A 72089-nucleotide genomic window follows, 5' to 3' on the forward strand; every position below is an offset into this window, starting at 1 on the left:
CTGTTGTCTCTAACTTTCTTTTAACCCCTGCATCCATCTTGTTGTGTGACTTGGATGGATAAGAAATTATTTCCGATAAAACCTTAGGCTCAAGAAACAATCATAATGATCAAAATCAAAAGAATAATCTGACAAAATTTACTGCATAATTATACTTATTTGAGATGGTCAGATACTGAAAAAAAAAAAAATCAATTAAATTTGACCGACATAAAAATAGGAACCTAATAAAAATTTATCATAAAACCACACTTAAATGATCTTTGCATATGGAACTCATATCAATCGATAAAATAATATATAAAAGAACAAAAATGTAAAAATATTGAAATTAACGTAAAATAAATACTATATTTGTTTGAATGATATAGTTTGACTTGCACGATGATCACAAGCCTTCTTTGGCACAAGCAATTTGATATGTATTTTAAGTCTAAAAGGAGATTATCTTGTTCCTTTTCAAAAAATTCTTCCCCAAGTATTTTTGTTGCAACTTCTTTTATTGATTTATCATTAAATGATCCATGCAAGTGAAACAAAACACACCAGAATTAGCAAAAACTGCAAAAATCTAACGGGCACAAAAATTTATGTTGTACTCCATCTAAAAATTAAATCATCATTAAGGACTTGTTGATATTATTTAAAAGGAATATGCACATTTAGATATTTACTTTCACATGATCATATTACATCTCACTTGTTTATTAGAGAGAGAAGTCATGGAATGGAGTGAAAATTATCTTAAACTCATGATAGCATCTAGTGAACAGATGTTAGCATGTAGTGAACAGATGTGAAGTCCCATAAGAAGTACACCTTCAAGGGCTAAACATCCCGACGAAGTCCTATAAGGGGTACACTTTCAAGTCTTAAACATCTGGTGATTGATTTAGACTTACTTTGCGATGTTCTGAGTCCATCAGGTCACATGAATATTGTTATCAAACAACAACATATCTGATGTAATCCCACAAAGTGAGATTCGATAGAGTATAACTCAGATATTTTTCTGCGTCAATATGGATATTATTATCCTCATATTTCATTTGGCGCAATTCAAAATAAGGTTACTTAGCAAACTCAAACCCCTTAAATCAATTATTGAAAAAGTATTACAAAATATCTATCAACGTTGAGAATTTTATTTGCGACGTTTTAAATCCATCAGGCAGCATGAATATTTTATTTAATCCTCATACTATTGCTTTGGTGCAACCCAGTTACACTCAATTGGCTAAACTAAAGCCCATTTTAATATATTATTGGACTAATTGAAAAAAATATAAAGATCATATCCTATGTAGACGCGGACAATCTCAGGTGTATTTAGAGCTTTTTTTAATAACCATGTTAATGCTCATAAGCTGCAATAGAAACCAATTGATGAATTCAACTTGAAGGGGCAAAAACCACACAATAATTTCAATCAATACTCTAATAAGTATAATCAAACAACTTCACATTGATGGACCAAGACAAAAGTCTTCTTGATAACTTAGTCCAATAGAGAAGCATCATATGTAGAATCTGAGCATATAACTGGAGCATGTTGAGTTTGTACAACATAACACTTAGAATGATGTTCGTTCGTCTGAAAAAATACAACATTTGAAGTTAGACTAATAAGAAAGAGGATATACCTTTTTTGAGGATTTTAATGATAAAATTCAACTACTTGTACTTACTGGTGCCGTCGGGGCAGGGGTACTGCCTGCTTCTCAATTCAATTTCTCTTTATGTTTTAGAATTCCTTTTTCACATTCACTAGAGAAAAAAGTAAAACTACCAACACTAATTCTTCAAATAATAATTTGATGAAAATAGGAAGTGACATGTTAATAATTAAAAATTATTTGCATGTACAATCATCGATAATTCGCCTTGAAGATTTATTTTTAATAATAAGTGTATGTCGAATTATAAATGTTCGGACAATCATTTATATGAAAGAACAATAAATTCAATTTCGTATGCTTTTACTATCCCAATCTTAAGTTGGTTAGATCTATACTGGAATATTGATACTCGCAAGAATATGCTATAAATCCATTATCATTGTCGAAAATATATCTATTGAAAAACAAGTAAAAACGTAGCTACCTGCTAACCTTCTATCTCAATTCATGAACTCCACATTCTCCTATCTTATACACCTTTATAAATAAGAATCAAAAATTTCTTAAAACAAAAATACTACAGACATGCAACAATTAAAATTAAATTGCACATAAAAGCTACAATATTACAGAAAACATGATTCATAAATAAAAAAGAATATAATTTTGAACACCTATATGATTTGTTTTAGGATTCTTTTATTATAATTAAAAGAGGACAGGAAAAATTCTAAAAAATATAGCTTTGAAGTAAAAGATACTGTAGTAAGGGTTCTTATGTTATAACCCAAAAAGTTAGAAAATAAACCTCAAATCAAAAGAGCATTTGTCTCTTTAATCATAGATACCATCAAGTATAAATATCAAGAACACTAAAATAAAATTTACCTCAAATCACCAACAAATTTGTCTCTTAAATCATAAGATATATCAAGACTTTTTAAGAAAACTTCTCAATAAGTAACTATCTATCAAGAGTACATGATAATTTATTTAGTATAAATTTCAAAAACATAATAAAATTTTAAAGAACTTACCTCAAATCACAAGTAATTTTATTTCTGTAATCATATACTATCAAAATTTCAATTGAAAGAAAATTCTATAACCGAGTAATTACCACGTCCTATCTAGAACAAGCATCTATGCTAGAAATCCAACCTACAACATTCGCCAATGAATTTGACTTTAAGGGGTCGTTTGGTAGAGCGTATAAGATAATACTGAATAGGCTGTATTAGTAATGCTGGGATTAGTAGTGCAGGAATTAGTAATACTGAGATTATTTTTTATGCAGTGTTTAGTTTGATGTATTGAAAACAAAATGTATTGTTATATTTTAAAAAGAATATTTGTTTGTTTACAAAAATACCCTCAACATATTATAACTTTGTGTATTTCTTTGCAAAACTTTATTATTCTTTTTTTAAAATAAAAAAAATGAACAACATAACTAATTATTTACTTTGAAATAATTTTAAGATTTAATCATTCACTTGCAATTTTTTTTTTTTTTTTGGGGGGGGAGGGGGGGGGGGGGTTATCTTTTCTTTATTTGTTTATCATTTGCTTGTTGTTCCCATTTTGTGGTGTTTTTAAGTTGTAGGGGGTACGTGTAACTTTTGAATGAGACAATAGAATCATTATTAACATAACGTTGTCTTCGATAGAGTGTTAAAACTAAGTAGAAAAATTATTTTTATTTATGAATATCCTATTTATAAAATTAGAGCTTGTATGCAATAATGCAATTTATTTTCGGATTTTGATCAATAAGTATTTTTTTAAGTCAATGGAGTAATTTTTTATGACTAAAACTATTTGGAGGGATATTATTATCTTGATAAATTGAAAAGAAGTAACTCACATTGAATAAATTGAAAAAGATTTAGAAAAAAATTATTGAAATTTGAGGCATTTTTTTAAATAATAATAAAAATTGTAAACTAATTTAGTTAAATAAATTTATCAGTACAAATACAAAAAATAAAATTAAGAAAATAAAAAATATTTAAAAGAATTTGAGGGATATTTTTGTCTTTACACTTATTAGTCCATGATATTAAAACTCATGTATTGCTAATACCACCTTATGGGATGTATTAGTAATACATCCTATATGTCATATAGGGTGTATAACTAATACATGGTATTAGTAATACATAGGTCTAAAATTCTACCAAACATAGTATTAAATAATACCACACTTAATACATGAACTATTTTTTTTAATACGTCCTACCAAACGATCCCTAATAGTGAACATCGTGAAAAAAGATAATAAGCCAACTTAGTACCTATTCAAAGACGATATATAACAACATATTTTTATTTATTTTAAAATTGGAATTTAGCTTTTAAATTTTATAAGATTTAAAGCTTCTATACAACTCTGTACCTCACTCACTCTTCCCCAAATTACAAAAGAACAATTCTAAAGTCTTAAATTTGAAAGGAATGTCAATCAAAAGAAGAAAAATAATCATAGGAATGTCAATCATAGCCATGAATCGGAATACTCGTTAGAATGGTGGTTCATGAACAGAAATACCAGCGTAGGAGATGAACCATATATAGTTCATCTAATTTTATTTTGGATAAACTTTTGGTAGTGAATTCTATACGACAAAGGTAGGGAAACGTGACTTTTCTTTTTCCATAATAAAATAAAGAAAATGTATGTTGAAAAAATTGTAGAAAAATTTAATAAGCAAGGGAAAAAGTCAGAAGCTTTTTTGGTAAAACAACAAATCAAGTAGGACACAAATTTGATAAATATTTAATTGCAGGTGAAATTTAATATATTTATTTTGAGAAATTTAATTATAGAAAAAAGAGAAAAAGATGATTTTGTCTTCTTTTAATGAAGGGTAAAAAATTGGCAAAAATTCACATATAGTCTTATTAGAGTATCTATAACTAACTTTCTAGTTTAAATTTCATATTTACAATTCATAAATAAAATAAATGACAGCTTTATGTATATATATATACAAACAAAAAAGGAAAAGTTCATAACAACAAAAAGAGATAAAGTAAGGAAATTTCAATGTAATAAATGTCCTTAATCTTCTCCAACTTTTCATTTATTTCTCTGATATAGCAGATCAATAAATATGAATTTATGCGTTAATTACTCCCTCAAAAGTTGATAAAAAAAAATTTAAAAAAAAAATTGTGATCTACAGGAGAAAGTTGGTAATTTGAGCATACAAAATTCTGGTATATATGATTTACGCAAATTATTTTTTTTCTTGAATTTGTTTACTAAAATCTTTTTTTGAATCTAATACACAATATCGATTTTATTATTGGTTTGAATTAGATTTTTAAAATTGAATACACAATATAAAATTCAAACACTTTCAAATTGTCAATTTTGTAATTACTATTATTTTTGTATACAATAGCTTCAATTGTTATTTTGTGTTTCAATTTTCGTATTCAATTTTTATTTTCATAATTTTGAAATTTTTTTCCCGGAAGTTGTTAAAAGGTTATAATCCTTGTTTGTGTTAGTTTTTTTTTTATCTTTTTCTAAATTCCATTTGTAATTGCAATTTGTGTGATATATTCATTCTGCATATTTCATAATATACATAGTGACCGTCTTTTAATATTTTTTTATGTATATCTATTAATAGTATATTTAAATTTCTGTATATCTATTAACATAAGTGTATAATTGTATTTGTACATCTGTTTTAAAGGTTACAAAGATTGTTTTATTATTTGTATATCTGTATATTAGTTTACATAAATTTGATATTTGTATATCTGTTGTTTGTATATCTATATATACATATATGCAAATGAAGTATACATACATTCAAATCAAAACTGTTGTTTATTATTTGTATATCTGCTGTTTGTATATCTGTATATACAAATTTGGATGTTGTTTGTAAACGATATTACAAACGAAATATACCTGTATTCAAATCAAAATTGTTGTTTAAAATTTATATATCTGTTGTTTGTATATCTATATATACAAATTTGAATGTTGATTGTAAACGAAATATACATGCAAACGAAATATACATATTTGTATATCTGTTGTTTGTATATCTGTATATACATATATGCAAACGAAATAAACAGATATATATGTGTTTATTATTTGTATATCTGTTGTTTGTCTATCTGTATATACAAATTTGAATGTTTTACATAATAACAAATTTGAATGTATATACATATATACACTCTAAAACTGTATATATCTGCATATGCATTATTCTTCAAAATATATATGTAAAAGTTAACTATATATACATGTATATAAATTGTATATCCATATATCAAAAATACAAACTGTATATACATACATATATTCTAACTCTGTATATATATGCATGTATTATTCTACAAAAAAAAAGTATATGTATCTATATATATTGAAATAAAAATGTATATTGACTGGTAATTCTGTTTCATGAGAATATATACAAAAAACCTCGTAATTATTGTCAACTTCATTACTCCCCCTTTTAGATTTAGATACCTTAAAATATTTTTTTCTTTCCGCCTTGTTAGAAGATGCAAAATTCTTTTTTTTTTTTTTGATAAATCATCCATAAAAAAAAATGGGGAGTGACTTACATAATATATAAAAATTTATATTATAAAATAAAAATCCACAAAAATAAAAAAATTATAAAAAATGGGGGAGTGCTCCCCCTTTTCAATTTTTTTTTTTGTAAAATATATGAAGAGCGAAGAATAACGACTAACTGATATAATATATAAAAATTTTTTAAAAAAATTAAATCTAATGTCAATAAATATTCTAAACTAATTTTCTGTGGTAAAAAATCCGCAAAAACGATTTATCACAGAAAAATCAAGGATTATATTTTGTGATATTAGAGTGACTTTGAGAGAAAAATAAGGAGAAAAAAGTTGAAGAAGATCTCTTGAATAATCATGTATTATGATGTTGCCAATGTTGTCGTTTCTTTAATTTAAAATCAAGGATATTAGAGTGATTTTGAGAAAAACTTAAGGAAAAAATAGTTGAAGAAGATATCATAAAAAATGTTGTATTTTGATATTTCATTGTTGCCTTTTTTTTGAGTCAATATGATATAAATATATTTGTATATAGGGCCCACAAAAAAACTGACTTTTAACTATCAAATAACTATGAATTGTAATTTTTTAAAACATTAACCATATCATGTAATTAATATAGTATTTTGTCTATAATATGTAATTTTTTCTAAAAATTCAAATCACTTTTATAAGTTCTTCACACTTTTAATATTACTAGTTTAGGTGTACGCGTCTTGTGCGTGTACCTCACTTTAATGAGTTCAAACATTATAGGATATTTGTTTAAATAATAAAGATGAATATAATAATTAATTTAATATATTTTGAGTACGTAAACAATAACAAAATAATACGATAATAGAGATATCAAAATAATACGACTAAACCTGACCTTTACATAAAAAAATTCCTCAAAGCCGATCGAGATTCATCTACGAACTATAAACTACCACAAAATAACAAATAAATAGAGGTATTATGATAATACAATTAAACCTAATCTTTACCTAAATTTTTTTTTCAAAGCCGACCCACATTCATCTAGCATCTGTAAATTAAAATAAAATAATAAGATAATAAATATATCAAAACAATACAATTAAACCTAACCTTTACACATGAAATTCTTCAAAAGCCAATGGACATTCATCTACGACCTGTAAACTATAAAAAAATAATATAATAATGATCACAAATCTTCAATTTTTATCCAATTAATTCTTATCTGAGCGAAAATTTTGATCCTAAAGAATGATTTTGAATGAAAACAAAGAAGATATATATATACACACATATTGAATTCTATTATGCTGATAAAAATAGTGAAAAAGTTGAAGGTTAGAAAATCAATCATCCGTCAATCTAGACATGCAATTGAATCAAGTTAGATGAGCATTAATCATATTCTCTCAATAGGCAAACCAGGTTGTTCTCTAATTTAACGTACATCTCAATATTTATAGAAAGATTTCCTTAATTAATAGAGTCCTATTTTAGGAGTATTTTTCTATTTTAACAGTAGAAAGGAAAATATTAATTAATTCTCCTACCAAATATTTTAGGAGTCTTATATATTTTAAGAAGTATAGTAGAAAAAAAATATTAATTAATTCTCCTACCATCGTCACATGCATTATTATTCCACTTTTCTAAACGCGTGCTTCAATAGTTTTTCTTTCCTTTGGAAAAGTAATGATAAAGGAAACACTCTGACATGGACTTGACTAATTACAAGACTCGAAGTGGGCATACCCACATGGCACTCTTATCATAATACTTGTATCTTATTATTCCACGTATCTACCTTCTTCTCCACTTGTCTTCTGTCTGTCTATGTATCCAAGTTGTGCAGGGCTATGGTGTTGAAGCTCATTCCAGAGTCATCATCTTCATAGGGATCCTGAACATCTTGGAGAAGGGTATCTTTAAATCTATCGTCTTCTTCGTCTGACGATCTTGGAACATTAATGTCTGTTATATTGTTCATGTTTTGAACTACCCTATTTGTGCTTGTACATGTTTTGTCTTTACTATCCATATGCTTATCTTGTTCTTGGCTACTAAAGAATTTCTCTAATGTACGTTTTACGATAATTTCAATTTGTTTATTTTCTTTTTCACCATTATCGTCTTTTTTAAGGTACTAGTTTTAGGTGGTTTTGATGAAGGTCCTGCTTCATCTTCACTTTTTGGCAAAGTGACAGCCATAAACGAATTTGATTTGTCTTTACCGATTACCGTTTGAACTGGACTAGCTGTACCAACATCCGATACAGTGAATTTCTGAGCATTCAGAGGGGAATGCACACCCTTCTCATCCATTTTTATGGAGATGGAGAACTCTGTGTCTGAGTACTTGTATGAGTCTTTCTTGTCTGATATTTACTAAGCTTGTCTTGTAGAGTCTGTATTTGCTCCATGAGTTTAGACTTTTCCACAATAAGATTTAATCTTTTGCAGGCATCTGTCATTGAGGTGCAATGGTCACAAAAAAATATTTTTCCTGAATCCCTTTGGATATTGTATTGGGGTGTCTGGTCTGGATTTTGTCTAAGGGCTGGTGATAAATAAAAATTTGGTCTAAGGTTTCCTCTTGCATAGTCTAAAGCTTCAAGAAAATCATTAAAATCTTTGTAAAGAGAATTTCTTACACCTTTTATAGAGTCCATTACTTCTAATCAAGTCTGAAAAATTTCATTTATTTTACCATATATAATTACATAATATTTGAATCTAGGTTTACTTTTGTCTGATATATATTGACATAAAGCGTTTATAGAGGCTAAAAAATATTTGTGGTCTGACTTATGGTTTGCTATCCAAAGATTATCTACCAAACATTTTTGGGGTCTGTCTAAAACACAATCTGGTCTAAGTTTGAACGAATAATTACTGGGTGGAAAAGAAATTAAATTAAAAGGTCCAAAGTCTATTCTTTCCATTGGTTCTATGGAATTTTGAAGTCCTATAGAATTCTGGGGTCTAAAACTAACATTTCCTAGCATTGTCTGATAATAAATGTCTTGAGATAAGGACGATGCTACTCCCTTGCCCTTATCTGCTGTATGTTGACTAGTTGGTCGCATGCTGAAACAAACATTAATTTTGGTTAACCGATTTTGTTTTTAATTGTAACCTACTTAACTGGTCTGCTAATTCATTTTCTTTACCTTTAATATACTCGAAAACAATGTTCTTATATACCGATATAGTGTCCATAAAATTTAACCATCTTCTTCTACTACTAGCTTTATCATTTATTTTTTGGCTAAATTTAACTATCGCCTCACAATCTGTCCTTACTAAAACTTCTTCTTTATTTAAAATATATAATTTAAAACTATTTAAACCATATACTATAGCTAATACTTCTAAATCTATACTAGGCATATTTCCTTTTTCTTTATATTGTCCACTTTGATATGCACAAATTTTTTCTTCATTTTTATCACTATATTTATTAGGTTTAGCTTTTAACATTGCTCCCCATCCTAATTTACTTCCATTAGTCTGGACGATTAAATAATCGGATTCTAGTGAAATTTTTAAATCTGGGATATTTTTAACCTTTTCTTTAATCTGTTGTACTAATTTAATGTCTTCTAGATTAAAATGTTGCTGTCCTTTACTGCCTGTTTTAGCATATAAAAGTCCTGTTATTTTTCCTAAGTCTTGAATAAAGTTTCTTGCGTAATTTATAAATCCTAAAAATTTTTGTAGGTCTTTAGTATTTTCTAATTTGTCTGGCATTTCTAATACCTTTTTGGCTATATGAGGTTGAAGTTTTATCTTCCCATTTCCTAGGGCGATTCCTAAGAACTTAATATGTGTTTTACATAATTCCATTTTCTTTTTGCTAATTATTATTCCGTGTTTAACAAATAGTCTAAATACCGTTTGTAAATGTCCTAAATGTTGCTGCATATCTTTGCTAAATACTAAAATATCATCTATATATACTAATACAAATTTTTTATAATATCTAAAAATATCATTTATTTTTCTTTGAAAAATGGGTGGGGTTTTTTTTAGTCCGAAAGGCATAACAAGCCACTCAAAATGCCCTTCTGGACATGTGAATGTTGTCCATTCTATGCTGTCTGGGTGCATTTTTACCTGCCAATATCCTGATTTACAGTCAAATTTACTATATATCTTTTTACCTTGTATTTTATTAATTAACTCACTTTTATCTGGTAACTTATATGCGTCTATTTTGGTGTTGTCATTTAATCTTTTATAGTTTATTACCATACGAGCTTTTCCCCTTATTTGCTCACTATGGTTTCTTACCATGAATGCTGCTGATCTGTGTCTAGATGTTGATCTTCGAATTACTTCTAATTCTAACAATTCTTTGATTTGTTTCTCAAATTCTTCTATATCTTCATTGTTAGCTTCTATAGATGCTGTCTTTATGGTATATTCTGGGTTGATTATTTCTAATATACACATTATTTTGTTAGCATTCCAATGTGCTAAGGGTTTTTCTTCTATTATTTCTATTTTATCTAGGATATTTATTACTTTATCTAAATCTTTAGGACTATTTATCATGCCTATTTTATTTATACCTTTTTGAAAATTATAAAATTGAGTTTCAACATTCATTAATATATAATCTTTTTCTATTTCTTCTATATATTCTAATCCTTCCGCATTAATTAGTGTGTAATTTTTTAATTCTTCAATGTCTTCTTTTAATAGGTTACTATTTTGGCATTGATTTTGACATTTGTCATTATTTGAGCATCCTTCACAACATGGTTTAGAAGCTATTTCCTTTTTGTGTGTTCTTAGTGTTCTATATACTGTTGGTAATGTTACTATTTGTACCGAAGTATAGGTTAGATTTTTAAATAGTATTATTCCATCTCTTGTTAAGAGACATCTTCCTCTATTTTGTATGCAAAAACGCAATCCTATTACAAAGTTTGAACCTATGTTTAAATTTCTCGCTAATATTCTATTAACATTGTAAGTTGGCTTGTAGAATTCATTATAGATATTTAAAAAACTTATTTGTGCCTTTTCTATGTAATAATTATAGATATTCTGAGATCCGTCCATTTGTGTAGCTGCTATGGGTTTATCAAATGTTTTGGTGCTATTTCTTTATTAATTATACAGCTGGTACATCCGGGGTCTACTAGTGCTAGAGTTTCTATTTCTATATCTTGAATTCTAATTTTCACTAATACTTTTATAGTAGAAAATTCTTTATCTTCATTACATATTAGGCTAGTGCCATTATCTTCTATGTTCATAAGTTCTGCTTCTAATTTTTCTAAATGTACCTTTTCTTGTGTATCTTTTTGTGTATTTATTTCTTCTCTAGTTATTTTGGCTTTTCCTTTTTCGAAGGTAGTTAGTCTTTGTTCTAGATTATTTACTCTGGCTTCTAAAGTTGCTACTCTTAAATTTAGAATTTGATTATTTGTATAATTCTGTTCTCTATTTATTTCTAATTCTATTTTTATTTTTAGAGTGTTTTCTATACAATTTACACAGGCTTCTAAATAACATTTTCTACACTTAGCTCTGTTTTCTTTGCTTGGGTACCAACTACATATACGACACCTATTACTGTCTAGACCTTTATGTTTTTGAAATTCATGTACACATTCTTGAGTGACATTCATTAAATTGTTAATTACTAAGTTATTTAAATCTAAATCATCTAGATCATCTATTTCTTGTCCTAACTCTTTTACTAAATTATCCTCTTCTAAATCTGAAGAGTTAGTTTTAGAAATATCCTCTATATCAAAACTTACTATTGAATATATACTTTCTGTATCTGACATGTATTCGTCTACATTTAGTAATGTTTCTTGAAAATCTTCTATTAATTGAGAATTTCTAGTTCTATTATTATTTCTTTTAAGACATACATTGGCTAAATGATCTATGCTTCCACAAGTATAACATTCTAATTTGATTTTATAGTTTCTATCATTCCTATATTTTCTAACATGTCTATCTCTATTTATCCATGGTTTTTTAGCCTTTGATTTTCTTACAAAGTATTGTTTACGATTAAATGGTTTTTGGTTATATTTTTTCTTATATCTTTTAGGTTTTTTCTGATTATCATAATTTTGGGTTGTGTATCTCACAGATTTACAGAAATTCATTTCATTTCTTTTTAGTTGTTTTTGTATTTGTATATTCATACATTTTTCTGTTAGTATATCCATTATAAGTTGAGTTCTATGTCCTATGGTCCATTTTATGTTTGGGCTAGCCACTACACCGTCTCTTTTATATCATTTTTCTTCTATTTCTCTTCCTAAGGCTCCTGATAGCTTATTAAATAGTTTTTTACCTAGTTCTTCATTAAAAGTATTTCCGCTAATCGTGCAATAATAAAAATAGTTTTGTAAAAATTTCTTTATATATACCCAATGTGAGATGCTAAGTTGTTCTAATTTTATTAAGGCTTCTTTTTGTAATGTTAATAATCCACTATTTGAATCTTTTTCGGTTAATAACATATGCATTTTATTTGTGAAGTTATAGGAATTTGGATCCATACTTAATAGAACCTAAAAGTCATATGGGCAATTAGTTTTAAAACTTTACCACGTAGCTTTTGCCGATTCTCCTAATTTTTTTTTTAAGTATTTATACATTGTTTCTGTATCAATTTCTGTATAATGTCTTAAATAATCTGCTACTACTATTCCTTTCCATAAATCTATTACTGTATCCCACATTTGAGGGTCATGTGCTGCTATATTTAGTATTTTACCTTTACTACCTCCGCCTTATAGTTTAATTGGTTCTTCTATTGATATTATTTTTCCTGCTAGTCTTATATTATCTCCTCTAAGTTCTGTATCTGGATTTATCCTATCTGCTGGCCTCCTAGGTACATTACCTGTACTATAATCTATTGGTTGAGCATTCAGATTTGTCTGTTGAAAAGGGCTAGCACTTGTTGAACTAGTTGCTTCTAATTCTGCTAATTCTTTATAACTCATTATAGAACTTAGTATGGATTTTGTATCTTCATCTTTCTTTTCAGAAATTAATTTTTCGTTATTTCTATATCCTAGATTATCACTTCTTTCTAAGCAGTTTTTGAAATGTTCTATACATTCTTTTATTTCCATTTCATTTTTCTAACATACTTTACATTTGAAAGTTATATGTTTATATTCTTCTGATAACATTTGAGCTTTTTCTATTACTATATCTACTTCGTAGCCTTCTTGTAGAATTTTTATATTCATAAATTCTTGTTCTGTTTCTATAGTACTTTCTATTTCAGCGTTGTCTAAATCTCTTCTAGTTGTATAATTATAATCTGTAAATCTAACTGAATAGTGTATAGTAAATGGGTTTCTGGTGTAAGGATTTTTGGTTTATTAAATTTGTTTAAATTCCATTCTAAACCTGCATATGCTTCTGGATCTATGTTTATTGATTTTCTCAACCTTATGCCTTTATTTCCCATTATTTCAACTACATCATTCACTTTTAATTTAAATTTAGTATTACTACTTAAAGTTAATTTTCCTAAAAATCCTACACACATTAATAAATTATTACCACTACTCATTTCTTCATATCCTTTAGTTTGAATTCTTATTTTAATATTCTTTCCAAATTCTTTTAAGTTCATTAAGAAGTCTGGGCTTATATAGAAAATTCCTCCATTATTTGTCATATCTACTTTAGTTAATCCTATTATCGATTTTTTAATGTCTTACCATCTGTCATCATATATTGTTATTAATACTTTAGATCCTAGATTCTTTCTAGTTAATCCTTTAATTCCTATAATTATTAACTCCATATGCATTAGTAACATTCTATTATTTTTTATATGTCTTAAAGAGTTAGTATTTACTAAATCTAATATTTTAAAATTTTCTCCTATGACTGATATTTGTTTCTCCCTATAATGTCTATACAATTGCTTATCTGTCGAAAAATATCCAGCATTATATAATGTTTTAGGATTTAACAATTTTAACTGATGTTGTTGAAAAATTTGTAAGTCTTTATCTACATCTATTATTTCATTTAGTTCTTGATTCTGTTCTGTAGTTGGTTGTCTTCTAAATATTCTAGATACTATAGTATTATTTCTATTCTATTCTCAGAAAAATTATTCTTTGTCTTTCTTCTCCTTCTATTCTAAATATTTTTCTTAGTTTCTATTTATATGCGAGTATTTAGTAATGGTCTACTTATTAGCTATAGTTCCCAAAAAACTTTTAGGCTTAGATACCAATAATATAGGCAGATTAAATTATTTCAATAAATGATAAATTTTTCTTGTTTAAATCAATATATTATACAAAAAATCCTACTCAGTACTCCCTCTTTTTCGTTGTTTCTTCAAGTCTATAATTCTTATATTCTATATTTTTCCTAATTTTTTTTATTACCCGGTTCATCTCTCTCTATATAAATGTATGCATATATGTATGTATATAAATTTTTAAAAGAGAAGCTTTCTCTCCTCTCCCCTATCTTTCTTCTTCACCCCTGCCAGCTGCCGCCCCCATACCCCATTTCTCTTGTTCAGCCCCCCACCCCCACCCTACCTAAACCCCTCCCCTCGCCCCCCCCCCTCCCCAATTCTTTCTTCTTCTGTTTTGTTTTTTAATTTTCATTCAAACTTGAGAAAAATTTATTCGAGGGTAAAAGGAACTAAAGATATAAAAAAAATATATTGAATTTTTTTTGTCAAGTTCGACTGTCACATTTGAAAAAAAAATTGTGGACAGTAATAGACATAAAGTTAACAGTAAAAAATTAAAACATGAAAAAGCAAATGTCAAATCCAATATAACTAAAACTCAAGAGAGAAAAAAAAGAAAATGATGTTTTCTTCTTATTTAAAAGTCACCCACCAAAGGACTTCAACACCGCGAAAAAGTGTCCGGACTCTTTACCGGAAAAGCGATTCAGCTCAACTCGTTCGTAATTGAGTTATTAGTTTGTTGTGATTGTTGTTAATTCATTTTCTTACTTGTTCGTACTTGCATTATCCCGAATTTTTAACTTGTTGAGATTGTTGTTAATCTAGTTTCTTACACATTCGTAATTGCATTGTTGTTACTTGTTGCAATTGTTGTTAATCTAGTTTAGATTTTCGTTGTTTGAATTGTGAATAGAGAATTCAAGTGATTCGAGGAGTTGTGATTGTTGTTAATCTAGTTTTTACTTGTTCGTAATCGCATTGTCCTGAATTTTTTACCATTATTGTTACTTGTTTGTAACCTTGTGTGTTGTTAGTGGTTTATAATTGAGTTTTGCTGAGTTTTGTGTTGCTGTTACTAGTTACTAGTTGAGTTTGGCGTTGGATTGTTGTTAATCCTGTTTCTTACTCATTCGTAATCGCATTGTCTTTACTTGTTGCAATTGTTTGGCCGCATTGTTTTTACTTGTTGCGATTGTTTGGCATTGCGATTGTTGTTAATCCAGTTTCTTACTTTTTCATAATCGCATTGTTGTTACTTGTTGCAATTGTTTGGCCGCGTTGTCTTTACTTGTTGCGATTGTTTGGCATTGTGATTGTTGTTAATCCAGTTTCTTACTTTTTCATAATCGCATTGTTGTTACTTGTTGTTGCGATTGTTGTTAATCTAGTTTTGCATTGAAGTGATTACGAATTCAGGTGATTCGCAGTATTGAGAATGTTGTTAATCCAGTTTCTTACTTGTTCATAATCACATTGTTGTTACTTGTTGCGATTGTTGTTAATCTAATTACTCATTGAAGTGATCGCGAATTCAGGTGAATTGCGGCGTTGCGATTGTTGTTAATCTAGTTTCTTACTCGTTCGTAATCGCATTGTCCCGATTTTTTTTACTTATTCGTTTTTGCATTATTGTTACTTATTTGTAACCCTTGTGGCATTGCGATTGTTGTTAATCCAATTTCTTAGTCTTTTGTAATCGCATTGTTGTTACTTGTTGCTATTGTTTGGCTTTATGATTGTTGTTAATACAGTTTCTTTACTTTGCAGTGTGAAAATAGACAATATATTTCTTTACTTTGCAGTGAAAATATTTTTTTACTTTGCAATGTGAAAATAGACAACATATTTCTTTACTTTGCAGTGTGAAAATATTTTTTTACTTTGCAATGTGAAAATAGACTACATAGACAACATAGCTCTTCCCTGTGACAACTGTCAGGCATAGGTGCGCCTGCAACTATGTACATTTCTGTGTCCATTGACAACTGTCACGCATAGGTGCGCCCTGCAACTATGTCCATTTAGGTATCTCACAAACCAGCAATACGCGTCAGGAATAGCTGCGCCCTGTCCATTTAGGCACCTCACAAACCAGCAACATCAGGCATAGGTGCGCCCTGCAACTATGTCCAGACCTCACAAACCAGCAATACGCCCATGTTCTCTTAGTATTCGGCAAATATCAGTATGACAGACTCTACAAAGAGTGTTGCCCAATGATAGTTGCTAGCGCGTATTTGCATCTCGCTAGAGGCGGAGTTTTGTGTCATATATCCCGTTGGGGGTTTGGCAGTATTATCGATTTTTGAAACTGAAGAGATACTTTAAGACATTTCATGTTACTTATCACATAAATCTTTTACTTATCTATTGATTTGTAGAATCTAGCCATTGTTATTTGGGTAGGTTACGTATCAAATTAATATTGCATGATACTTTATTTAACTTTACGTTGTTTTGATTTCAAAACAGATGAACGAATACTTTATATGCTGTTTTGATTTCAAAACAGATGATCGAATGGGTAGGTTATGTTACTGATTCCAAAACATTTAACTTTATACTATTGTTTGTCCGAATAGCTTCAAATAGTAATGTCATTATTTATAAAGTAAATATTAATTCTAACTATTGAGATGTTACTCATTTGTTTTACATATCTCTTGGATGCTATTATAAAAACCTTATCTTTTTAACATGAAGATTTGAGTTATTTAATTCAAAGTTCTAAAATATTTCTATCAAAAGTATATAGGTTTTTTATATTAATTTTGTACTTTTTTTTTTATAATATTTAATATTATTTTAAGTGAAAATAAAATTATAAAATTGACTATTAAAACTTTTTGAAGGCTCAAGATTTTGGATGCGAAACAAGAAATTGGTAAGATCCCTTATCGACTTAAACTGTGTGTAAAAATTGAAACTTTGAGCATCTATATATACCTTTGGGCAGAGTGAAGAAGCAACTTATATTTTTCGTGTTTAGTTTAGGAGTAATAATTTGTAGGGAATTTTTATTCAAACTAACTACTGATTAGTCTTGACGATAAAAAAAAAATGGCTAGCTATTACGGCTCTATATACTATATTATAGATAATAGGACTATGCAATTAAAAGTGAAATAAGTTCTAAAATTATACAAATAAGTTTGTCAATTAAGTTGGAGTCCTTCACTATTTTAAAATTAGATAAAAGTGATAATTTTTTTAAACTTTTTATTTTAACATTTTCGCTCCAATATGTACAGGTAAACACAACAAAATGGGCATATGTATGTCCATGCATTGCATTGGCACAGGCCATATCTAGTGAAACGATAATGAAGGGAATGAAAGACAACAAGAAATGTAGTCAAAGAAACCAGGGGGAGAGAGAGATTATTTATTGTGTTTTCTAAATGATGTACAAATAAATTAAATTGATTTTTCATTTTAGAAGAACTGAAGTTGTCGTGTAAGTTATTTGCAAGCAATTTATAGAAGAATACAGAAAAATAGAAGTTGTATAGGTTACTTGCAAACAATTTATAAACGAACAAAAGTTGATGTGTAACTAGTATGTTGTATGCTTGATTATAAGCTTATACAAATTGTAAATTTATCTGATTGCAAGTTTGTTAAACTATAAATTGATTTAATTACAAGTTTATTCAAGAAATTGTGTGTAAAATGGATCTCAATAATGCAATGTATGTACTTATAATATTATATGGGGTCGTCCCAGTGTATACGAATAATGTAAAAATATGGTGTATTAGTAATGCCTGTATTAGAAGTATAAGTTTAGTTATATTGAGATTTTGCTTATGTAGTATTTGATTTATTGTATTAAAAATAATATGTATTGCATATTTTTTTTGAAAATAAAATATTTATTTACAAAAATATCACTCTTAAATATGATAGAAAAAAATGTGAAATTTTTTTTAAGGGATAATTGTATCTTTAATCATAGTAATAAATCCATTAGAATTCATAGTGTTACTAATATTATGAGTTTTGAGGTATTGATACCACACATTTCAATACACAATAAAATATATAACATAAACTAAGAAAATATATCAAATAAGATATTACTAGTACATAAAACTAATGCATACATTACTTTTTTAAATATACTTTATCAAACAACCCCTTAATAATCATATTAGATATGATTTTTGTCTTATGGTTAAAGTTTTTTTCTCGACTAACATGCGAGTTTTAAGGGATTGTTTGGTTTGAAAATGGTTATCCCGAGATAAAATAAAAGAACACATTTTCTTTTGTTTGGTTGGATCCCATCATTTTTCCCTTAGTCCCGGGATAACTTATTCCGTATACATGGTGGGATAAGTTATCTCGAATAATCTTGAGATAACTAATCCCGATATTAATTATTCTGGGATAACCATTTTCAAACCAAACGAGAGCTAAGAGTTTAAATTATTAAGTTCTACCAAAATAATTATAAATTTTGTCGGTGTACATGAAATATGATAAGGTTATTGTCATAATAACATTTTTTTTGTTCATCTAAATTCCCATATAAAGAGTTATATTTTCCACATTAATCCCCTCCCACCATTTTCCTTTTCGTACCTTCATTTAAAAAATAAAAAATAAAAAAATTGTCCCTTCACTACCTTGAAAAGCGGGTCGAAACAATCCTAGTAATAGTGTTTTTTCTACATCAATCATCATTGACTTCACTTTTCATCCACCGAATCTTTTATTTTTCTTCCCAACACCAATAAAATCCATATCGGTTTGCATTTAAAACTTTAAAAAAAAAATTAAAAATAAACTAAAATAAGTTTTTCTTTTTTTCTTAAAAAAAACATTTTCAAATTTCTAATTTAAATATCTCACCTTCCTCTCTTTTTTATTTTACTTCAACTAAGTTCAAATCTCAGCTGCCTACAGTCTCTCTTGCTGCTCATTTTTATTTTTATTTATTTAATTTCAATTCCGAAAAGAGAATATTGGGTGTCTAATTTGATTTCAACCCTTCAATTTTCTGTATTTTTCGGTGGATCTACATTCAAGAAAAGAAAAAAATTGGTTTTTTAATTTGATTTCAAATCTTGAATTTTTCAGTAAAATTTTGGTAGATTTTCTGGGTGGGATTCGATTGAATTTGATTTATCTAACGTATTATTCGATATGAATTTCCATTAATTTTGGGGTAATCTTTTTTTTTTTTTTTTTGGATTTTCTTTGTGGGGTTTGATTCAATTCAAGAACTTTTTGTGGGATATTGTTTCTTGATTTTATTTTTTTTTGGAGTTTGATTCAAGAATATATTTTGGGGTTTTTGTTTCTTGGATACTTGGTGGGGTTTGATTGTAGCTTCGTTATATAAGTTCCCAATGAATGAAGAATAGGCTGTCACGTTCATCATCATCACCAGCATCATTGTTATTGTCAATGGCTGCACCAAGGAGTTTGGTAGTGGATACAGGGCGGTTGCTGACAAGGGATGAGGAAAAGAACTTAGGTTTGTCATCAGGGGGTGAGGATTCACCATCTGGTAAAAGGTATAAGGAAGGGAAATTTCCATTGTCAAGGTGGGAGTTTGCAGCAGCTTTAGGTGTATTTTTGGTGTTTTCAATTGGGTTGTTTTCTATATACTTGACAATGCCAGCTGCTGAGTATGGAAAACTCAAGTTGCCTCGTTCACTTTCCGATCTACGGATGCTCAAGTAGGCAAAATTTTATGCTTTTTGTGTTTCTTTTCGTGGTGTAGCATCAATTTGCTTGCGTTAACTTTAGCTATGTCGTGGTTTTCGCTTGGAATTGCTAAATTTATGTGCATTTCGTGTGGGGTGTGTCTAATGTAAATATATCTAAGCAGCTTGTGGAATTAATTTGCTAATTGTTTTCATGGTTAAGCTCTTGTAGATTGCCATATATCGAGTGATAGTTCGACGCTTTAACACTATTAAGTATTTCAGGTGCTTTTGTTGTGTGATTTAAGTGTGTGTTTCTGTTGAATGAGCCATATATGTAGTCAATCATATACCTTTTGTGTGAAAACTATTTGGTTGAAGTAGTAAACAAAGCTTTGATTACTTTTAATTTACGGCTCCAGCTATCATATATTTACCTTTTCGAGACCACTAAGCATGTAGGAGCTTGGGGCATTGAGCTGCGTGTGGGAGCAATTATTTGTCTTTTTTCTGTAACCCTTTTTAAGCAGCATTCTTCCTACGTGCTTCCTTGTGTTTGTGCATTAATAGGGAATGGAGGGGTGTGATTTTCTCATTGATACAGTTGTCATCTTAGTTTCAAAAGTTGGTGCCTTTATTTTGATTGTGGAATAAAGGAAACTATATAAGTTAAATCGTACCTTTCTTTTTTTCTGGTAAAAGGAAAACTTCTTGTCTTTCTAGTTTAGATTTCTCTTCTATTTGAGTGTTTTGTCTGTCTGCCAGAAGAAATTCAGGTGTGATAATCTGCGATTGTTTCTCGCTCTGTACATTTTCCTCTAAATCCTTTTAGTTTAATCTCCTCTAGACTTGTAGTTCCTCAGATTAATTAATGAGTAGGAACTCAGATGGAACAGATAGAGCATGGAAAAACTTAGACTCTTGTTATTACTTTTCATCTAATGCTAAATACATGACGTAGATGGAAGACGGTAGGTAGAGCAGTAGTGTGTGGAAAGCTCTGTGAGACTGATAAGTGGGTTATATCACCTAGTACCAAGTTCCAGACGTTCAAGTACATAAGTACTATTGTCATTAGAATGCCTATCTCACCAAAGTAATACATATGGAACCTAATGGTATGAAACTCGAAGAATAATTGGCTTGTCGGAAAATGATTTGGAGGAAGATAAATATCAGGTCACTTTATATACCCAAATTTTTTAAGGAAACAAAAGAGGAAGTCCAATTATGACAAGTAAAGCTGGTTGTTAGATACTCCACAAACATAATGGTACGAAACTCGAAGAACAAGGTTCACTTTCAATCGTTAAGATTAAAAATCATATCAGTCTTCTTACCAGTGCTTCTCAATTAAAATCTTTTCATGTATAAGTTCTGTTACCGAGTGTTATTTGTAGATATCGTTTGACATGATATTTGAATATGATATTGGACCACTTGTTTCTAGTTATTTTTTAGTATAGTTCTGTTATAACTTATTATCTTGGTTGTTTGTTCAGGGACGATATTGGAACGTATGCCAAAGTTTACCCTGCGAAATTCATTCTCGGTTACTGCTCAACATACATATTCATGCAGACATTTATGATTCCTGGGACAATATTCATGTCCTTGCTTGCTGGATCACTTTTTGGTGTTTTCAAAGGCCTTTTCTTGGTTGTCTTTAATGCCACAGCTGGTGCATCATCCTGTTTTTTTCTGTCTAAATTAATTGGCAGGCCGATAGTTAGCTGGTTGTGGCCTGAAAAATTAAGATTCTTCCAGGCAGAGGTCTGTGGTCTTCTGAAACTGTTTACTGATAATGTGCTGTTGATCTTCTAATTTCATGCTTCCTTTGTTCTTCTGGCACATATTAATGTGTAACTTGTGGTTTCAGATAGCCAAGCGTCGGGATAAGTTGCTCAACTATATGTTGTTTTTGAGAATAACTCCAACATTGCCAAATCTTTTCATCAATTTGGCATCTCCAATCGTGGATATACCATTCCATATTTTCTTCTCAGCCACATTGGTTGGTCTCATTCCAGCCGCATATATTACAGTCAAGGTAAATCTTTTCTTCAGCTGGTGGTGGTTTTTTCTGTCATGCTTGTCCATATTTGCTGTTCTTTTAACTGTATTATTCAACTTTGCTTTGAAATGATTGGTATAATGCATCTAGAGGATCTGCTTCCTTAAAAAAGTAACTAGCTTCCTTTGTGAGGCAACTCTCTTACAGTGAGCCAAACTAAGTAGCACAGACTCTTCATTTTTAATGCCGCACCCGTGTCGGATTCTTCAAAAATACACTAATTTTGGCGAATCCGACACGCACCCATTGACATTTTTGACTAGTCCGAGCAATATAGGAGCCAAATATATTTATATAAATCCTAGAACCTGAAACCTTATTATCTTTTTAGATGGTAAATCAGTTCCAGGCTGTCATACTTGGCACTAACGTAGATGTTACAATAAATGGTACAAGTATACTGACTCAATCTAATGCTTGTAGCATTAAGAGTTGGCCTTAACAGGTGATGTCGGGTCCCATGTGATATAATGTGATAGTGACGGAGAAGGTTTGCTGTGTGTTACTTTCAAAAAAGACTGGGAAAGCCATACTTGGCGTGTAAATTAAATAAAAAGATCATCAAGCACATAGTCTGATTGAATCATTTGGCAATGCATCTTTCGTCTTGTCTATGAAGCTTGAGAGGTTATTTTTGGCTCTCACATTCCATGTTGATGTGTACTTCTCGGCCATCTGCCATCAACTTAGCCTTGGGCCACACCCAAAGCTAAGATGATACATCTTTTGTTGAGGCTCACATTGCCAATGTCGCTTGCGAGACCTGACTGATCACTCATTTATGATATTGTAATCTCATATGTGATGTTCTCTTTTAACTTGTCAGGCCGGCCTAGCTCTTGGTGAGCTGAAGTCAGTCAAAGATCTCTACGATCTCAAGACCTTGTCCGTGCTCTTCCTCATTGGTTTTATCTCGATATTACCTACCATCTTGAAGAGGAAGAAAATATACGAATAAAGCTCCCCCACAGAAGACCAAGTGGATCTTCTTGGCACGTAACTTACGGAAGATATAGTTTAATTTCATTTTTCGGAGCAAAATGGAGAGGCAGGACATAGTGAGACAGTTCTATATTTTTTTATATGTGGCACCTGAAATCCACATTTGACCGCCCAATTCGTTGAGATAACAGTGGGGAAAATGTTGTGTTCTTTACTAATTCCTTATGTTTTACCCTGTCAGTCTCTTGTCTGACCCAAAGTACCAGTAGTATTGTTCAAGTTAATGTCAAATGTAGCAGATAGATGCTGATATGGATTCTGATTCAAAATTGATCGTATGGTCATCCCAACTGCCATGTTATGGAAATACAATATTGCGATAACTTTGTTAAGTTTCTTTTTGGTCAGGTTGGGTTATATTTTGTTAGAATGTGCATGGAAAGGAGAACATGTGAAAGAGTCCTATTCAATTGCTTGTTTTATGACAGATTTTCATTTTTGTTGAACTTTTAACTTTGGTGAAAAAATTAATTATCAAAGGTTATCGGCCACCATGACTTTGTCAATCAACGTATAGGTAGTGCATGCAAAGACCTTGTCCATAGAGTTGGGAACGAAGCAATTCAGATTTCTCCTTGGTTACATTTTAATTGATAGTGTTGTAGCTGCTAACCTGCAACTTTATTTTGGAGGCTGTCTTTGCTTTCTGATTCTGAATAGTATGTCCATTAGTCTGGTCGGGTTAACAATCTCAACCTCAGATCCCACATAAATGCTGACATTATCGAGACGTGTTTGGTACCTGAGAAGAAGATAAAGAGATGATAGTAATCCTTGCAATTTAGAAGACGATGAACGAGAGGCATCTTTAGACTAGTGAGTGCGAAGAATAATTGGAAGAACTCAATAAAAAAGAGATCTCTTCAACATTCAAAACTCAAGTACAATGCCCAACCAAATAATACATGCTAAGAACAAAATTATAACAGAAGACCAAGTTCAACATGCCTTCAAGAACTCATTTCGGGGCCATTGATTTCCCAGTCTGTACAGAACTACAATCAATAATCCTGAGGCACTATAAGCAACTGTTGGGGAAACAGTAATTTGGATGTAATTTTGACTCTAAAAGTCACTTGGCTGCTTCTAGATCTTCAAGAGTAACTGCCGGTGAATCTTGGTAACCAGTAATGCCCATTATTCTTATCCGAGTAATTGGCTGCATGATTAACAGAAACCAAAATTAATTTGGGATAAGCAAGGACAAGATATGGTGGTATTCTACACAAATATCATTTTAAGGCCATGTCTCATACATGACAGCAAGCGCACTAATTTAGAAAGTTTTCATATTGCTGAGGAAATAATTGCAACATAGATAAACATTTGATAGTCTACAGTGCTTCTACTTTACTGGCGAAAAAACAGGTTTAAAAAATTTCAATCTAGTCTATTATTCAGATATCACCAAAAACAGTTCTTTAATACCTGTCTGTGACCAATGTTCCTTCTGTAATTCTTTTTCTTCTTATACTTGAAGACGATAACCTTCTTATCTTTTGTCTGCATGGAAACATATGAGCCAAAAGATATGTCAAATAGCGACATATACAGAGAGGAAACTAAAGCAGAGGAAGAATGATGTCTGACCTGCTCTTCAACAACAGCGTGGACTGCTGCATTTGGCACCACTGGTTCTCCAATCCAAGTACTTGTTTTTGATCCCACTAGTAACACCTTGTTTAGGATAATCTGCAGAAGTGACAAGTATACATACTTCAACAAAGATCCCGAGTCGTGGAAATCTTGAAATAGAGTATTGCCAATATGGCAAGATAACCTTGACAAACACCCAACTCCTCAATTAATCCTTCTATAAAGTGTTAGTTTCCACGGAAAATAATTGGGAAAGAGATGTATTAAGCAGAACGGAATGATTAGCAATAAATGTCAATATTGGTTGAAATTGATGCCTTTCGACATCATTGAGAAATTGCTGCAAGCGAACTCTGTTTGATTGTGCACCATAATGTCGATATGCGATAAGGAGTTTAAAAAAACAACTCATCTAAGTAAAGCCAAGGCCATAGAGAAGGTAGCTAGATTTTCGGAAATCAATAGTAAATCAAGATAAGATCAAAGAATGTGCTCACTTTGTCGTTGACATTTGCACCTTTAAGCCTCTGAGTGTAGATATACCGCCCAGGAAAGACAATATATTGCCGAGAACCAATCTATCAATAGCGAAAGAGGAAAATGATAAACAGCTTAATGCATCAATGACAAGCCCAACAACGTTACTGTAGGGTAGTGTCACGTTCATCTGAAAAAAAAATAATAAAGCACAAAGAAGTTTGACAGCTAGAGGCTTGAAAATTTTCAGCAGCACGAACAATGATCAGATTGAAATAGCAGCTATAAATCCCCAAACAAGAGTGAGGATTTTTCACACGGAGAAGAAACTATCCATCAAACAAGTAGTTACTAGAATTTTTTCTCCAGTTAACTACATTAGTTCACAATCAATAAAAGACAAAAGTTAGAATATGGTGACCTCGAAATCAAAATTCAACAATTATTTCATTTTTACTTAAATGTTCCCATGGACTTGCATATATGTACATCCTCTGACTTCTCCATAACACCTAAAAAGTTAGTACTAGATGATAGTTATATAACTTATAATCCACACTATGAACTCCTTTACGATTTAACTAGAGGAAATGCCTACCCAAAATAGATTGCTCACTTTGAAAACAAAATTGCACTAAGATCAAACAGAACATAGACAGATTTTTGAAATTGGACAATGTCCAGACACGGCATAAAGGATATACCAAGTACTAAACCTTCGTCACGTCATAAGAGAATGCTAAACCTAAGACTAAAAGAAATGGCATTAACATTTCAATAACAGAACGAAACAATTCTTTTGTAACACTCCATGTTTTCACCACATACACCATAGGCAGCATCAAGGTCTCGTAGTACTTCAGAAAACACAAAATTTAACAAAGTGTGTGCTGGAGGAACATTCTTTCATGAAAAATGATTACTGCTGGAAATATTTACCTTGAAATCATTTTTTTTCTTCTAGTACTTAGTTGGATGGGGTATCACAAGTGGCGGAAACGCAGCCAAGTAAAGGGGTTCATTGAAAATCATGTCATACAAACGGGCAAAACAATTTTTTGGAACTTTTGAATCCCTTTCATGAAAAATTGATATATAAGAAAATGGCATCCACTCTCAAGGGAAGAAATCATTTTCCCTTGCATAGTACAAAACCATAAGCTCAAACTTGGCCTCAGATGGCAAGCAAACATTCAAACTTTGAGAGTGCACATCTAGACACCTCAATATGGTCTCAACTGACAACTAAACACTTCAACTCGTCAATCTTGAACCCAAATTATGATCTTTATATAAGAAAATGGCATCCACTCTTAAGGGAAGAAATCATTTTCCTTGCATAGTACATAACCATAAGCTCAAACTTGGCCCAGATGGCAAGTAAGCATTCAAACTATGAGAGTACACATCTAGACACCTCAATATGGTCTCAACTAACAACTAAACACTCCAACTCGTCCTCAGTGTGTCTAATGGACACTCGATACTGAAGTGTCATATAAATTTTGGAGGCGTCTATAAGATCATTTTATAAGTTGGAGTGTTCAACTGACCTAGTGGAGACGAATTGAGGCGTCTAGATGCGAATACCCAAAGTTGGAGTGTTCACTTGCCAGCTGAGACCAAGTTTGATTGTGTGTTTATGTATCATAACTTAACCCTTCTTCGGAGAATATTTTCCTTTAAGAAAAACATTTTGAACAATTCAAGATAACCAAACACTGGACAACTGAACATTTTCTCCCAAACTTCAAAATTTTCAACAGGTTCAAACCCCAGCAAAGACAAAAACACACTAGGTGATTCTTCCTATCTGTCCTAGCCTTGATGGATAGAGTTACATGATATCTGTTGCTAGTGGGAGGTGACAGATTTAGTCTAGATGCACGAAAGCGGGCTCAGACACCACGATTGTCAAAAAACAAAAAATCAACATAGAACAAAATTGCACCCCACATTGAATACAAAATTCAAAACAAACAGATAACATAAACAGAAACGTTCACATGAATAAAAATGAGTCATCACCATAACAACAGCAAACACTTCTTCCCGTTTTTCCAAACTCGTGTCTTCCACAACTGGGGCTTCAGCAGTAGGCTCTTCTGGTTCAGCTTCAGCTTCAGCAGTCTCTTGTGTTTCAGATACAGCTTCAGATTGTGAGAATTTTGGTACAAAAGAGGATAAAGAATGGGGTTTCGAGAAACTAAGAGTGAGAGAAGAAAGTGAATGAGAGAGAAAAGCAACACTGGAATTTGCTTTAGGAGCACAAAGGGTGTTGGAAAAAGTTGGATTCTTGGCTAGTGTTGTTGAGGGTGATGATGTTGAACACAGGGAAAGGGTTGCCATTGTTGGACAGTGAAGAGGTTTTCTTGGTGTTGTGTGTGTGTTTCTATAGCAAGCCTATCCTATCTGCAGTGCTACCAAATGACCTTATTACCCCCTCAACTCTTAAAATATACTCTCTCCGTCCCGTCCTCTCAGACAGAATGTTAACTTTATTTCTTTGGCAATTCAAATTGAATGACATTGTCTCTATTTTATTCTTACTAAATTTTACTCAATAAAAAATAACTAAAACGTAAATATAAAATAACTTTAAGATTAACAATATTGTAAACTTTATGAACTCATCATTTATTTCTTAAATTTTATGTTTGATCAAAAGACGACACATAAAATGAGACGAAGGGAGTACTTACAAAATATCGGAAAAAGTACATTAAAAATGAATTAAATTTTATGTGTGCTACGAGATAAAATTGCTCAGATGATAAACACTCTTTGCCTATAATAATTTTGAAATAATAGAATTCTTTATCGTATAATATGGTCATTTACACTTGAATCCATCATTTTTGAATTTTGACTTGAAGTTAATTATGTTAGTCTCCCATCTAGTGTGTACAATTATATACTACTATATCCTCGTATTTACCTATATTTCCTCAAAATCAGAGGCGAACCCACATGGTGCGTTGTCTATGTATATGTACCCGCTAACTTTGAAAAAACTTGGTATGTGTACAAACATATCGGCTCGAAATTTAATTGTGACACCATTATGCAAAGTGTGGTCTGAACCACCAATCTATGGAATGAGCTTCATTCAATTATGTCACATAATTCATATTAATATGGTGGAACATCAATTCTATAGGTGTTTAGTAAAATTTTTAGAGGAGGTGTTGTGGGACATCACTTCAACTAACGTGTATCATGGTATCCATATTGTCTTTGCTAAACATGATGGAAACTTCGTTAATGACAAAATATATTAATATTACTTCTTCCATTTTCGTTGACTTGTCCCGCTTGTATTTTGTACTTAATTTGACTTCGTAATTTCAAAAATTTCAATCATAAAGTTATCAATTGAGAGAAATGAAGTTAAGGTAAAATTCAATTTTCTATCTTTAAAAGTAAATACTTAAACTGGAATTTAGAAGATTAGAAAAACTCATTGTTAGTAAAACAAAAACAAAAAGTGATGTGATGCCATTACCCATTTGCGATGATAAATCAAGCCTGTAAGATGGAAGAAGATCACACAGGGTAAAGAATATTGACATTTATTTTAGTGTTTGACATGTTGCAAAATGATCTTAAAAAGTTCTCAATTTCTAATAACATCAAAATTAATATAGACATAAAGAAGATTTTTACAACACTTCTCAAGTACAGAAAACTGTAATCTGAATTTATGAACTAGAGGAAAAACCCTCTAATTATAGAATAAGATAAAATAGCTAAGGTGCGAGTTAGATCTGTGTACATCCGCCCTTCCCAGATTTCACTTGTGGAAATATACCGTGTATGTTGTTGTTGAAAGTAGCAACAACTGTAATTTTGCTACTGTAGCACTAAAACTATCTACCATGATATATAAAAAGCACCAATCTATGTTGGTAACGCCCCAATATTGTCTCGAAAAATGCAGCTCTACCTGACCTCTCTCGTCCGGTCGATAGCCTCATGACCTCCTTCTGTTATTGGTTGATCCAACTTCTAAAATCAGCTTGGTCTAGTAAGAAATTATGTTAGGATCAGAGTGTCGATACTAAAACAAGCTAAATTTAATGTTAGTATAACACATTAGCTAAGAATATGCTTGAACTGTTCTGAATGAGATATATCTTTCTTTTTTAGAATTTATCGATAGGTTGAATTGATATTTTACAGAAAAGAAGAAGTTGGATTAAAAAGAGAAAATATTAGTAGAAACAAACCTTCTATTGATTTTTCTCACTGTCACTTGCTCCAAGAGCATCTGCCAAGTTAAAGTTCAAATTGCCTCTCATAGTTCTGGCTGCAAATCCTGTATTTCCCTTCTTCATCATTGTAGCAAATTCTCCATAATCTATGCGTCCATCCTGCCAAACATACAAAGATATAAATTTGATCGTTCGCAGAAATGTGACGTCCATGATGGAGGGCGGGGTCAAAGAGAAGGATTGACAGCCTTCTAGGCTAGTAAGCTAAGAAGAGGCGCAAATGATACTTTAGGCAACTCAACGAGACTCACACATTGAAATGGGCGAGGAAAGTGAAGGTTTTATAAGACATAATGCAAGTTTGCAATGATACAAACATTTTTGGACTTAATGATGCTGTGGTGAAATGGACACTTCCATGTGGTCTTTTGGGAGAAAGTGGAAAATACGTGTCATGGCCACCACAACATACATTTGTAGAAACAAGAAAACTGCTTAATGTATTGTCTTCTATCTTTCAATCTTATATCGTGAGGTATGTAACCTATATTAGATCCATAAGGTACCACAGCTTCTGGTGTTCCAAATAACGAGTAGGTAAATTTTGATGGTTATCTTATACAAAGGACATGAGTCCTTTGTATAAGATATTTAATGAGACTTACATTGTCTATGTCAATCTCTTTAATTAGGTCATCCAATTTAACATCACCAACATGTCCTTTGTATAAGATATTTAATGAGACTTACATTGTCTATGTCAATCTCTTTAATTAGGTCATCCAATTTAACATCACCAAGGCCAAATTCTATACAAGCCTGTTGAAGTTCATCAGTTGTGATATAACCACTGCCATCTTTGTCAAAGTAGGAGAATGCAGCAAGCAGATTCTCCTCCCTCTCCATCTTATTCAAATGCAATGTTGCAGCAATGAATTCAGCGTAGTCAATCGTGCCATTGTTGTCTAAGTCAGCCTGCAAAAGAGATACCTCACCTAGTCATTTTGCTCCTTATTATAGAGGGGCTAAAATCGTTGGACTAATATAATATTCCAACTTGAGGATCAAGAAACTGTACCAAATGGCAAATGTGTGCAGCCAAATTCTCATGCCTTTATCTGATGATGCACAATCTATGTGCCAAATGGTCTTGTAAAATACAACTCAAAAGCAGTTTCACAAATCTATAGAGATTCTAAAACAAAAACTAAATTAGAAAGTACCGCTTTCATCAGGGCCCTTATGTCGGACTCCACTAGGTCAGATCCTACTCTTTTCAACCCCTCTTTCATTTCCTCATATGTGATTGTTCCACTGTTATCCGTGTCAATCATTTTGAACAACTGCTTTAGACCTCCTATTTCTTCCTCTGAAAGCCTTTCTGCTATGACCTGTTGATATGTAGCTCCCAAAGTTCATACACACAAATAAGGGTTTTTTTTTGCATATCCATCATTATCCACATAATGAGTATTAAGATTCTTCAGTGATTTTTTATTTTTATTTTGAGACATTGCAAGCATCTCAGAAGCTGAACATTTTCTGCCCAACTTCTTAAGTAAGATACAAGTAGTTAGACTTGACATCTTATCTAAAGCTCATATAAGTACTTGACAAGTGAGAGCTTTCAACAAAATGTCTCTATTAATACTGTCTACCCACGACAAGACTGTTTGAACTTTCAGAATCCAAAAAGTCCTTTAAACACCTAAAAGGATTTTCTGAACCTGAAGCTTTATCCAAAATAACCTTTTTTCTCTATCTCACCATTTTCCTTAGATAACGGACTTTCACACTGAATCACTTGGATTTCATTTTTGGCAACCCTGGAGAAGATTAAGGTCTAAGAAATGTTTCTTGTACAAAATCATAACTGTAGGTGTTCTATCTCTAATGATGCCATTTACAAGTTGTAATGGCTAACGAGATAGTTGTCTACGGTGATCCTGCTCCAAGAGTTATCTCATGTCAAGTAGTTTCCATTTGAATTGTAACACACAAGTATTAGAAGAAATGTTAAAGAAGTCCAAAGTAGTGAATATGCGATTGGATAAACATCATATCTTAACAACTTCAAACACTATCACCAATATCACTCTCAGACTGGTATTCTCATGTTTATGTTCTAGTTAAGAATTTTATGCATGTCAAGCTATGACAAATTAAATAAAATCCAAGAAATAATTAACTGACAAAAGAGAAAATATGTATAAAAGAAGTACATACTCGTAAAGCCATCTTTTTAAGCTTGTTCATGTCATAGAACTGTTTTAGGCGATTCAATACAGCAGATCCCAAAGGTTTGTCTGGAGCAGCTGCATCGTCCACAAGCCACGGATGACCTTGAAAAAAAAAAAAAGGACAAACAAGTATTGATAATGAAGCTATAAACTTTTCTACTACCTCATCAGCTAATGTTTACCAATATATACAGGTATGACTCACATAGGACTTCATGAGCAGTTATTCGCGCTTTAGGATCCCTGTTGAGCATCTTTTTAACCAAGTCTTTTGCATTATCAGAAATATGAGGCCAAGGTTCAGATTCAAAGTCCATCTTCCCTTTCAATATCTGCTTGAAGATACCATTGTCCGTCTCTGCAAGTCCGTAAAGTGAGAAATAACGAAAGAATAGATTTTTTTTTTCTAGTAAGAAAAGAACAAGAATGAAACTTCCACATTGTAAATTTACCAGCCCAGAAAGGAGGAACCCCAGATAATAAGATGTATAAGATGACTCCAGCACTCCATACATCTATTTCAGGTCCATAGAATCTATGCAACACTTCAGGAGCAACATAATAAGGACTTCCTACAACATCAGAGATATATTGCCCTGCCAGAAAATGTTATAAGAGCATATATAAGTTCTCCAATTTCATCGAAGTCATTGGATATAGAGATATTTAGGACCAGACAGTGACTTCTAAGATCAATAAGTTCACGTGCAAGATCGAGATAGGACTGTTCTACAGCAAACTTCTAATTGAAAAGAATAATGAATTTTTTTTCTTTTTTCTTGGTTCAGAATAGTGCCCAATTATGATGTCTATGTTGGAATTTTTTTCTCCTGTCTAACTCAAGAAAGGAAGCTTTTATCAGAAAACATACAGCAGGCTTGTTAGTTTTTATTATGCTTTGAACTAGATAAACATTTAACTTGTTAAAAGTCAAAAATGATTGATCTTCGCTAAACTAAAATGAAAACAAGAATGTTTGATGATGAAAATCAATAAGGGACAAACAGTTTTTGGGCAATTTGATCTAGTAATGTGATACATTAACAGGATCTTGAATTTGAGTTCTGTTACATATTTACATCCTATTGAAAGATAATGAAAAGTGGAAATCCATTGAAAAGATCAAGAAGTTGTCACAAACTTCTTCCAATGCCAAAACCATTTTTAGCTAAAGATAATAGACACTAATGAAAACTGAAAACATTCAAAAGATGTTATTTTTACGAAAGGCAAGTTGTCTAGGCACAACGCCAAACAATTCTAATTTTTAGCATTTTAGTCTAACACATTGATCAAGATTAAGAGAAAACCATCTCATAGAAGTTCTAATATATTCTTTTTATAAAGCAAATTGGCTTTGATTCTTGAATAATCCACTTCGCTTCTGTGACCATCGAAACAAAACAGATCCTCCTTTCTGCTATCGTCATAATATTTCCATCGATTAGAAGAAACCAAGTTCATCCAATACAGCTCAAAATCCATTAAAAACTTCAAAATAAAAAACATGAATAAGACAATGATCCAAGAAACAAACCAGGCCTATAGAAAATAGACAACCCGAAATCTGTAGCCTTAAGGGTAGCATCTTCATCAGAACTATCAAAGAGGAAATTCTCAGGTTTAAGATCTCTATGCATGACACCAAGAGAATGACAAGCCTCAACAACCTTAACAATTGTCTTCATCAAATGTGCTGCTTTCCTCTCAGTATAATGTCCCTTTTGAACAATCCTATCAAAAAGCTCACCACCTTTACACAACTCCATGACAATATGGACAAAAAGATTGTCCTCATAAGTCCCTTTGATCCTCACAACATTAGTATGTTCAGACAAATGATGCATTATCTGAATTTCTCTCCAAACATCCTCATAATCTTCCCTACATAAAAGTTTCCTTTTTGGGATTGATTTACATGCATATTGAAGACCTGTTTCCTTTTCAGTACATTGATATGTTGTACCAAATTGCCCTTGGCCTAATTTATTGCCAAGACTGTAATGTTCCCTTAATCTTGGAGTTTGGTAAGGGAGAACATTGGGAGATGGCTTTGAAGATATTGGAGGTCTCTTTTTGGCTGCAACTTGTGCCATTTTTTCTTACAACAATTTCTTTTTGTTTTCTTTATTTTGGAGAAACTGAAGAAATTTTTCAGTTTATGTTTTTTTCAATATATAAAAGTTGTTACCATTTTTCTTGATGTATGGTTAGTGTTATCTGGCGGGAAATGTGGTGTTGGTTGACTTGCTGTTGCAATGACAAAGTGGAGTGGGATTTGGAAATGGAATGGAGACACGTCCAACATCAATCAATTCAATATTTTTCTTTTTCTTTTAAAAAAATATTATACGTCTCCAAAAAGAATGAGTGTATTTTAAAATGCTGTGACATGTTACTTGTCTTGTTTAGTTGTTTTTTGATATTAAATTCGCTTGTTGTGGAGGGTGACCTGTAATTATCATTTAGGTGACGTGATTATGTAAAAAGATGTTTTCGGTGTATAAAATGAAGCTCTTCTTTCTCCATCACTTAGTAATTGCATGCCTAGTGTTCCACTTATTCTTAGTGTCACTAGAAACTTACTGGAAGGAAATCAAGACAAGTGAATTGCTCTCTGTACACCTTCACAATGGAATAAGATTTTACAAATCTGTTTATTTTCTTCTTTGTGGGGATTTTTGAAATACCGTGAGGGATTGATTAACCCACAAAACTGTTGCTAATAATTCTTATATCCTGGAAAATCCTCACTTTTCACTTTTTAAAATTTAAAATTCAAATGAAGAAACTACGTTTATGTAATTTCTTGAATGACAAATCATAGATCAAACCAAACCGCCAAATTGGAAAAATTGGGTACTGTCATGAAGCTTTGTATGTTCGCGAGTTGGAATAAGCGGACTCAAAGCACTGACATCTAGATCAAGTCATCAGACTACTTCCTGCATGCTCCACTTGGCTAAGGGATATAGCTCAATTGGTAGAGCTCCGATCTTGCAAATGATTAATGTTGTTCTAGCATTTTTTGCCTAAATTGTTCAACCATCCTTTAATGTGCGCAAACATAAAAAGTACCACAAGACAATCACTTACAAGGATATACGATTTTATTTTTCATATAGTTAAACAAGCATTACGGCGTTAAGTACCACAATTACATTAGGGAATAGGGATAGTCTTTCAATCTAAGTTCAAAACACCATAGGAACAAACACAGATAACAAGTCTATACACATGAAGGTAACTTGTTTTGCAGATGAGGTCTCAAGTGTAGCCTTTCAGACACGCCCCCCACCGTGCAACTGAAGTGTTTGGCTTGGAACAACTTGTAGCACTCCAGGTTGCTCTGCATAAGTGACATCTTAGTTAGTAAGGCTAGTCTGAGAGCCTAAAAGCCCCAACGAGCAATGCAGAAAATCATATGAACATATTTTCCAGGAAGGTACATGCAAGAACTGATGCATTATTGGGTTCCAAGTTTCAGGTTTTAAGTAAACGGAAGCCAAAAATAATATAGGAGGGATATGACTAAACGTTGGAACTATGCTTAACTTCAAGGATTGCAGACTTCCATCCAGGGCAAAGAACATATAAAAATGATGCACTCGGTGCATTTCCGACATCCGGGAAAAGAGACTCCAAAACCACAAAATGCTACATGCCAAATGCAAGATGTTCTGATGAATATCAAGGATGTAAATCTCCAGATGAATCGATATGACATAGAGATACTTAGGCAGAGACATCAACGGCAAGTGTTGTGATCATTAAGGGCAAGCATTCTAATGGAAAGAAGGCTATAAATTCAGCAGTTTTTAGGAAGGTTGCTGAATATCAAGCACCAGCTGCATCACTGAACCATACCAACCAGTAATTTATTTAGCCTTCAAGCATTATGCTGAAAGAAAATAATCCAGTGTAACATTGGCTCACGTGTGATGATCTAGAAAGTATAGGACCACCAGGAGTAAGCGCTCTATGTCTAGGAATTCATTTCTCCAACTTACAAAATTTTTGAGAAGTAATCCCTTGTCTCAGGGCGTCTCCTTCCCAAAATTACTCCAAAAAATCTACACGTTACATCATTCCTCTCGTTTGCATCAATAGTGAATGATCCCTCTCATCCTTTTCATGTAAATTTGGGAGTCCTACATTAATAGTGGACAGTTTCGCTCATACTTTTTCACATAGTTCTTCTCTCTCTTTTTTCTGAAATGGAAAGTATTATCGTTGTCAAATCAAGCACTAAGAAAGTGTCATGGTTGCATTCAAAAAAAGAACAGAAGAAAAGTAAACCAAGCCTATCAATAGTGGACCATCTTGGTCAAGAATATGCTCCAGAATAAAACCATTAAACCTGTCTTAAAACACCCGTCCCATTCTTAAACCAACCATTCTACATAATTCATGACAAATATCGTCACTCTATTTTCTGATGGTTAGACTATTAATGATGAAATGAAAATCACATTTTGAATTTGAGATTAAACAAGAAAATAGAATGTGTCACAATCCCATGAACACAAAATATAATGTTCAACTTTCAACATGAACGCATATCTTCAACAGACGAGCACTATGGCTGTGACATTCAAATTCACCATACTACTTACTCATCTAAGAAAGAGATATAGGCCAACCATACACTAAAATATTTTAATCAATGATATTGAAAGAGTAAGAAAGTAAAAACTTACTTGAGAGCTCAGAAACCTGCTCAGCAGTCAGCTTTGCTGAGAATCCACTAGCTGCATGCTTGTAACTGTATAGCAACGCCTCTTTTGCAGCCTCTTCACTTTTTTTTTACCACAAGTGCTCACAAAATATCAGGATCTTCACTCCAAAATTATGCACTATGGATAGAAAATATTGCAGTATACAATACATTTACCATACAATAATCATGACGATCACATACAATTGATAACAGATAGCCTAGCATTTTCTATGCTTTTTTCCTCTCCAAAGAAAAAGCAAATGATCTTCAAACCATGAGTCATTCATCACTACAAATATGGGATCAAACGAAAATTGGAAAGTTTGCTTCAAAAAGTTCCACATTCCACACTTTATTCAAATTAAGTTCACAAAAATCAATTAGTCTAATTAGTATTTTCTTAGTGTCCAAATTAACTATCGCAAAAACAAACTTGGCATGGACCACTATATGTTCCTAAAATCGAGCATATATTGCATAAATATTTGCAGTTATAGAGCAATAATTTAAAACAAAAAAACTAAGAAAATCCTTGAAATTAGATTACTACTCCTATAACTTTTGAACTAGTCAATCTCTTTGCCCCGTGCCATTACATTAAGAAATACGAAAGATGCAATCATCATAAGCATTTCGTAAGGAGGACAATGTATCCTTGGAAAATAGTTTCAGTCACTTATGAAATCATTTTGCAACGTTTGGTTGGTCTTACGAGCTGAAGGATATGGTATGACAATAACATTGAGGTATTTTCAAGCATCAAAACTGGATAATAATGTCCACGTGTTAGTTGAAACAAGTGATATAGTAGAAGTCGCTCCCTCATTTTTGAACAAAACAACAACATACCCTATGTAATCCCCACAACAGGTGGGGTCTGGGGAAGGAATGGGTGTACACATTACCCCTACCTCGTGGAGGTAGAGAGGCTAGTTCCAAAAGACCCTCGCTCAAGTAACTCATAACAAAGCAATGTTAAAAATTACATACAAACGCAAAGCAAATATAACAAATAATAACAAAATCATTAAATAGCATTCAGAAAAAGGCACAACAACAACATCAAAGTACCGCGATAACCTAAGCAAAGAATAACAAGAATTAACAGAAACCGATGGGCAAAAAACTAAGAGATTAGTGCTAATCCTATGGAATGCACGGCGATAACACTGAACTACCAAATAACCTTCTATCCTAATAATCTAATCCCTAACCTCCAAAACCCCCAAGGCTAAAGTCATGTCCTCGATAAGCTAAAGGTGCACCATCTCCTGTCTAATCACCTCGCCTCCGTACTTCTTCGGCCAACCTCTACCTCTCCGTGATCCCATTTCTACCAACTCTCACATTCTTAATAATCAAACACTAGAAAATGAGTTCACCCAAAATAAAAAAAAAAAAACGAAAACCCACACACATCAGGCATACCCAAAGAAAAAAAAAATGGATCTTAAAGCTGACCACAAGGAGATAATCCAACCCCATATGACAAAAAAAAAAAGAGAGCCAATTTTTAAACTTGAAAAAGGACCAAATCTATCATGAAATTAACAAGAAACAAGGTCAATCCAACCCGACCCACAACCCCATATTTCAAAAGGGACAAAAATGTAAAGAAAAAAAATTGGTACCTGCCAAGAAGAGAAGTTAAGGTTTTGATATGATACTCCTCAGGTTCTTGATCTTCAGGTTTCTCAGTATACACGATATGAACTTTCGCTTCACCGGAAGGTGCTTGTGATGAATCTGCCATTGTTATAGTTATGATAGCTGCAAATAACAAGAAAGACAATACAATTGATGAAAATACTTTTTGATCTCTATTCATTTTCAGGCACTATTTATAAAAGCAAAAAAGGGATGTAGATACTTTTGGGTAAATTTTGAGACTTTTTGTCCTTAATGACTAAGTTTCAGAGTCCTTACAAAATGGAACTATTTCTTTGATTCCTTTTCCCGATTGTACAAGTACTTTCTATCTTAAGATTTACGTTACGTATTACTCCTACTTTCCTCTATCACATCTTTATTTGTCATTTTTTATTTGTGGATAGTCAAACATGAGAAGAATTATGAATTATAAATTATAATTTATGGTATTTTTCCGTATAATTTTTAAATATTTAAATTTTATATTAAAAATATAAAAAGGGATTAAAATTACCTCTAAACTAATTGTAATGAATATATAGTGAATGTATACTTTATCGAATGTCTAATTTGTCATATATAATGAATGTCTATTTATAAAAAAGTTAGAAACCCAAGTTAGTTTTCCCACAAAGGGGTTTTATTCAATATAATTACCTCATCAATCTCAAGATAAATAATAATCACCTTTCTTCTCTCCATTCTTTTTGTATTTATTTTATATTTCATAGCACGTTATCAGCACAATATTCTAACCAAACAAGGTAAGATTATAAATCTAAGGGTAATTTCAAAGTTAGTAATTCCTTATGTTAGCTGTCTTTTACTACTAATAATATAATTATTATTGGATTTGAGAAAAAATAATTGGTTTAGAACCACTTATGTTTTAAATTTGTTCATGAAGAACAATATTGTAAAAAGATACGATGACGAATTTAAGTCTCATCTCATTAAGAAGGTAAGACGTCAGGTTAAAAGTTTCAATGCACCATGATGAAAAAATATTGAGTTTAAGTCCCATTAATTTATGCCTAAGACGTCTTTGTGTGGATAAGACGTTGAGTTTAAATCTCAATGCATCATACTGATGATATTATGATGGCTAAGGCAAAATAATGAGTATTTGGTGAAAATTCATGAAATCCAACCCATTGAATATGTTTCATTCTATAACATGAATGTGACAGCAATATATGATAAGTCTGAAATATGACAACTTACTTCATTTTTGAAGTGCATGTAATAGCAGTGCATAATATGTCTGAAAGAAGACAAATGATTGAATGTACGAATATAAGCGTGGAGGAACAATGTGATAATACATAATAATAAAAAATAATAATATTTTCACACGCTTATCATGACTATAAGATATGTTAGAGAAAATTTCTCTATAACTATATGTATGCCTCTATTTGCTCCTGAATTAGCAATACCTTAAAAGAGGCTATCAGCTATCATACTTTGATAGGCTTAAGGCACAATTATATTCCATTTCTGGGGAATGAGAAATTTATTAATGCAAACGTGTACTTGATTGTGATGGTATCACAACTCTCCCCTGAAAGAGCCTGAATAGTTGAGAAGAGTTATTTTGAATACTTCTAAAGTAATAAATCTAAAATTTATTCGCCTAATAGTAAATCTGAAATTTACTAAAGTAAAGGGCACATGTCATGGTAATCTTGAAATTTACTAGTATAAAAGTTCATAAATTGACATGAATGATTGTTACATTTCGAAAATGTGTATATTGAATATTAGACATATGTTGAAGAAATAAAAGATTCTTCAAGAATTGTGTATTTGCTTATTCTCGTGACAAGTTGGTTGGACCAACTAATGTTGGGACTTGATCACTTAAAATTTGAAAAGTATAAAAGGTGAATATGGATCCGTTTCCCAGTCATGTGATCCATTAAGATGCATCGATATAAGATGATCACTTGTATGTTTATTGTCAACCTACAGTTTGACATTCATAAAGTTGTTTACTCAATCAAATTGAATAAAGAGCATAACTTTCAGATTTTGTAATCAATTCATCTTGATGATGATGGTTTGACATTAAATGCCTTCGATAAATAGCTAAATCATTGCTAATGAGAACATAATTTCATGTATTGGTCTAAATTATGATATATTGCATACGATAGTACTTGTATGCATTAGACCAATAAATTATGATTATTTCTTCCCTCTCAATGGGTTCAAGTTCAAAAACCAACTATTTTATCTAATAGTTTTGACGTGCGGTATATGATTAATGAATATACTACAATGCATCAATTCCTCAAAGAAAATGGAGGATGAATGTTAATTTTCCTAACATAAGGGGGAGATTATAAGTAGCTATGAAATATGTTAGGAATTATCATCAGATCCCCATTCAAAAGATAATTCAAGTCAAATGCCGGAAGCATTTGTTGACTCAAACTTAGTATCACATTTAAGCTACAAGTGCTCATATTTTGCGTTATCAAAGGACAAAGTCTACACATGCATGAAGCGTGGTAGACTAATCGATTCCAAATTAAATAATCCTTGAAAAAGATAAGGAGCAAATAATCATAATAAGAAGGCAATGTGCTCTTGAAGAGCCTATGGCAAAACACTTCATGGAACCTAATGAGAGCTTCAGGTACCTGAAAATAATAAAGTGATAAGATCTCAAAATGTTATGTCACACTGTGAACCGATACGAAATGATATATCATCAATGATATTTTTGATACAATATTGGCGTAATATTGTGAAAGATTATGAGGATTTGAATTTTACGTTCATTTAAGCATGCTGACGTAGAAACATTATCAAGTGACATGAAAAGATGCATCTTGGTAAGCGTAAAAATTATTTGATTTGCAGTCCAGACACTTGAAGATGTCACTCATGTAATGTTGAATATTGTCACTTGACAAATTTACATGAAAACTTTTTAAGGATACAAAATGTTTGAAACATTTAAAAGTTTCTGAGAAACTTATTTATAATCCTTATATTATATAAGCTTATAGCTTGAAAATTATTGAAACTCTTGGAGAGTTTTTAAAAGCAATAGATAATTTGCTGAAATGAGAAGTATATCTTAATGCAATTGGTGAACAACACTAATTTATCTTGCAAATACTCCAAGGCCCGATATAGCCTTTTCAATCAATTTGTTAGCAAGGTATATTTCTGCTCCTACTAGGAGACATCGAAATAGGATAAAAGGCATGAGCTTAGTTTATTCTAAAGATTGTAGTACCAATCTTACTGATTATGTTGATGCTGGGGATTTATTTAACCCACATAAATCTTAGTCTTGAACATGCAATGTGTTCACATGTGGGGATACTGTCATATCTTGGAGATATACAAAGCAGTCTATCATATCCACCTCATCGAACCATGTTGAGATAATAGTTATTTATGAATCAAACCAAGAATGTTTATGGTTGAGGTCCACGATGCATTTCATTCGAGAAAAATGTGGTTTGAAATGTGACAATATACCCATAATTTTATACAGAGATAATGCAAAATGCATAGCACATCTTAATGGAGGATTCATAAAAGGAGATAGAACAAAGCACATTTCGCCAAAGCTTTTCTATACACATGAGCTACAAAAGAATGGTGATATTGACGTGCAATAGATTCGTTCAAGTGATAATGTGTCTGATTTATTTATCAAGTCCCTTCCTTCTGCAACTTTTAAGAAGACGGTGCACAAGATTGGGATGCAAAGATTCAAGGATGTTCTCATTAGGGGGAGTTAATACATATTGTACTCCTTTTTTCTTATGAGGTTTTGTCCCACTGGATTTTCCTTGTAAGATTTTTAATGAGGTAGCTTATATGTAACGAGGCACATTATCTATCAATTAGACATTCAAGGGGGAGTGTTATAAATATATTACCATATATAGTGAATGTCTAATTTACCATATATAATGAATGTTTACTTTGTCATATATAGTGAATGTCTATTTATGAAAAAGTTTGAAACCCAAGGTCAGTTTTCCCCATAAAAGGGTTTTCTTCATTGTAATTACCTCATCAAGAAACCTCTCAAGAGAAATAATAATCTCTCTCTCTTCTCTCTTTATTCTTTTTGTATTTACTTTATATTTCATAACACTTTCTTTGTTTTCTAACTCAAAAATACCCTTCCTTTTAACTAATTTCATTTGTTTTCTGGCTCAAAAATATCTTTTCATTTATTTTTAGCTCAAAACTACTCTTCTCTCTAATGTAATGTCACTAAACTGTCCACGTGGATAAAAAATGTCATTTGATTGATCCATATCAACCTTCACCGTAAAAATTAAGTAAAAGTAAAAATAAATGAAAGAAATAGATAATGTATTTAACATAGCTATTAAGGTTATTAGTAATATATAAATCAACCAATGAGATATTTTATGTAAGTATTAATTTATTTTTATATTTAAGAGATATGAAAATATTATTTTTTCTATTTATCTTAAAGGTAATCAAGGAATCTTAGTTCTTCTTTTAGTTATTTACACACATTAATTATTTCACTTTTTATCTTGTATAAAATAATATAGAAATTTCCTTCCTTGGAATATAATGCAGAGATATATTCATAAGTCATAATTTCTGCATGTAATTGTTATGTAAATCCTAAAATTACTTCTAACCACTCCATAAGTTTCTATTATTACTTAAAATCTCATCCAACTAAACTAATTATAAAAATCTCCTTTTACTTAAAATAGTTACCTCTTTTCTGATACATCTAAAAAATCCACCCACCCATTATGCCGCGAATCAAGCCCAAAAATCAGAAAATATATCCCACAATTTTCTCAACCCACCCATTTTTAATTTCTTATCATCTTCATCTTCTACTTCAACATTCAAGTTACAACTTCCATTAATTTTTTTTTAAATTTCCACCATATTCTCATCTACTACTCAATTAGATCTAACAACTCCATCTTTTCACCATTAATTTTCTTTTTTAATTTCCACCATTTCATTATGATATGAACGACATTGATTTTCGTAAAAATAGATTAAAATATCAAAATGACCGGCTATGATGAAAAGTTATCGATTATTGCATCTGTAAAGAGGAAAAAGTAAGTTACAAAAAATCAATTTTTGTGACAATGCATGCGTTCTGATACATCATAAATTTTACATGTGATTTTGTTTCTTTACAAATATGATACATTCAATATACTGCGTCTGATACATAGATTCAAGGTTAATGAGTCCTTGCATGCTTTATGATACACAATACAACATATATGAGATTATGGTTCAATTTTATACTTGATACAGATAATATACTTATTATGATACATAGATCTAATTTTGTCGAGATTTTAGATTTATATGATACATTCTAAAAATTGTATGTGAGTTTTAGTTTGTTTTACACCTGATACATTAAATATTATGAGTATGACACATAAGAATAAGATATATCATTACTTGTGATACATAGTCAATACTGAAGTTGATTTGTATTATTTTTTTATCCGATACATTAAAATTAGTAAGTATCAGACATATTTAGGGACTCTGGAGTTTTTGTAATAGGTTTTCCTGAGTTTCTTAGTGATGGTTCAGTTCCTTCATCTGATTTTGATGCAGAGTATCATTAAAAGAGATACACAATATTCTTATGGAACTATGGCGTCATCAAGGCTAGGAAAAGATATGCCAGCGACAATGAAGATCCACCAAAAAATAATAGAGGTAGAAAGAACTAAGAGAATTTTGATTGAGGGAGATTATTTTGGTGATTCAACTTTGAATTATGAATCTGTTACTAATTTTAAGGGACTAAAGAGATATATCTCAATCAGAATCGTATTAATTGCTCCGTTATTTACTCTTTTACTGTTATTTTCCTTTGTTATAGTCAATCAGTTTGGTAGTTATGTATTTGACGGGTATGTATCCGGACCAAACTTATGTATCATATCCGGGATATTAAGTAATTAATATAAAAGTTGGGAGAGAGGGTAATTAGATAGCAAAGTGTTGGGATTTATGTTGTTTACCCTTACTTTTATGTATATGTACGAATTATTCATAACTTAATTAACTATCAAACATAATATTACTTATGTAGTTGGTGTAGTAAATACGAATATACATATCTGCGCGATGCGTGAATTTTATATTTAAAATTATTAATTATGTCAAGTAGTGATCTGATTTGTCTTAGCAGGTTCAATTTTATTGAATTATAAAAATTTTGACACGCATCTTATTTCTTATTACAATTCGCATATACCCAATAATCAAATTTTTAAATAACGTACATTTCTTATTCTTATTTTCCTTATTACAGCATCATCTAATTATTATTCTTATTTTCCTTATTACAGCATCATCTAATTATTTGTATGGATGTATTATCAATATGACTATTAATCAATTTATCAATAAGACTAATATGACTATCAATATTCTTATTTATTTGTTTATTTATAAAATAGGAATCCGTTAAGAAAAAGGATATGTGTGAAGTGTGAACCATTTATCTAATAATCGAGATATATGTGGGCAACTTTTTAAATACGAGCATATCAACGCTAGATCTAAATTTAAGGAATAAATCAGGACCTTTTCCCTTTAGAAAATACAATACATTATAGACCGAATGAGTTTGTAACTTCACTAACTTATCAATCGTTTGAGTTCTCGCGATTGAATTAGACTCCATAAATGCAAGATAACATAGCATATCTATGTAATCACTACTAAAGTCATATCCTTCCTAAAGAATGTACAAAATGTAGCTCAACCACGTAAATAACTAAGAAAGTATTCTTGATGTCAAAACTCAGTAATCAATCTTTTTCTAAATAACTTGGTTAATCTTCATCACAAGGTATTGAATGGTCCTTCATCCTTATGAACATAATAACCAAACAACTCAAACTTTATCTCTGGTTGCTGATTTTCCTATATTTATGATGCAAATGTGAAAACTTTAGTCAGCTAGCATTGGTTGGAAAGAATATGTCGAACATTTCAAGAGAAAAAAAAAATGTCTTCCAAAAGAACTTTGATAGAAGAGACCAGACGCATGAGGAATGAGGATCAAACAATATTTGATAAACACACATCATCCAATGAGTCTGTATACTGGTAAAATATTTACATGTGAAATTGTAAAATCAATGCAAAAAAGATGTGCATGTATATGCATGGTCTCTAAATAATATTTTAGGTTTTCAGTGTCATCACATAAACTTACCAGTCAACTATATGCAAACATTTTAGAATTTCAGTTTCATCACATAAACTTACCCAGTCAACTATATGCAAATATTTTAGGACTTCAATGTCATCACAAGAATCTCTTTATTTTATATCAAATACAATAAATGCAAATTCTCTTGCAGAACTTGCACATCAAATGTTCAACAGTGAAAACAAGATAAAATAATTTATTAATATTACATAACAAACATATAAACACGGTAGATAAATGGTAACATTGAATGAATACCAGTGGCTTACAAAAGCAAGCCATTGTCATAATTGTATATGCATCGCAATTTTTTTCTACAAACTATAAGGAAGTTGTTGCTTTCTTCCCAAGTAGTTCAGGCCCTCCCAGAATGTATTGGAATAAGGACATATAGATCTATTTAAGCAATCAAAACTCATATTCATTATAGACATAAGGCACAATATTCATTTTAATTCGAAGTACCAAAAGACGAAGCTGTGAAAAGATACTATAATTAATAGCACCAAAAGTTTAGGCTTCGAAGAGATGCCAATGTCGTGCTGCCAATTATGTTTGTTAAGGAACACACTCATCAAAAAGAAGCACAAAAATAACCAAAATAGCTATATTAACAACTTTTTAGGGTGAAGAAGATAGAGTTGTGCAAATACTTCTGTGTTTTGTTTTAGGAAATTGGATTTTTCTTAAAAATTTCTCCCTTTGAATGTTTTTAGATCCATTCTCTATATTAAGTTTTAGTATTTCTTAACATTTTAAGCTTCACATGTGGAATTTAGCAGTTTTTTTAGTTTTGGTAGTAGCCTTTAACTGATTCTATCGCTAACTCTCAGGTTTTTAAGACCAAAATGGTGCATTTTATTCATCTTTCAAACCCAAACAGTTATAGTTACCTTAAGAAAGTGGTACAATAAGCCTCCCTCTCTAGGAAAAAAGATAATTATTTTAATCTAATCTTCAAATAGGTGAGATAAATGCAAAAAGAGGAGTATCAAATACATACAAAGTATATTCCTCCAACAATCTATGCTTAAAGTGGTTCATAAGTTATCAAGGATACTTTTCTTCTTTTGACCCTGAAGTTGGGAATTCTCCATCTATGAATAGTCAACAATCTCCTAACTTGTCTCGATTAATTGTTAAACTCAATATATATGGGAAACCTGTCACACCCCTTTTTTTAACTCCCAAAAAGATTCGATTTTAAGTTTGAAAGGGTTTTTATTACTAAGTGACAAAAGAAGATGATTTGTTTCGAAAAGGATTTTTATATTCAAAACTTAGAGTCGCCACTTGACATGATTCGGGTGTGCCAAGTCACCCTTGGATATCCTTTTTCAAAACAGTTTTGACTCTGTAAAACTGGTTTGCGAACAGAGATTTCGGCTAAGGAATTCTGTTGAACGAGGGGAAGGTGTTAGGCACCCTTCGATCCTATGGTTCGACCACGGTCGCTTGATGAGCATATCGGCTAATTTGACACTAAAAATGTATAGGCCACACAAAGCACGCAAAATAAGCAATCACGCAAATAAAACAAAACAATCCAGAATTTAGTATTCAGTCCAATTATACAGTCCCGAAATAGAAAAATACGAAAATATAAACCTACTCTATTCTAGGCTAATCCGAATCTACGCTCCATTGCTTTCTCCACCCGACGTTTAGGGCCTTGATCGTGCGCCATCTTCAAGTACATCATACTTCAGGGCATTCCCCGGATAAATCAATACAATAGATCACAATGCTTAAATCAAAACCATTCCACAAACATTTCATCATTCAATAATCACAGATCCTAAACTTTGCCTACCCAACCTACCTTTTCCTATTACTTCCGACTTATCATGCTGCTACCATGTTTAACAACGTCAAAATCAATCAAGATTACAAATTAAATAACCTAAGTGAAATTGCAAATTAACCAACTTTCGATACCACCCCAAATTATGGTTTAATCTCAAATCGAGTCCAAGTTCTTTGATTATTTCAATCCACAACAATCAACCGATCGATATCAACAACCAACGACGATGATCCAAAACATATCGAAATCAACAAAATAGAATCCACACACCATGAGTTTACTACACCAAATATCACACAACAAAAAATTAATTAAGAATGAGATGAAGAATGGACCTTAATGTCACTTTGATTCAATCAAATGGAGGAGCTTCGCGGATTTGGAACCATCGATTCAAACCTCAAACACGAACTGACCAACATTCAGTCTCACCCTTTCGTTCTGTTTTCTCTCTAACCCGAACCAAAAAAAAAAAAACAAGCAGCCTGAAGCCAAAAACTTTCTAAAAGAAAACCAAGAACCCTTGTGACAATGTCCGTCAAAAACTCGCCGGAATCCAACCCAAAACCGGTCAAACTTGACTGATTCGGATCGGGTTAGGGTCGGAATCCACAGCTATCGTCCTGTTGGAACTCCGGTGATCTTCAACGCTGATCGAAACAAGATAAAAATGGATGACAATAAAGTTTTTCGGTGAGGGGATGCTAATTTCGGCCAAGAAAATAGGCCAAATCGCATTTTCGATCTCCTCTCTCAGATTCTCACCATTTTTTCTCTGTCGCGCGCGTTCAGTTGCTCTCTCACTCTCTTGCAGCTCTCTCTTCCTCTCTCGCAGCTCTCTCCCTCTCTTTGTTCGCGTGTGGTTTTTTTTTTTGTATATGGAGAAGAAACCTTTTTTCAGTGATGGATTATATATAAGTTCCTGTCCATGATGTTCATGGAAATTGAGAGTGTATGGAAGATGGTGTATTCTAGAATGGAAATTGGGAGTATGACTGTGTAGAAGATTATGTGCGTGAAGACGATGAAGAAGAAGCAAAAATCAGCAAAAAAAAAATGGCCCCCAGATCCAAGGAATGGAGTGTGTATATATTGTGTATATGGACCTTTTCCAAAATGGAAAAATGGTCTTTTGTCCCTTTTCTAGAAGTTTCCTAGTGGGGCCCCTTTCTAATGTTTATTCCTTTTTGCCTTTGTGGACAAGAAATATAGGGTAGAGGGGGTCACGTGGGTATGGGGTATTGGGGGTAGGGGTATAAGTAATGTGTCTTCTTTTAATTGAAAGGGTTGTTAGGATGTTAAAAAGAATAAAAGTTTGTTAGGGATTTTGTTGAGAGTTATATTTGTATTTTTGTGGGATGTATTACATGGGTAAGGGTACACGGTACGATAAGGTAAAAATGGGTAAAATGATATCAGGGAAGGATGAAATTACGTGTCTACATCATGCCTCCTTTGAATGTAAACACGCAGTGTTTTCAGACAAAAAAGTAAACAACGAGATCGAATTTTATCCCGATCATTATTCAAAGAGAGGAGTAAAAGAAAGAAGGACAACCGAATCCTGTCGGACACCCTATCTACCCAAGTCATGAGGAAGTCAAGTGACAGGTGATTCAAAGGATTGGAAAGAGATGGACAAAACCGAGTTGGAGAGTCGAATGAGGTTTCATCGAGGTTTCGGTTCGCGGCTCTGTCATTACATCAAAATGAAAATTACAAGTTAAAACATAAATGAAATTACAAAATCCTATCTATATAGTTTCTGTTGGACTCCTGACTTAAGTTTCATCACCCTATTCTTCAGGCGGGCTCCTGACTTGCAATTTCCACTTGTCGTTTGGTTTTCAATTGCTTCACTTCATTGCTTGACTTTCATTTATTCGCCTTCCTCTTCCGGCAGGCTTCTAACTTGCCATTTTTGTCTTTCAATTTCATCACCTTGCTCTTCAGGCGGGTTCCTGACTTGTAATTTCTTCCATTTCCCATTTCATCACCCTGTTCTTCAGGTGGGCTCCTGACTTACAATTTTCTCACCTGGTTGTTCAGCGGGTCCCAGATATAAAACCAAAAACTAGAAACAAAATTATCCCCAACAAAGATTAAGATTAAGAGAGACTTCATTTTTCTAAAAGTAATGTCCTATTTTCCAGAAGGGTCCTGAACATAAAGTAAAATCCTATTTTCCAGGAGGGTCCTGAACTGAAAGTAAAATCCCATTTCTCAGGCGGGTCCTAAACAGAAAGTAAAATTCCATTTTTCAGGAGGGTCCTGAACGGAAAGTAAAGTCCCATTTTCAGGAGGCTCCTGAACGAAAAGTAAAATCCATTTTTTAGGAGGGTCCTAAACAGAAAGTGAAATCTCATTTTTCAGGAGGGTCCTGAACAGAAAGTAAAATCCCATTTTTCAGGAGGGTCCTGAACAGAAAGTAAAGTTTCATTTTCAGGAGGGTCCTGAACAGAAAGTAAAGTCTCATTTTTCAGGAGGGTCCTGAACAGAAAGTAAAATTCCATTTTCCAGAGGGTCCTGAACAGAAAGTAAACTCCCATTTTTCAGGAGGGTCCTGAACAAAAAGTAAAGTCCCATTTTTCAGGAGGGTCCTGAACAAAAAGTAAATTCTCATTTTTCAGGAGGGTTCTAAATAAAAAGTAAAATTCCATTTTTCAGGAGGGTCCTGAACAAAAAGTAAAATCCCATTTTTCAGGAGGGTCCTGAACATAAAGTAAGATCCCATTTTTCAGGACGGTCCTGAACCTAAAGTAAATTCCCATTTTTCAGGAAGGTCCTGAACATAAAATAAAATTCCATTTTTTAGGAGGATCCTGAACATAAAGTAAATCCCATTTTTCAAGAGGTTCCTGAACAGAAAGTAAAGTCTCATTTTTCAGGAGGGTCCTGAACCTAAAGTAAATTCTTATTTTTCAGGAGGGTCCTGAATAGACAGTAAAATCCCATTCTTCAGGCGGGTCCTAAACAGAAAGTAAAAATCCATTTTTCAGGAGAATCCTGAACGAAAAGTAAAGTCTCATTTTTCAGGAGGGTCCTGAACAGAAAGTAAAATCCCATTTTTTAGGAGGGTCCTGAACCTAAAATAATTCCCATTTTTCAGAAGGTTCCTGAACATAAAGTAAAGTTCCATTTTTTAGGAGGGTCCTAAACAGAAAGTAAAGTCCCATTTTTTCAGGAGGGTCCTGAACAGAAAGTAAAATCCTATTTTCCAGGAGGGTCCTGAACAGAAAGTAAACTCTTATTTTTTAGGAGGGTCCTGAATAGAAAGTAAATTTTCATTTTTCAGGAGGGTCCTAACGGAAAATAAAATCCCATTTTTCAGAAGGGTCCTAAACAGAAAATAAAATTCCATTTTTCAGGAGGGTCCTGAACAGAAAGTAATGTCCCATTTTTCAAGAGGGTACTGAACAGAAAGTAAAGTCCCATTTTTCAAGAGGGTCCTGAACAAAAAGTAAAGTCTCATTTTTTCAGAAGAGTCCTGAACCTAAAGTAAATTTCTATTTTTCAGGAGGGTCCTGAACAGAAAGTAAAATCTCATTTTTCCAGAAGGGTCCTGAACAGAAAGTAAATTCCTATTTTTCAGGAGGGTCCTGAACAGAAAGTAAAATCTCATTTTCCAGAAGGGTGCTGAACATAAAGTAAAATCCCATTTTTCAGGAGGGTCCTAAACAGAAAGTAAAGTCTCATTTTTTCGGAGGATCCTGAATGGAAAGTAAAATCTAATTTTTCAGGAGGGTCCTGAACAGAAAGTAGAGTCCCATTTTTCAGAAGGGTCCTGAACAGAAAGTAAAATCTCATTTTCTAGAAGGGTCCTGAACAGAAAGTAAATTCCCATTTTTCAGGAGGGTCCTGAACAGAAAGTAAAATCTAATTTTCCTGAAGGGTGCTGAACATAAAGTAAAATCCCATTTTTCAAGAGGGTCCTAAACAGAAAGTAAAGTCCCATTTTTCCGAAGGGTCCTGAACGGAAAGTAAAGTTCCATTTTTCTAGAGGATCTTGAACAGAAAGTAAAGTCTGAAGATATTCTTTCCCAATGATAGCTGAATTTAATGGATAGAAACTTCACATCTATTTTATCAAAGAAAGAATAATTATTCAGTTAACTTAGTGGTGGCTTGCAACACTTGGCTTTGTAGGCATCTGCTCCAGTAGTTGTTCCTTTCATCTTTGTTTCAAATTGCTGACACTTGCCCCTGTCTTTCTGCATCATTGACCCAGACCAGATCGGGGAAATGCCTTTGACTCAAATACCAAGCTTCTATTTTACCATGCCTCTGAGATGCACCTTTTGACATCTGATATTCCCACGAACCCAGGATCCTGTCAGTTGATAGAATTCCTTTGCTTTGTGTTAAATTATGATTATATTTCTTTCGTGTGCTGGTCCTTGGCTTTTCCTCATACAATTGGAAAGACTGGTGGAAATTTTTGATATCCTTTCTCGCTTATTTTGACACAGACTTGACTTAAAATGTAAAGAAATAATGGTGACTTTTATTTTTGACAAATGACATAAAAAGACAAAAACATGAATATGTAAATGAAAGAAAAGGGCAATGGCCCTCTTTTTAACAAAGAAGAAAACTTATCTGAAGACGGCAACCAACTCCAATGACTATGACATACATTTTGGATTAAGCTGCCTGATCTTCCTATCCAAACTTCCCATTTGTTGTTGAGTCCTTGCCTTTGCCGCTGCTGCTTCTTCCAACCCTTTGAACTCATATATCTCATTCAATTGACGACATCTTGAAATTTTTTGCTACCAAACCTCTTTTCTTTTCACCTTTCTTTCGAACTCGCCATCGCCTTACGGTGCCCATGAGGGTTTTCACCAATAAGACTCTCTCATTTTATTTCTCTCAACTACCCATCGCCTTATGGTGCCCGTGAGGGTTTTCACTAGTAATACTCTCTCATTTTTATTTCTCTCAACTCACCATTGCCTTATGGTGCCCGCGAGGGTTTTCACCAATAAGACTCTCTTATTTTTTATTTCTTTCCCGATTTTCTATGCTGAGGAAGACAAGTAGAACCCACAATGTATCATCATATCCATTGCATGCTTAGCCTTAACATTATCAAAAATTGATCTGACGGACTTTCTTTTATTGTAACTTGGCTTTGGATAAGGTTAGAAAAGGATGGCAAGAGGCTCAAACGACACTTGAAGTGGGGGTGAGACTTACAACTTTTAGAATCGACTCAAGCAAACATTAACTCATGCCCCAGTTTTTGTTGATTGGGTGACTCTAAAATTTTTATTTGGTTGGACCGAGCTCCGAATGGGGCAGCCTACGTATCTCACTCCTAGGAGAGGAGAATCAGGTCGCACGTAGTTCCATCAGTTTGTTCTTTATTTTGATTTGATTTTTTTCTTTTTTTTCTTTTATTTTCAAACTCTTTCTTTTATTCTTATTTTCCTGACATTTATCTTTGACTCTATTTTGATTCTAAAAGAGGGATATGAAAGAAAAATAAAACTAAGCTCAAACGGATAAACAAAGGATGACACAATGTTTGGATAGAAGAATAAAATGCCTTCATCATATCAATCTTCAAAAATGCAAGTACTAAACATGCAATAAAATCACTAAAGGATAAAATGTCATACATAATATCTTTTGACCGCATCAGCATTGATAGCCATTTCTTCCATTTTGCCTTTAATATCTGTCAAATATAAGGCTCCATTGGGCAACACTATCTTCACAATGAAGGGACCTTGCCAGTTTGGGGAGAATTTGCCTTTCGCTTCAACCTGGTAAGGAAGGATACGCTTCAATACCAACTGACCAACTTCAAAATGCCAAGGTCGTACCTTTTTGTTATACGCTCGAGCCATTCTCTTCTGATACAATTGGCCATGACATACCAACGTTAGTATTTTTTCCTTAATCAAACTCAATTGTTCCTGTCGGGTTTTGACCCACTCGTTATCATCAATCTCTGCTTCTACAATGACTCAAAGAGAGGGAATTTCAACTTCTGCAGGGATGACTACTTCTGTCCCATACACCAATAAATATGGAGTTGCCTCTGTTGAAGTTCGAGCAATAGTGCGATAACCTAGCAATGTAAACGACAACTTCTCATGCCATTATCTAGACCCTTGTACTATTTTCGACAGTATTTTTTTGATATTCTTATTGGCGGCTTCCACAACGCCATTAGCCTTCGAACTATATGGAGTGGAATTTCGATGTGCGATCTTAAACTGTTGACACACTTCTTGCATCAAATGACTATTGAGATTGGCAGCATTGTCTGTAATGATCATCTTAGGAATTCTAAACCTACAAATAATGTTGGCATGAACAAAATCTACTACTGCCTTCTTTGTCACTGACTTGAAAGTTATTGCTTCTACCCATTTTGTGAAGTAATCAATGGCCACCAAAATAAATCTATGCCCATTTGACTCTTTCGACTCAATCGGCCCGATCACGTCCATCCCCAAAGCTACGAAAGGCCATAGAGTAGACATTGTGTGCAATTCAGCGGGAGAAGAACGTATTAGATCACCGTGTACCTGACATTGATGATATTTTTGAACAAAACGAATGGAATCCCTCTCCATAGTAAGCCAATAATAACCTGCTCTGAGAATCTTCTTAGACAAGACATAACCGTTCATATGAGACCTGCATACTCCAGAATGAACTTCAACCATGATTACCGAAGCTTCTTTTGCATCAACACACCTCAAAAGTCCCAGATCTAGGGTTATCTTGTATAAGATTCCCTCACTTAAGAAAAATCCACTAGTCAAACGCCTAATAGTCCTCTTTTGATCATTGGTGATATGTGTCGGGTATTCTCCTGACTGGATGTACTACTTGAATCAAAGAACCAAGGTTCGCCATCGAGCTCTTCTTCAACTACATTACAATAAGCATGTTGATCACGACTCTGTATATGCACTGGATCGATGCAGGCCTTATCAGGGTGTTGGAGAATTGAAGACAAAGTGGCCAAAGCATCAGCAATCTCATTGCGAATTCTTGGGATATGCCTAAACTTTACAGACACAAACCGTTGACATAGATCTTTTAAGCATTGTCGATACAGTATTAGCTTTAAATCTCGTGTCTCCCAATTACCTTGAATCTGATGGACGAGTAAATCTAAATCCCCCAATACTAATAGTTCCTGGACTCCCATATCAACGGCTAGCCTCAAACCCAGAATGCAAGCTTTATATTCTGCCATATTATTGGTACATAAAATCAAAGTTGCATTGTTACCAAAAAATATTGCCCCGCCTCAGAAATAAGAACTGCACCTATTCCGATTTCTTTCATGTTGATAGCTCCATCGAAGAACAACTTTCAATCTGAATCAGCATCTATAATGATTTCATCGACGCACAACACTTTTTCATCAGGGAAATATATCTTTAATGGCTCATACTCTTCATTAATGGGATTCTCAGCAAGATGATCTACCAAGGCTTGGGCTTTCATGGCGGTTCGAGTCACATATACGATGTCAAACTCGGTAAGTAATATTTGCCACTTTGCCAAATGACCGGTCAGCATAGGCTTCTAAAAGATATACTTCAAAGGATCCATGTGGGAGATGAGATAAGTAGTGTAGGATGAAAGATAGTGCTTCAACTTTTGTGCTACCCAAGTTAGGGCACAACATGTCCTTTTAAGAAGAGTGTACCTGGCCTCATATGTTGTGAACTTCTTGCTAAGATAATAAATAGCCTGCTCCTTTTTGCCTGTGACATCATGTTGACCCAGGACACAACCAAAAGAATTATCCATGATCGATAAATATAAGATCAAAGGCCTACCAGGCTCTGGTGGTACCAGCACGAACAAATTTGACAGATATCTTTTGATTTTGTCGAACGCTTCCTGACATTCTTCAGTTCACTCTACCGTAACACTCTTTTTTAGCTACTTAAAAATAGGCTCACACGTGGTTGTGAGTTGAGCAATAAACCTGATGATGTAGTTCAGTCTACCAAGAAACTCATCACCTTTGTCCTATTCTTGGGTGGAGAAAAATCCTAAATGGCTTTAATTTTCAAGGGATCCAATTCAATTTCCTGACGGCTGACTACAAACCCCAACAACTTTCCAGAAGGAACTCCAAACACACATTTTGCTGAGTTGAGCTTGATATTATACCTGCGAAGCCTTTCAAAGAACTTTCTTAAATCTTTAATAGGGTCAGCCTGACTTTTTGACTTAATAATCACATCATCTTCATAGACCTCAATCTCCTTATGCATCATATCATGAAACATAGTGGTCATGGCTCTCATGTATGTTGCTCCAACATTCTTCAAACCAAACGGCATCACTCGATAGCAATAAGTCCCCCATGGTGTGATAAAAGACATATTTTCCGTGTCTTCATCATCCATAATGATCTGGTGGTATCCGGCATAGCAATCCATAAAAGAGGCAAACTCGTATTTAGCATAATTGTCCAGCAAAATATGGATGTTGGGCAGCGGAAAATCATCTTTCGAACTTGCTCTGTTCAAATCACAGTAATCAACACATACTCAAATTTTTCCATCTTTCTTTGGGACAGGAACAACATTGGATAACCACGTAGGATAACGAGCCACTCGAATGACTTTGCCTTCAAATTGTTTCATGATTTCGTCTTTGATTTTAATGCTTACATCAGTTTTAAACTTCCTTAACTTCTATTTCATAGGGGAGAATGTGGGATCAGTTGACATTATGAGCCACTAATTTAGTGCTTAAACCAGGCATATTATTATAAGACCATGCAAAAACATCCTTATAATCAATTAATGCTTGAATCATTCCATCTTTTAGCCGCGGCAAAGCATGCACACTGATTTTAGTTTCCCTAACATCTTCTTGATTCCCTAGATTGATTGGCTCAGTTTCATTCAAATTAGGATTTGGCTTGTCTTCAAACTGCAACTCTTTGCTTATTTCGTCTAGTGCCTCTTCTTGATTATATTCCCCCTCTTGCTTTATTATATCTTGATTAGTTTAAATTTTAAGACCAGGCTGAACATTCCGCATGCATGTCATGTCATTAAAATCAGCATAAAGAGAACTGTATAAAGAAAAAGACAAAATTAAAATATATTAGACACAAAATAAGGGATATTACATTTCATTAAAAGGGAAAGATAAAAGGGTTTAAACACAAATGACAACAGAATGTAAACAAGTTAAATTCTGAATTACAACCCTAGAATAACTCGGATAAATAGAAAAAAAAATAAACTACCATAACTCCCTCCTGACGGGGAGAGAAGTGACTTTCCAATTATTGAGCCGGACAACTGGACCTATGAATTGCACGTCTGCCTTACTGGTACCTTCTCCTGCTTCAACCATGTCAACTTCGATTAACAGGTTCTGGAAGTCATCAACCAGTTCATCTCCAAACTCTATTGGTGCCACGACACTGCTCTTGATGAATGACTTACTGAGTAGGGGCACTGGGCGAGGGATTGACCATGTTTCCTTTTTCCTTTCCTTGGCCTTCTTCAGGTCTTCAGCCGTAGGTTCAAATCCCAAACCAAAAGTGCCCATGTTCTCATTCGGATATATGGGATGAACCATACCGTGCAGAGATACTCCCAAACCCCTTCCTGGCTCAAATCCATATTTTAATATTTCATTTATCATCATGACAGAAACAGGAGACAATTATAGCCCTGGAATAACTTGCCCTTCAACGATACGATTCACCGACACTGTATCAAAAGTTTGATAGACAAATGTTTCCTCTACATTGTTTGCTTCAATAAGGCACAAGGGAGAATCTCGGTAGGCGGACAAATCACCTTCACCATGAATAACCATTTCTTGCTTGTCATGCTCAAACTTGATCATTTGGTGCAATGTAGATGCAACTGCCTTGGCCTTGTGGATCCACGATCTTCCCAACAACAAATTGTAAGAGGAGTCTATATTCAATACTTGAAAATCTATGGTGAACTTAACAAGCCCTATAATCAACATTAGTTCTATTTCTCCAATGGATTTTGATTTTGCACCATCGAAAGCCCTGACACATACATTTTTGGGTCTGATCCTCTCAACATCAATATTCAACTTTTGTAAAGTAGAAATAGGGCAGATATTTGCACCTGAACCTTCGTCAATCATGGCATGAGTGACGTTAAAATATTCGTATTTCACTATAATGTAAAGACCCCGGTTATGCCCCGTACCTTCAACAGGCAATTCATCGTCAGAGAAGCTGATCCGATTGGCCTCAAAGATTTTTCCAACCATTTTCTCAAGATGATTTACTGTAATCTCCCTAGGAACATATGCTACATTTAATACCTTCAATATAATATCACAATATTCCTTGGAATGCAACAACAAAGATAAGAGGGAAATTTGAGCAGGGGTTTTCTTTAACTGATCTATTATTGAATACTCTGGCAACTTCATCTTTTTCAAAAATTCCTCGGCTTCTTCTTCGGTGACAGGCTTTTTGATAAATGAAGGTCCACTCACAATTGGCTTAAACTTCCTTAAACTTTCAGGCACGAAGCATCTTCCTGACCGAGTCAAACCCCCTATCTTTTGATAGGTTATCACAGTCCTTGACCGAGTCACATCTTCCACTACCTCCTTCCCTTGATAGGTTATCACAGTCCGCTTGTAGTTTTAGGGAACCTTTTTCGTATCAGCTATCGGAGGTTGGGTCACCGGTTTGAGGACAATAGGCACTGCCAGTGCTCCTTTCACCGTCAAGATAGGCTTACTCGGAGCTTCTACCACCATCAACTTAGGTTTATCCTGGCTTGAATCGACATATCTTCTGGCATCTTGCATTGTGATCACGAATTTCTTTGTGCTTTCTTGGGCTTTATCTTCTCCTATTCCTTCCTGGATTAATGACATTGCTTTCAACGAATCAGCTACATTTAATGATTTTTCCTCATTGGTTTGTATGTTAAGAATAGGCTTATAACACCTTGACAAATCTTTCCCATCAAATATCAATTCTAACATATTGGTTTCAGCATGGGTTGGCAGCAGATTTTGGTTAATTTTTGGAACCTCCGAGGCTTAGACCAGCATCTGATTTATGTCAATTAAATCTTGGATAGCACTCTTTAAATACCAGCATTTCTCGATATCGTGGCCTGGCATGTCAGAACAATATGCACACCTTAAAGAATAATCGAGATTCCTTAAAGGTGGATTTGAAAGCCTTCTTTGAATTGGGCTTAAGACCCTCATCTTTCTCAACCTATCAAACAAGATAGCATATGACTCCCAAAGAGGTGTGAACTAATTTTTGACAGTCTTCTCTTTCTTGTACTCAGGCCTGGATTGGAAACCGGGTCTGGAGGGGTTTTGGTAATTTGGTAAAGCTGATGGATGATTTTGTGGAGCTTGAGCGCGCTATTACGGGTAAGAAGGGGTTTGGGCATATGGTTGTGCGCTATATACTGGGTAATGGTGTGGAGAAATGGAATATAATGGGTTTTGTGGAGGGTAGTAATGGTGGGGAGGAATATATGGAGCTTGGGCGTAGACTTGGATTTGGGATTGGGGATAGGGGCGAGACGGTCTTTTGGGATAGGAATGTGTTCCAGCTACAATGGTCGCCACATCCTCTTTTTTTTTTTGTAGCTTCAAACGCGCCAGATCCACCTTGAATCGCTTGTGTGGTGGCTTTCAACGCGGCAAAACTCACTATTCGGTCAGTCTTGATTCTGTCCTTTATCATCTCTCCCATTTTAAGGACTTCAATAAAAGACTTTCCCATTGTCAGAAGTAAATGTTGAAAATAAGTCTTATCCTGTGCCTGAATGAAGATCTCTACTAGCTTACTCTCTTTCATTGAAGGTTTTACCCTGGCGGCCTGTTCATGCCACCTTATCACGTATTCCCTAAAGCCTTCAGTGCCTTTTTTCTTCATGTTGACCAAGTATTTTTCATCAGGAATTAGATCGATGTTATACTAAAAATATTGCACAAACTCAGAAGCTAGGTCATCCCAGCTATTCCACTTATCGATATCTTGATCGATAAACCATTTTGAAGCCAGATCGAAAAGAATCTCGCCAAAAAAAGCCATGAGCAATTCTTCCTTTCCCCCTGCAGCCCTCAATTGGTTGTAATAATGTCTCAAGTGTGCCACGGGATCACCATACCCAGCATACTTCTCAAACTTGGGCATTTTAAAACCGAGGGGAAGGTTGACGTCTGGGAACATGCAAAGATCTTTGTAGGAAACACTCTTATAACCTCCGGTTCCCTGTAAATTCCTCATGGCTTGTTCTAAACTCTTCAATTTCCACGCCATGAGTTCTTGTTCCTCTGTTGCAATAGGCTTCTCGGTATCAAATGGAAACGTGGGTGGCTGAGTGTACCCATACGGTTCATTTGTCTTCAAAGTAGGTTCCGGGGCATAATACTGATTATCTGAAACCTTCAATACTGGCTCACTAGCAGTTCGAGGGAGTACCATTGTCGGACGCACAGTATAGGCGGGAGTTTCAGGTGGTAGCGGAGCCACGAACATAGGCACTGCCGATGGCACCGGCTGAGTAGCGGGCCTTAGTTGAGGAACTGCCAGGGGCACACTAGAAGTCCAGGGTAATATTGCCGTGGAGTGAATCCTGGTGCGTGCTCCGGTGACTCAATGGAAACATAGAATTATGCCTGAGAGAGCGGTGGGCAATTGGGGATATTTCCAAGATCTTCAGGAAGTGGAGGAAGAGGTATGCCACTAGCCCATGCTCGGTGAAGATCTAGCAATTGTTGTCTAAGTCTCAATACCTCATCATTGCATTCTGAACTTTCTTCCCTGGGATCCTGATCTGGGTCAATGAGTGAATTTTCAATCTCCCTACTAGCCATGGCAAACTTCGCTTTTGATCTAGTGAAATACAGGTGACTAGCCAAAGTGCTGCAAACCAACCACTTATCTGAAATAACATGCTCATCAAAGACAAAACCCGTTAGGATTAGGTCACACAACAAGCATGGGAATCACATTTGTAAAATTGTCCTAGATTCATGCGTATTTCTACCAACCTTTGAGGGTATCAAGGTCATTTTAACATCATCCCGTTCTTTTACCTACACCCATTTGCTTCTTTACTCCAATCACACCTTTTTTTCACCATCATTTCTCTCATCTCTCGCGGTAGTCCCTTTTTATCCTTTTTTCCCTTCTCTCATTATTTTTGTTTCTTTTCCTCTCTCGCTGTCTCTCTTTTTATCATTCTTTATGTATTTTGTTTTTCCTTAAAATAAAAGAAAAATAATGAAAAAAAACAAGAAACAAAATGATTAGATTGAACCCAAAAGTAGGTTGCCTACGTATCATGTTGTACATGAATCAGATCTTGCGTAGTTCGGGAGGTGCATGCATAAATATCACAAAGTTGAAGATTTTTTTTTGATGAAAAATAAACAAAAGAAAGAACAACGCAATGTCACAACATTTCATAAAAGAGACAACTAAAACAAACTTCGAATTTAAAACAACTTTAAAACTAAACAACGAAAGCCAAACAACACTCTAGACCCCAGGACAACATACGTAACTTTTCTAATAAAGACTGTAATGTTAAAACAAACTGGACACCGACTTAAAAAAGACACAACAAATACCATGACAAAATAAAGGACTCAAAAATAAAAGAGATGAAGTGCTTCTTTAAACTGCTGCACTGCGTGATAGCCCTGGCTGAGATGGACCTGTTTGTGGAGTTCTCGCTCTCCCATTCAAACTCTGTAACATATCCTGCAATGTATCTTTGATGCTTGGGAAGAAAATCCTAGCACGTATTCCGGCCTCATGAGGAGCACACCTGAAAAGACTGTTTTGACATCCTTCCACAGTTCTAAGCAAACTTGATAACTGAACTCTCAGTTCTTCCAATTTGGCCCCCGTCCGTCCTGACAGTCATCAATTATACATTCTTCCTGTATTCTCCCTCTAAGTTGCGCTGACAATGGTCTACTGACACCCCGAGGAATAGATTGTAGCCAGATTCTATATCTCGGAGTGTATCCTGGATTATCCAAACCTGCTTTGAGAGAATCTACGCCCATTTTCGTTGTATTAAGCCAGAATTGCTCATATCTGATTTCCCCTTTGGCTATATTCTTAAATACTCGACATCCTTTTGAAGATCCATTATTGGTGGAATGTCTTCAAGTTTACCCAATTGACGTATTACCCTACTCGAACTGTAAGGTTTAGTACATTAGAGCCCAATCAAAACAAGAAGAGGTTGTATGCGACATCCATACAAGATTACCTTCGGATCGAGCCAACAATAAGTCCACAGGATATTGTCATAAGTTCTTGCTTCAAGAAATTCAACCCAAGAATTGACTCCTACAGGCAACGAGAACTTATCAAAGCGCATTCTTTGTTCGATGGCATTCACTCGCTCATTTAAACAACGATCAATCAGATTCGGTCTGACCAAAGAAGGACTGTACAAATGTTCCATCATCCATAATTATAGTATTAAATTGCTTCCTTCAAAAAATCGCAGCCCTCCTCTTACCTCAGTCAAAGCCTTATACAGTTCCACCAAAATCATAGGTACGACAGTAACTCTATCATTTTTCTTGAACAAAGCCATTACTACTGATTGTAAATGAGTTTTGATACGCGTTTCATCTAACAGGAACACTAAAGTACCTAACAATGCCAAACAGAAAACCTCAAGATGTCGTTTCTCCCAATTCTTCTTGGTAGTACAAAATTCATCCCAAAAGTGATCAAAACCGTCTGGAGATCGGAATCCAGCGAACAAATAATCTAAGGAAATCCAAGATTGTTTCAGGGACCCTAGGTGATCATTAGCCTTCAAACCGCAAAGTTCGAGAAATATCCTGCTAGAATGATTCCGAGCTAGGATTAACTTCTGACCGATATATGGCAAATGAAACAAACCGGATATTTCTGCCAAGGTAGGCATCATTTCACAACTCCCGAACCTAAACACCAAGCTGTCTGAATCCCAGAAGTTCGATGCGGCCTCTATTAGATCTGGTCAGGGTGTGATATTCAAAAGCGATGTAAGATTGCTGAACAATTTTTCTATCTCATGCCTTTCAGAATAGTTGAGCATACCCCACCATTTGATTAACTTTTTGGGAACCTTGGAAACCATCAAGACTCTAGACCCTGTGGACGGCTCCATCCTGTAACAATACACAGAATTATGACTCATGATTCAATAAGGGCAAGAGAATTTTTGACCCTCGGGATTCTGACACAAAGAAGTGTCACATGACACAGGGACAAGCGGACCTATAACTCAAAATTGCCGAATGAAAATGCTAAGAAGACTCAACCTAGCTAGCTATGACCACTAACAAATACTTGACTAAGCAGAAAATGGACCTTAACTAGGACTAGGACAACAATCGAACTTAAAAGATTACCGAACCCACTGAGGGTTGCCTACGTATCCCATCCCGAGAGACAAGAATCAGGTATGTGTAGTTCATCCAGATTGGACCATTAAAGATTAACTGACAGACTGACCCTACCTCAAAAGACACAAACAAAAACCGGTGGATAAAATCTTTCTGGGTTTTTAATTAGACACTTCAAATAAAACTAACACCAACAGCTACGAAGGAAAAAAAAAACTTTTTGGTATTTTCATTATATAGAATGTATAAAACTACTATCATTTTTTGCATCTTCTTTTATAAAAGTCTCCTATTAAACAAAAGATCTTTTTTGAAATTTTCAAATTAAGCATGAAAGAAACAAAGAAATTTTTTTTCTTTTTTTTTTTCGACATATGAGTGCAAAAGGTAAATTTTTTTTTTTGAATTTTGAAAAACAAAAGCCATAAAGAACTCTAAAAACTACGACACTCTCTTTTTATTTTTGACTCACTCTCTTTCTTCTTTTTTCTTCTTTTTTTTTTCCTTTTTTTTCAAATATTTTGTCTGCACGCCTTACTTCTAACACATGCTTTCCCGAAATTAGTCCGTCGAATGACTACATTACCCTCAAAGATGCAATATTTAGCACATATAGATGCTTTAGAGGTGAGTCTCCTACAAAGGGCCACATGAGTCCCGCTAGGTTTCGAAATGATGCAAATAAGCATGACCTAAAGGATAACCTATGTTGGGGTTCACTAACAAGGCTGTTCAGGTGAGCGTATGGTCGACAGTGTCTGCGATATCTTTTCACCCACTCCATACGTCCGACGGCTCCCCCTCCTAAAATAAAGGTGACTCAACTAGAGTTCGTGTACACGACGTGCACTCCAAGACTTGTTACAGAAAGATTTGACTCGGGTGATGCAAATGATGCCAAATATAAAGCGGTAACACATAAAAAAAAACTGTAAACAAAGAGCACATAAACGCACAACAGTAATAACAACGACATAAACCAAAACATGAACAATGTTTATACACCTATAACGCCAAACAAGCCGATACGACTCCAAAAATAAGCCCGAATTCAAAATAAAGTCCCCAGCAGAGTCGCCAGAGCTGTCACACCCCTTTTTTTAACTCCCAAAAAGATTAGATTTTAAGTTTGAAAGGATTTTTATTACAAGTGACAAAAAAAGATGATTTGTTTCGAAAAGGATTTTTATATTCAAAACTCAGAGTCGTCACTTGACATAATTTGGGTGTGTCAAGTCACTCTTGGATATCCTTTTTTAAAACAGTTTTGACTCTGTAAAATTGGTTTGCGAACAGAGATTCCGGCTAAGGAATTCTGTTGAACGAGGGGAAGGTGTTAGGCACCCCTCGATCCCGTGGTTCGACCACGGTTGCTTGATGAGCGTATCGGCTAATTTGACACTACAAATGTATAAACCACACAAAGCACGCAAAACAATCAATCACGCAAATAAAACATAACAATCAAGAATTTAGTATTCAGTCCAATTAGACAGTCCCGAAATAGAAAAATACGAAAATATAAACCTACTATATTCTAGGCTAATCCTAAGCTACGTTCCATTGCTTTCTTCACCTGACGTTTTGGGCCTTGATCGTGTGACATCTTCAAGTATATCATACTTCGGGGCATTCCCCGGATAAATCAATACAATAGATCACAATGCTTAAATCAAAACCATTCCACAAACATTTCATCATTCAACAATCACAGATCCTAAACTTTGCCTACCCAACCTACCTTTTCCTATTACTTCCGACTTATCATGTTGCTACTATGTTTAGCAACGTCAAAATCAATCAAGATTACAAATTAAATAACCTAAGTGAAATTGTAAATTAGCCAACTTTTGATACCACCCCAAATTACGGTTTAATCCCAAATCGAGTCCAAGTTCTTTGATTATTTCAATCCACAACAATCAACCGATCGATATCAACAACCAACCATGATGATCCAAAACATATTGAAATCAACAAAATAGAATCCACACACCATGAGTTTACTACACTGAATATCACACAATAAAAAATTAATTGAGAATGAGATGAAGAATGGACCCTAATGCCGCTTTGATTCAATCAAATGGAGGAGCTTCGCGGATTCAGAACCATCGATTCAAACCTCAAACATGAAATGACCAAAGTTCAGTCTCACCCTTTCGTTTTGTTTTCTCTCCAAAACGAACCAAAAAAAACAAGAAGCCTGAATCCAAAAACTTTCTAAAAGAAAACCAAGAACCCGTGTGACGATGTCCGGCAAAAACTCGCCGGAATCTAACCCAAAACCGGTCAAAATTGACTGATTCGGATCGGGTTAGGGTCAAAATCCATAGCTATCGTCCCGTTGGAACTTCGGTGAGCTCCAACGCTGACCGAAACAAGGCAAAAATGGATGATAACAATGTTTTTTCGGCAAGGGGATGCTACTTCCGGCCAAAAACACAGGCCAAATCACATTTTCGATCTCCTCTCTCAGATTCTCACTATTTTTTCTCTCTTGTGCGCGTTCAGCTGCTCTCTCACTCTTCCGTCGCTCTCTCTCCCTCTCTCTGTCTGCGTGTTTTTATTTTTTTGTATGTGGAGAAGAAATATTTTTTCAATGATGGATTATATATGAGGTCCTGTCCATGCTGTTCATGGAAATTGAAAGTACATGGAAGATGGTGTATTCTAGAATGGAAATTGGGAGTATGATCGTGTAGAAGATTGTGTGTGTGAAGATGATGAAGAAGAAGCAAAAATCAGCAAAAAAAATGGCCCCCAGATCCAAGGAATGGAGTGTGTATATATTGTGTGTGTGGACCTTTTCCAAAATGGAAAAATGGTCCTTTTGTCCCTTTCCTGGAAGTTTCCTAGTGGGGCCCCTTTCTAATGTTTATCCCTTTTTGCCTTTGTGGACAAGAAATATGAAGGGGAGGGATTTACATTTAGTGTATATTTTCTATTTTCATAAATTTTTTTTTTAATTCAAGATCTCCGTGTACATTTACTATCTTTTTCTCCTTTTGGGGGGATTTTCACCTATTTTAATTCATTTAATCGTCTAAAAAAAACCATAAAGTATTTAATATGTATTTACTTTACTTATTAATTTTTGTGTATTTATTTGTCTTAAACTTTCGTTACTTATAAAAACTCAAAAATCGCTCTTTCAACTCTCTTAATTATGTTTAATGTGCTATCTTAATGAAGTATTGTTACATATAATGGAAAGTCACTATATAAGTGTGAATAGTATTGCATTTGATGATGTCAATAGGTTAGTCTTTTTCATTTTTGTTTTTTCATTTCATACAAATATTTAGTTCTAAATTGCTTTAGTAAAGGAAGGAAATCTAGGAGTTGTAATGGAGAATGAAGTGTCACCGTACATAGGTCTATAAATATAATATTTGCTATGTATATTCTTGGATATCATTTTTATTTTTCTGCAACATGACCTTGTCATTACAATGTGTAAGCTCCATCTTTATTTTTCTTTCAGTTTCATTACTTTATGTTTCAACTTTTAGTGTTTGTAGCTACAATCCATTGCTACTTGATTTTTTATTGAGTTTTTAATTCATCGATCAATTGATTTAATAAAATATAACTTTTTCCTTCACGTTGTTGCTCTGTAATGTTTTACTGAGTTTTAAATTCACTTTACTTCAAATTCCTTTTACTCCTACAATTTTTCATGCTGAGGGATTAAGATTCTGTTGAGTATCGAATTTAGTATTTGGCATCTTTTTTTTTTCTTTTTTGAACCATTCTTTCATATTATAATGTTAATTTTAAGGGTGGTGTTGCAAATTACAATGCCAACAACAATGATTTCTTTATGTCAGAATTATATGATATGTATGATGCAATTTTGTAGATATTTAGGATTAAAGATAGAGTATGACATTATATTCAATTTATTCTCATAAAGTGGGATTTGGATAAGGTAGAATGTATATATTATTTTTATATTAAAGATAAGGTAAAGAGGTCGTTTTTTATAGACTCCCTGCTCAAGACCAAAACATATTTAAATATATTTTAGTTCTTAAAAATTTTACTTCTCATTACTTTTAATGTTCAAGTACTATTAAAGATCTTTTATAAATTTAATAAACATTTTATGATCGTGCAAAGCGCGGTCAAGTTACCTAGTATAAATACAAAGTAAGAAACACATGAATCGATGCAAGAAGATGGTTTGAATCAAAACTAAAATAAGAAGAAAAGTAGAAATAGAAGAAAATGACTCACAATTGATAAGTTGATACGCCATAATTATAGATAAAATCTAGTTGTCTTTAAAATCTCAATAAACACGACTGATAAGATATAAGAACAATATGAATGCTAATAATAGTTAACTTTTTATTTAGACGAATATGTTTTCTTATGGGTTATTACATATAGATTCTAAATATAATCATAATAGATGTAGCTCTAACCTAAATTGATACTTATTTACCAATGTACGTAATTCTAATAAGTTGACTAAAGAATCCTAATTAATTAAAGATATTACATTTTTTCATATTTGAAAAATATAAGAAGTCTTAATATTTATGACTTTGGAATGAACCAAAATTGAACTTAATAAATCTCTCCTAGCAATTGTTTGAGTTATATTAAAATTCAAAAATTTAAAAATCAACGCAAATTTTGCGTTTAGATTAATTATTGTACGGGTGTAGGATGGTAGAATCCTGTTCAATTCTTCCTTTAATATTTTATATTAAAAAAATTAAAGTACTGAAACTTTACCTTAGATAGAAATTTGAGCACATAATAATTCCTTCACATTTAGGTTTCTTTAGCTTAAAATCAAATCCTAATTAACATGGAATTTGTGATGTGTTTTTATTAATCAAATGTTAAAATTTATCTGTGTGATTTTCACTTGTTAAAGGATAATTTTCTTAATTTTCTCTTACCATATATTTTACGGCTCTTTTTTCACGTAACAAGAAGAAAAAACCTACCAATAACAATTTACCATATATTTTTGAATTATTTAATTTTTAACAATTAATTAATAATTAAAGAAAATAACTGAAAAAGCAACTTTGTTTATTGTGAAGTATTTTAATGAAGACAAAAAGTTTCAAACAACATTTCTAAAACCATTCGCACTTTTAATATAGTATAGATATGATATGATTAACTAGCTAGGATTCTTAGTATCTTCTTGATGTAATAATTTGAGAGTTCATCAAACAATTTTCGATTACTGGTAGGGATGCTCTGATTTTTTATTTTTTTTTTGGAGAAAGATACATCGTCTGTAAGCATGTCTAATCCAGTTATAGTTGCTATATTGCCTTGAAAATTTGGCATGTACGACTGATACATTCTAGGGTTTACACTTAAACAATTCATAAACCAAAAGTACATATTGCGTTCCATGACTAGAGGTGGATTCAAAATTTTAAGATTGTGGGTTCTCAATAAAATAAATAATACTACCAAATAAAGTTAAAAATGACCCCAATAAAATAAATAATATACCAAATGAAGTTAAAAATGACCATTCCAATAAAATAAATAATATACCAAATGAAGTTAAAAATGATCACCCCAATGGGATTTGAACTCAGGTATAGCATATAAAACAATTCTTCAAGTCTCTTTTGAACCAGCCTACAACTTTGTCAATACATTCCTCATTTATAATTCTTAAATATTTAATAATTTTTTTAATATAATTATAAGGTATAAGAAAATGCTTGGGGATTCCTGAAAACCCCCTCCCCTAGTAGATCCGCCCCTGCCATGAATACAAGTAGAGCAACACCATAACACAAAAACTGATACTCTTAATCTGAATCTCAATTAGTGGCACCGATGGACTTAGCACAAAGTTTAGGAAAGAAAATACGACTAGAAATTTGTAGTCAAAAACACTAGACCATATATATGGCCATAAATCATTTCATCAAGGGTGAAAAAGAGATTTTTAAAGTTAAATTATTTCTAATTATGAAAAGGTGACATTATTTTTTAGGACGGGCTAAAATAGCAAGTGTGCTGCATAATTGAAATATAGGGAGTACTTGAAAAGAGAACATACAACTAAACACAAGTACTATATAACTACAAGATGGAACTTTAGAGGCTGTTTACACAGCTACATTTGATACACATGCCCGGTATAAATCCACCTGTCAAACATGTACATATACAACCTCCAATACCTTCTATAAGTTCAACACACAAATTATAACCGAGTATCTTGTTAATATGATAGTCCCCTGATTTTTTTTTATTTTTTTTTTATTTTAAAAACAGAAGATTCGATCCAGCCCCAAGCAATTTGAAACTTTAGGATAGACTCCACTGCTTTTAAAGGGAAAGAGTAAGCCCCGAATACTTTGATGACGACTGACATCTGCATTTTGAATGGGAAGAGAAATTACAAGTTTTCACAAGTATATATTCATTGATTCACAATAAAATGGTCGCTAATTGCAAGCGAGTGGCTTGTGCAAAAATGTTTTGACGATTTCAAATTTCAGAGAGCAAGTACCTTATGATATCCACAAATCATGCATGACTTGCAGTTGAGTGAACTCTGTATACTTCAGAGACATCTTGTAAAGCTCTCTGAGCTTTCCGGCATCAGCAGACTTACTTGAGGCGCTGTGCTGAGAGTTGGCTGAAGATTTATTTGTAGTTGGACAGAGTGATACAGACAACATATTCTTCAACAGCATCTGCAAGTGACTCCAATATTTTTCACAAATCTTAACATCGCCTCCACTTAGTGAGTCTCCAGGTACATGACGAGCTTCAAGCATATAAGTCAGTGCAGACTCCAGAAACTGTCAGACAAGTAACTTTCACAGTTTAAAAGATGAAATTTGCCAAACTACCATCGGAGAAACAAAGAAACTCAAAACATTACACTATTTTTCAACACTCAGACAATTATGATAATATCAAGTCCTTGATTCCTTTTTTGAGGTCAGTACCAGAAAAGGCGCATACAAGCTCTCTGCTCTAATTCTGTTAAGAGAATTTCATGTAGCATAGTGACATTTTGAAGACTTGACTTGCATATTTTTGGGTCCCTATTGCAAGTTATATTCTAGTTAAGGTCATAATTCCAATCTTCAAAAACAAATTACTCCTTTCCACTAGAACTAGGAAATACTTTCGACAGCAAATGGATTATCTTGTCCTGTGAAGAAAAAGAAATAAGGCATGGAGAATGAAAAAAATTGGATATTTCAGGAGGCTTTGATGGAGCTCCTGGAAAATTCCGATGCTGTTGTGGCTCATCAGAAATTTAGTATATCTGTATTTGGCATCACTCATTTACAAACTCAGATCACCACAGAAAAGATTCCTGTTACTAGAACACACAATTAAATGCTCTAAAACGTAGGGACGGGATATATATTATTCTGAATATTTTGGCCCCATACTTTAAACATCCAAAAATAGACCAAGAGACACAACCTTAGATTTGTTAACCACTCTACAAGAACCTAATGGACGGTGGCTAAAGCAGTTGTGTTTTTGACTGCCATTTTATTTAATGCAAGAAAATATTCAAAAGGTACTATAGAAAATTATTGTCGTTACGCATCATTCACAACAGAAAATGTTGTACATACACATCACTCAGGAAGCTCATAAAAGAGCAATTACATCAAGAATATAGCGAGGACCTTGCTTTCACTTTTCACTACTACCTCTTCGTTTCTTACAATTAGAATCCGATAGTGATGGCTTAGGAGTTACGGTAAACAACATTCACAGGAGGGAAATGTTTGGAGCCTAGCTTGTAACAGAAGCATAGAAATTTGTAAATGTTAAGCAAATATTGACTAATATCATCATTAGCATAAAGCACATGAGTCAGACCAATTAAATAAAGTTGCGACATTATGTTTGAATTACACTAAACACCCAGTAATATGACTTAATTGCTGATATACTCATGCATTTCAAAATCATACACTTACATATACAATATAATAGCTTGTTTAGTACATCCATTATATAAGCTATTAAGTATTGAGTTTTAAAAACAGGGAATGTCAACTAAGTATATAGGATTAAAGTGAAATAACTAAAAATACTAAAGCAAAAAATAGGAAGTTCCTATATATTAATTTCTGAAACCTAAAGAAAGAACAAACATTTTTGGGTCCCAAAATGAAATTCACGTTTTATCAAAAGAGGGAATAATCATTTCTTGAAATACGTGTACCTTTCAAAACTCTTTAATAGGAAATAAATAAAATATTTACATAAGATAAAAGAATCTAGAAATTTGTGGCCTAAAACAAGTCATAGATATTTGTATAGTAGAAAATCATCTCAATTTTTTTTAAAATTTTAAATTATTTTGAAGTGTAAAAAAGTTGCATTCCTTTGATACATACTAAAAAGAAAAGTACAAGTCATACGTAATAATTTATGCATATGCGTGCACGCATACGTATTTGTAAACAACAGAACAAAGCAATGAAGAAACAAGTGAGACATTAAATAAAAATGTAAACAAAAGCAAATATTATACCCTTCTCGGCACCAAAGAAAATATTTAGCAACACAGTTAACCCCCCCCCCACAACAAAGAGAGAGAGAGAGAGAGAGAACAGTAAGCCCCACACTATGTGAAGTATTATTATCAGTTAGTTACCAGCTCATAACATGTAGCTAGCTAATTTATTTCAAAATCCAGACAACAGTTATGAGCAAGAAAAGCTTAGAGCAGATCCATATAAGTAACGTTCTGCTCACACATTGGAACTAAAAAAGAATCAAACAATAAAAAGAAGATGTGTAACATCCCCGTCATAGAAGAATTAAGTTGACCACTTTCATATAGAAAGCAAATTAAATCATGTACACAGTCAAAGAAAATCAAGCCTAAGCTAAAAATGTAACTAAATCAACCAACACGAGAAACAAAGAGAGACGAACATCGAAAAAATCTATAAAGCACAGATAAACCAGTTGAAAAAGAATGCACATATACATTCAAAGAAAATCAAACTTAAGATTTAAAGAAAGGATAACAGATCAACCACACTGGCAGGAGTAACTGGTAAAGTTACTGCCATGTGACCAGGAGGTCACAGGTTCAAGACTTGGAAACAGCTTCTTGCAGAAATGCAAGGTAAGACTGTATACGATACACCCTTGTGGTGGGGCCCTTCCCGGAGCCTGCGCATAGTGGGAGCTTTAGTGCACCAGGCTGCCCCTTTTTTTTAGTCAACCACACTGGATAACAGAAGGAGATGAACTTTGAAAAGATTCTACAAGTACAGAGATGTATATAATCATACCATGTTAGAGTGAAGATGATTTGACAGATTCAATAATAGTGCAGCTTGCTCCACCAAAATAACCAAGTGCATCGACGGATGTGTCTTTGGCCCATAGTAATCCACGGATTTCTGCCAATTCCTCTCAGCCAAAGAAGCATATTGCTTTACTCTATGAAGAAACCTATTTCCGCCCTTGGAAGAGCCATTTTTCTTCTGATCTTGCTCCAAAAATTTCAAGCAGCAATCCCTTTGGTAGCAAGCCAACTCAAAGCATGCAAATGCAGTTTCCTGTTTCCGTAACTCACCCAGTGACTCAAAGACGGATAAAGCCTCTCTAAAGGCATCATTAG

General features: G+C 33.2%; 5 protein-coding genes and 1 long non-coding RNA gene across 9 annotated transcripts in view; 1 reads left to right on the forward strand and 5 right to left on the reverse strand.

Moving 5' to 3' along the window:
- The first annotated feature begins 18970 nt into the window (after positions 1 to 18970).
- On the forward strand, positions 18971 to 23462 carry LOC107872787 (uncharacterized membrane protein At4g09580). The gene is made up of 4 exons (XM_016719390.2): positions 18971 to 20087; positions 21557 to 21827; positions 21934 to 22104; positions 22955 to 23462. Exons 1-4 carry the CDS (start codon positions 19759 to 19761, stop codon positions 23084 to 23086), a joined length of 903 nt encoding a protein of 300 aa, XP_016574876.1. The 5' UTR covers positions 18971 to 19758; the 3' UTR covers positions 23087 to 23462.
- Positions 23463 to 23951: 489 nt separating this feature from the next.
- LOC107872788 (50S ribosomal protein L21, chloroplastic) lies at positions 23952 to 27712 on the reverse strand. The gene is made up of 5 exons (XM_016719391.2): positions 27232 to 27712; positions 25224 to 25304; positions 24721 to 24822; positions 24559 to 24633; positions 23952 to 24289 (listed from the first exon to the last, which is right to left on the reverse strand). Exons 1-5 carry the CDS (start codon positions 27550 to 27552, stop codon positions 24203 to 24205), a joined length of 666 nt encoding a protein of 221 aa, XP_016574877.1. The 5' UTR covers positions 27553 to 27712; the 3' UTR covers positions 23952 to 24202.
- Positions 27713 to 28808: 1096 nt separating this feature from the next.
- LOC107872785 (calcium-dependent protein kinase 11) lies at positions 28809 to 34605 on the reverse strand. Of its 2 annotated transcripts, XM_047413654.1 has the most exons (8): positions 33195 to 34605; positions 32110 to 32253; positions 31863 to 32015; positions 31644 to 31759; positions 30641 to 30808; positions 30168 to 30392; positions 29433 to 29576; positions 28809 to 29227 (listed from the first exon to the last, which is right to left on the reverse strand). In XM_047413654.1, exons 1-7 carry the CDS (start codon positions 33751 to 33753, stop codon positions 29436 to 29438), a joined length of 1506 nt encoding a protein of 501 aa, XP_047269610.1. In that variant the 5' UTR covers positions 33754 to 34605; the 3' UTR covers positions 28809 to 29227; positions 29433 to 29435. The 2 variants fall into 2 exon arrangements, 1 of the variants encoding a protein (XP_047269610.1); XR_007056578.1 differs by lacking the exons at positions 28809 to 29227; positions 29433 to 29576 and having other exon boundaries at positions 30251 to 30392; positions 30496 to 30808.
- A 144-nt stretch (positions 34606 to 34749) lies between these two features.
- On the reverse strand, positions 34750 to 38386 carry LOC107872786 (subtilisin-like protease SBT3.17). The gene is made up of 3 exons (XM_016719389.2): positions 38009 to 38386; positions 36358 to 36455; positions 34750 to 35006 (listed from the first exon to the last, which is right to left on the reverse strand). The coding sequence occupies exons 1-3, from the start codon at positions 38203 to 38205 to the stop codon at positions 34939 to 34941; spliced, it is 363 nt and encodes a 120-aa protein (XP_016574875.1). The 5' UTR covers positions 38206 to 38386; the 3' UTR covers positions 34750 to 34938.
- A 23262-nt stretch (positions 38387 to 61648) lies between these two features.
- Positions 61649 to 65551, reverse strand: LOC124899292. Its single transcript, XR_007056579.1, has 2 exons — positions 64532 to 65551; positions 61649 to 62233 (listed from the first exon to the last, which is right to left on the reverse strand). It is a non-coding gene; the product is annotated as an uncharacterized LOC124899292 (long non-coding RNA).
- A 2971-nt stretch (positions 65552 to 68522) lies between these two features.
- The window catches only part of LOC107872784, a 55539-nt gene continuing 51972 nt past the window's right edge, over positions 68523 to 72089 (reverse strand). For all 3 annotated transcript variants that reach the window (XM_016719386.2, XM_016719387.2, XM_047413655.1), the window contains 3 exons: positions 71758 to 72089; positions 68982 to 69276; positions 68523 to 68843 (listed from right to left, as the gene is read on the reverse strand). The exon at positions 71758 to 72089 is cut by the window's right edge and continues 2119 nt beyond it. In XM_016719386.2, the coding sequence (XP_016574872.1) occupies positions 68983 to 69276; positions 71758 to 72089 (626 nt within the window). In that variant the 3' untranslated portion in view covers positions 68523 to 68843; position 68982. The remainder of the gene's footprint in view (positions 68844 to 68981; positions 69277 to 71757) is intronic.

Source organism: Capsicum annuum, chromosome 6, assembly GCF_002878395.1.
Source record: "Capsicum annuum cultivar UCD-10X-F1 chromosome 6, UCD10Xv1.1, whole genome shotgun sequence".
Classification (NCBI taxonomy): Eukaryota; Viridiplantae; Streptophyta; class Magnoliopsida; order Solanales; family Solanaceae; genus Capsicum; species Capsicum annuum.

What these genes read in the sequence shown, in the direction of transcription:
- LOC107872788 (XM_016719391.2), bottom strand. Translation starts at nt 27,552, where the DNA reads ATGGCAACCCTTTCCCTGTGTTCAACATCATCACCCTCAACAACACTA. An exon ending in AAGTGTTTGCTGTTGTTATG is followed by an intron (nt 25,305 to 27,231) that starts GTGATGACTCAT and finishes CGCTATTGATAG; the next exon opens with ATTGGTTCTCGGCAATATAT. An exon ending in ACGCTGTTGTTGAAGAGCAG is followed by an intron (nt 24,634 to 24,720) that starts GTCAGACATCAT and finishes GTTTCCATGCAG; the next exon opens with ACAAAAGATAAGAAGGTTAT.
- LOC107872785 (XM_047413654.1), bottom strand. Translation starts at nt 33,753, where the DNA reads ATGGCACAAGTTGCAGCCAAAAAGAGACCTCCAATATCTTCAAAGCCA. An exon ending in AACTGCTCATGAAGTCCTAT is followed by an intron (nt 31,760 to 31,862) that starts GTGAGTCATACC and finishes TTTTTTTTCAAG; the next exon opens with GTCATCCGTGGCTTGTGGAC. An exon ending in TTAAAAAGATGGCTTTACGA is followed by an intron (nt 30,809 to 31,643) that starts GTATGTACTTCT and finishes ACATATCAACAG; the next exon opens with GTCATAGCAGAAAGGCTTTC.
- LOC107872786 (XM_016719389.2), bottom strand. Translation starts at nt 38,205, where the DNA reads ATGAATAGAGATCAAAAAGTATTTTCATCAATTGTATTGTCTTTCTTG. An exon ending in TTAACTTCTCTTCTTGGCAG is followed by an intron (nt 36,456 to 38,008) that starts GTACCAATTTTT and finishes GTAAAAAAAAAG; the next exon opens with TGAAGAGGCTGCAAAAGAGG. An exon ending in GCAGGTTTCTGAGCTCTCAA is followed by an intron (nt 35,007 to 36,357) that starts GTAAGTTTTTAC and finishes TCACTTATGCAG; the next exon opens with AGCAACCTGGAGTGCTACAA.
- LOC107872787 (XM_016719390.2), top strand. Translation starts at nt 19,759, where the DNA reads ATGAAGAATAGGCTGTCACGTTCATCATCATCACCAGCATCATTGTTA. An exon ending in TCCGATCTACGGATGCTCAA is followed by an intron (nt 20,088 to 21,556) that starts GTAGGCAAAATT and finishes TTGTTTGTTCAG; the next exon opens with GGACGATATTGGAACGTATG. An exon ending in TAAGATTCTTCCAGGCAGAG is followed by an intron (nt 21,828 to 21,933) that starts GTCTGTGGTCTT and finishes TTGTGGTTTCAG; the next exon opens with ATAGCCAAGCGTCGGGATAA.